The following is a 72,089-nucleotide window of genomic DNA, read 5'->3' on the forward strand; positions in this document are numbered from 1 at the left end:
ACTGTTCTGCCTTGCTATGAAACAGAGCACCACATGTGAACACAACCTAACAATAGAGGGGGATATATAGGGACAGATCGTAGTTAAGCCTATTACAAACCTATGAAGCTTATGCATGATACATTTCACATTACCATGACTGTTCTGAAGGTGGTGGGGTCTGAAACTCATGTGTCTATCATGACTTCATTACTTCCACCTTCAGCTATTTGCCAGACTAATATACATGTTTGGAGGAACAGAACAAACACTATGATGGCTTAAATCTTGTCATTCTGTGCAGATCTGCACAGTTGACAGGTATGGCCCATTGCCAACAGGGCCAGAAGCTATGTCCATAGCAGTTGTTCAGCAGGACATCATTACAGCAAGTCTTGATGGTACATATAAATCTTTCCGCATCATCTATCCCATTATTACAGACCAAGTACTACATTCGATTACATGCTGACATGTTTCACATACCTGTTTTATTATTGTGCTCTCTTCTGTGTACCACTTGGATATCTTCCTTGTTTTTTTTTTGTAATATTTTTTTAGTATTATTTATTTATTTATTTATTTATTTATTTATTTATTTATTTATTTATCTCTTTCTCTCTCTCTCTCTCTCTCTTTCTCTATCTCTCTCCACTGCAGGGATCGAGCTGATTTGAATAGTTTGCAGAATGGCTTTTGTAGGTGATGTTCATGATCAGGTGATGGCCTCTGCACCAATTGGTGATCCCCACTTGTTAATTGCATGCAGCCAGCTGTGTAGTCTTCCAATAGTCAATGTCTTAGCAACCCACTACTATAAATGACTACATCATGTGGGCATTGTCCCTTTACCTTTCCTGTATGGAAGACATCCTTCCTGTGTGTGGGCAGCAGTGTTACAGACAGCAGGTAGCAATACCTCTTACAACAGGACTTGCAGATTCAGGCCAACTACATGTTTGTATAAGGTTCCAGACCTACAGACAGTGTGTGAGTATTGCTGTTATATGCATTGAATACTAGTTTTACAGGGTTTCTGTGTACATGCTAGTTTTGCATGGACTGCAGTCTGTCTGCATAGCTCTCAACTGTGGGCCTATCAACTTGATGGCTAGAGGATTAGCTGTTATGTTTTGTCTGTTCACCACACAGGTCTTGTCTCTGACATATCAGTGGTATTCTCTCCTTGGATTGCTATCAGTACATGGCAACATCCATTTGTGTTTCTGACTTCATATTCCTGAGTAAGGGTGTGTTGCAACCCAATCCTGTAACACCAGCAACTTTCACAGTGTATAACAGCAATATTTCAAACATGGCCCTGTGTTTCAGCTTCTGCCCTCCACCTATATACCAGGCTTTGTCTAGATGTCATGCAGTAACAGGTTGATAGGTAAAGGTCTATCATTATTTACTGCTGTCATTCCTGCTATCATTCCAGTGATGTTGTGGACTCCCACACAAGTTGTGGGGTAGGGTCCATATATATGAGGGCTACAGATGGACAAAACATGTGTGACCTTGTACAGTCCGGAGGTCAGTGTATTGAGAACACTGTTATATGCCCTTGTATGATATTTTATGAAGGAGGGGTATTAAATGTTTTTAAAATAGACTGTTACAACATGTGAGGGATATCAGAGGTAAGAAACATTAAGGTATATGGCTGTAGATTTTCATACATTTCACCATGGGAACAGTGGTGGGCTAGAGCTTACTGTCTTACAAACAGTTCTGTTTGTCAGTGTGATAGTGACGTTTAAGTTAAGCATTGTTATGTAATGGATACATTTACATTGTAACAACTGATACTTTTCCCCCTAGGGGGTTGAGTACAGAGTGTAATTGGAGGCTGTTGAACTACATCTGTAATTATGATTGACTCTTGTCTTTAAGGCAAGTGTGTTTTTCACTGTTGTACTACTTGAAGGATTTAGCAAAGACAGCAAAGTAGGTTGTGTTTTGCAGATTACTGTATCATATGTTTTCTTTGAGAGTTGCATTAATCAGTTATTATGTATTTCAAACACCTAACTGCTATAAGAAATGGCATAAACAACTGAAAAAGTACAGAAATAAACATTTCTATGTATGCAAACTTGTGTGTGGTGACATGATCTTTGCATTGTGTGTGAGCATATGTTTCATGCAATAATTCTTATTTGTAGGAAAGAATCAAACACTGTCAATTTTAAAAGGTGGCAACTGTAGGAATAATGGCTGTTTGATATGCTGTGCACCCTCTATATATACTCTTTTTATACATATCTATAACTAGTAATATATTTATATGTGTATGTATGTGTGTATATATATATATATATATATATATATATATATATATATATATATATATATATGTACATGTATATATGTGTTTGTGTATATGTATCATTGGAATGTTTACTGCTTCCACATTGTACATTCTCTATGGTAGACTGACTGTTCTGCATGATATGTTAGAGATATCATCCTGACTTCTTACAGCTGAGATGGCTTACTGTTAACTTGTTGTGGCTATGTTGTGCAGGTTCCTGGGTTCAAGACTTGCAGGTTATTGTGTTGCAAGACAGATCTGTTCAGCTGTGGAAGAAGGGATAATGGCAACAATTACAAGAAATCCCTATTTTGGGCCCCTTCACTCCCATCAACAGTGCCTTTGGTCAGATATATTGCAGTGAGAGGTTCAGAGTGTGGATCCAATGTGTGAATGCAATACACACACACACACACACACACACACACACACACACACACACACACACATATATATATATATATATATATATATATATATATATGAATGTCTAAATGTATATATATATATATATATATATATATATATATATATATATATATATATATATATATATACACACATACATGCATACATACATCTACATATATAAATACATTTTCCCTACTGTTGAATGACTGCTGCATATGTTTGAGAAGACAATCACCTTTATGTACAGCTCAAATGCCTTAGTGGTAAATCACTGTGGCTATGGTGTGCAGGGTCCTAGTTTTGAGAATTGCAAGGGCTGCTTATTTTGTTGTTGGGCAGAACAAGGGCTGTTGGATACAGAGTGACTAAGTCAAATTGTAAGTGGTTGTAAGTGGGTATGAGGGGGTTTGAGTGATGGTAAGCAATGGTAACTTTTGGTTAAATATGCTTATAGAAAGTAAGCCTGACAGTGCTTTACCTGTGTAGCCATTGCTTGCCACCATGCAAACATGCTTAAACCCGCTTATTATTGCTTAAAAGTGCTTACTCCCACTTACCCCCGTGCTAATTTCTTTAAAAGAAAAGAAAAAAGGGGTGATAGCAAAGTGGTGAAAAAGGGGTCATGCAGAGGGAAAAACAATAGCAAAAGTGGCTTGGGATGTGCAGGATGTTTGTAGGGAAGGTCCATAGCTGTCCATTTATTCTACAGCAACAGCTGTGAATATGTACTGAATTTGGAGGTAGATTTAGACACTCAAACTCCTGAGAGAGGTGTGAGGACAACAATAATGTGTTGTGAAGCCATTTAGACCAGCTTACATGGCCAGTGGACACATGAAAAATGGACAGCTATGTATGGGGCGAAAGTTATTTTTGGGAACAGATTGCCTTTTTTTTAAGGTGAGAGTGGGATGTTGGGGAAGGATAATAGGTATATTTGGGGAGGTAGGTCGGGTAGGAAGACAGACAAGACAGACTAGACAGCATACAGGGGTGGTATATGACACATGTGGGGGGTAAACACCTTGGATGGGGAGGGGTGTTTGGAAATTGGAAGCCCATGAGCCCCGAAATGAAAACAGTGGGACTGAGGTCCCCACCCATGGGCAGTCACCACTGCACCTTGATGGCCAAGAAGGTGGCTCTGCTGGGGGCTGAGCAGGATGGGCAGGCTGACCTTCTAAATGCACCACGCAGCCCTTAAGCTGGTGTAGCAGATCTCCAAACTCCCTTTGAAGCTCGTTACACACCAATCCCTGGACCTGACTTCGGATGACAGGATTCTGTCCATGCCCACTCCCAGGGGGGACAAGCCCCATCCCCTGAGGTGGTTCTATCTGAAGGTGGTGCAGGACCAGCAGATGGGGAGGTTCCTGAGTGGGTCCCAGGTGTGCTAGGCCCCGGTTCCATGGCCAGATGAGTGGGAGAGGTGGGTATGCTGAGACCGGCCTTCTCATATGTGCTATGGTGTTGCAGTTTTAAAACATATGTGGGTTAGTAATAGTCAACATAACCCTGGATTAGTTTTAACATCATGCATAGATATTTCCATTAACCCAAAACACCAGATTTGGAACTGTTGCATAGCAAACAGAACACATGCATATGTGGAACCACAGTGGCCATTACAATGGCATGCAGGTTACATTGATAACAACAGGCCACCAATGATAGTATTTCAACATGGAGCATTAATAGCTACATGTTTCAATATTTATTGAACAATAGGAGATATGTCCCAACAGTAGGTTTGGTGTAAACATACCCATTGATTTGTGTATTTAGAATATTGTTGCAGATATGGTGGGGGGAGAGAGATGTCAATTAACAACTTATATATCCTTGTAGTACTCACAACTTTAATGATCATTGTTCTAATCATTAAGGTACAGGTATTATTACAATATCCTATGGCCTTGGTTTGGACAGTGGTATGTTTGTACACAGTGTACACTTCAACTGTCTTATAGCTAAATTCTTACATCTCTTACCTGGCAGACCTGTGGAGGGAATGTTTGTTAACATTACCTGACTGTTTCTACACATATTCCCAGTTTCAAAGTTAATATTATGCACATACCTCTCAATCACTTCATGCACACACTCTGGACAAAGCTTGACAACATGCAGGTACAAATAGGGACATATTTTAAATATTGCTGTCATGAACTTGGAGAGTTGCATGAGTGACAGGATTTGTTTTAATATACATTTTCTGAAGGTTTTGAGGTCTGAAAATCAAATGTATGTCATTATTTCATGACTACAATTCTGAGATCATTCCACTGATTTGCCAGGGGGACAGACGAACAGGCAGAAAATATGAGCCAATTATCTGCACATTCTGAAAAATCTGTACAGTTGAGAGGTATGATTATGAATACAGCTTACTACCACTCCCAGGATTCGAACCATGGCTGTGTCTGCTAAAAATACAACAATTTAAGTCACAGTAGAATGTGCTTTTCGGATATTGTTGTCCATCTCTTCAGTGTTTTCTGTCCAAGTCTCTCTTGGTTGTACAATCTGACCTTGTAATTACAACAGTCTTACACAGACATTCCTACACATATTTTTATGTAGCACAGTGTGAGAAAAAGTGGGTGACACAACAGTACTATTCTGATATCAGATGTTACTGAATGCTGCATGTCAGGCCATACTATACCAGAGTAAACTACCAGTCCAGGATTTAAATCTTTATTGGCAGGCACCGTTTTCTTATCTAACAGACCTGTGGAGGGAATGTTTGTTAACATTACCTGACTGTTTCTACACATAATCCCAGATTCCAATTAATATTATGCACATGCCTCTCAATCTTTTAATGCACACACTCTGGACAAAGCTTGACAACATGGAGGTACAAATAGGGACATGTTTTGAATATTGCTGTCATTAACTTGGAGAGCTGAATGAGTGACAGGATTTGTTTTAATATACATCTTCTGAAGGTTTTGAGGTCTGAAAATAAAATGTATGTCGTTATTTCATGACTAAAATTCTGAGATCATCCCACTGATTTGCCAGGGGAACAGAGGAACAGGCAAAAAATATGAGCCAATTATCTGGACATTCTGAAAAATCTGTACAGCTGAGAGGTATAATTATGAATGCAGCTTACTACCACTCCCAGGATTCTAACCATGGCTGTGTCTCCTAAAAAATGCAACAATTTAAGTCACAGTACAGTGAGCTATTTTTATATTGATCATTTCAGTGTTTTCTAAGTATCTCTGGGTTGTACAATCTGATTTTGTACTTACAACAGTCTTATACAGACATTCCTAGACATTTTTTTATGTATCACAGTGTGGGTAACAGTGGCTAATACAACATTACTATTCAGAGAATGCAACAATAAATTCCATACAATACCAGAGTAAACACAACCAGTCCAGGATTTAGAGCTTTATTGCCAGGCAGTTACAGTTTTATTTAAATATGACCTATATGGGATTATTACTGTCGTATTCAGTACAACCCATACAACAGTTTTTATACTGCCAGATGACTTTCTTCTACTTTATATTTATTTGGTATGATTACTACAAGCAGGATTGTTACTCACCAGCCTCGTGACACAACCTTTGCAGCCTACTTGCATGGGCTTCCTGATTCACAGCCCACTCAGCTGCAGCTGTAAAGGAAACAGAGACATATTTAGGCATACCTATCCATCACATACACATGCTGAACTTTAGTAAACAATAATGGTATGTCTATTTACACACTGCTGGGACATCACCCCTCTGCCTTGCTTCTTGGACTCACTTATCCAAGACCTCCCTCTTTCTCCTCTTCAAGTCAGCATAGTGGTGCCTTACCTGCTCACCAGTCCGAGGGATACCAGTGGCACTGGTGAGATCATGGGTGAGACAGTTCCAGGCTTTTGCTTTATATTGGGAGCCCTGGTACTGGCCCTGCAGCAGTTTCTCATCATGTTTTGTTTTTACCAGGAGTCCTACCATGACCTTGGACTCCTGTATGCCCCAGTGCTGTGCCCAGAAGTGCAATCCCTCTCCATCTCCTGCCATCTTGCCTACAGTGGGAAGCTGCAACCAGTTATGAGCTGTATTCCCACCTGTGGGGTTTATATACAGCCAGTTTCCCACCCTTTGCCATGATTGGATGGTTTTGAATGTTTTGCGCTAAGCTAAGTTACGGGTAAACCTGCTTAGCTAAGGTTGGCATTGCTTAAAGGGACATGTTTAACACTGCTTACCAATGGGCAAATCCAGTTAGCTGGGCTACTCATTGCTTAGCAGTCATATTTACATAATGCTTACACCTGGTAAGCAGAGCTGTGCAATGCTTAGCATTGCTTTTTTTCATTTTATAGACTATCCGCTGTATGGCATTGATTCATCATTCAATACATATTATAAATTTGTTTACTGTCCCTACCATCCCCCAATGTGCTTTCATTACATTTATTCATGTGTGACTATAAAGTATGGGGCCCTTGTGTTTATATGGGGATTTCACAACTTTATTAAACTGACACCTCACATCTTGACCTAATGCAGTACCCCAGTTAACAAATACATGTTATTTAGTAGGTGATACTAAAAAAAATGTTTATGTACTGCTTTCACGTGTAAAATGCAAATGAATTACAGAGGGTATTGAACTGGGAATGGCTGCTCACAAAGCATACGCTCGAACCACTACACTATGGCACTACTGCTTACGTTGGTTGTCTCACACTATTTAACTTCTTGTGCGTAGCTAAGCAATGAGCACACTCATGCAGCTGCACTTAAACTTTATCGCATTTATAAAACAAAAAGTTTTGTTGTGTTATTTTATCTATACCCTATAGAATATCCCTGCTAATGCTAAACCTGCTATTTTATCAGCTTTCTATTTTGTGGGACAATTGTCCCTTTTGGCTTTGTCCACATTCCTTACTCTGAAGGATTGGGAAGTGTGCGCTATGTGCTTATGCTGCCTGTGTTATTCTAATAACTTTTGGTTTGGTAGCATACCTCTCAACCTCTTAGAGCAAAATATCCGGACAAAGCCTACAATGATGGGGGGACAAATAGGGGCACATTTTAAATATTGCTCTTACAAACTTAAAAAGTTGCTAGAATAATAGGTTTTACATTAGCATGAATTTTCTGATGGATGTGTGGAGTCTTAAACTCAAATGTTTTGTCATTATTTAATGACTTCAATCCTCAGTTATTTGCCAGGCAGGTACACATTTTAGGGGGAATGTACCAAAAATATGAGGCAAACATCGGTGTTCTGCAAAAATCCATACAGTTGACAGGTATGCTTGGTAGTTATAATTGTCCCTTTTGCCTTTGACCACATATATTTTTGTTTTCCTGATGGTTTGGGTGTTAGGAGCATTCTCACTCATTTTTAATTGCTGAAAGGCAATTTTGGAGCTCAGAGGGCATGTGTATTGTGAGGGATCTGCTCTCAGACACACCCCTTGCCTTCATACATGGAACTATGTCCATTTTTGAGCATGGCAGGATGCCTTCATAAATATGCATGGCACGCTGCTGTGCTGAACAGGAATGGTCCCTGCCATGCAGGAATAACTTCTGCTTGCTGAATCCTGGGGTATTTCTTTTTACTGGGTTATTTAAACCATTAATGTTCAATGACATGCATTTATAACCTGACATTTATACTAGGCAAAACTTTATATATTAATATGACTTTAGATATAAAACAGATATGAATATTTCTATTTATAACATACCTTGACATGGAAAATAATGTAGTGAAACTAAATAACTAATAATAAGAGCAAAACTACCCATATCACGAAATAACACATTCCTTGTTTGATGATGTAATATGTATAAATTCCTCTTTAGCCTTGACATAAACTCTCTAGACTAATCTTATTAGTACTACTTCTAAATTAATGCTGACATCAATTTAAAATTATTTATTGAAGCTCACTCATTTTCAGTTAGTCCAAACATATTAACTTTACTTTTGTATATGCGTCCACTACAGCTTAATGTGTTTAAAACTGCAAAATTACTGTTGTATATAACATTAGTATCATCCTATATTTGCAGAAACCAAATGTATAAATAAGAATATATTGTTATTAAAGCCATTCTTATAATTTTTTTTATGACTTTTATACATATAAATGAATATATAATAACTTTAGGATATCTGATAATACTAGCATGAAACATATAAGCGTATTTCCTTTGCATTACTAGATAATCATATGACTTTTTAGGGTTATATCAATTTTAACACTTTAGTTTCAGTTCTTGAATTACTATTTGTAAGAAATACAAAGTCTTTTTTGACACAAAACCATGATATCAGAACCCCGTCTTATCTAATGGTAATATTCTCTGGATTTATTCCTTTGGACTATGTAATTGCCAGAACATCTGCAACCAAAACCATGGGAAACATAGAATTTATTATGATATGAAACCATAATGTGATAATCTCAGCCTATAATATAAGCATATTACACTAAATGTTCATTATATCATATTATTGTTATATTCTGACCACTGATACTATCATGTGACAAAACAGAAACATTAAGCATTAAAGTACTAATGAATCAGACCACAACATACCTAAATATTCATAAATCTAACTATTCCTGAACTAAAAGAAAAATGTACCTATTATCATTTATTTATTTTATTTTATTTTATTTTATTTATTTATTTATTTTATTCATTGCATTTGTTTACTGGGAAGGTCCACTGGGCCTAGGTGAGCCCATTTTCAGTGGAGACCCAGGGAGAAAAGCTCCACATAAACTGACAAAGCATACAAGAAAAATACACAATACACAGTAAAATATCAGAAATTAACACTATTACAGAGTACCTACAGCCACACTGCATTGAAGATGATATGAACTCAACACTTCAAGTAGCATATACATTTTATACACGTGTACATTGTGTAAAATTATTAACATAGATGGTGGAGTTATATGACTAAATAGGGTCTATGTTACATCAACGAACAATTAAATGTTCAAATCTGTAAAGGTCAACCTTTACAGATCGAACATTGAAATGTTCGAAAATGTTTAAAAATTAAAAAAAACAAAGTGACAAAAAAAAAAACCAAAAAAAAAAACTAAAGGGTGTAAGCAGGGGAAGCCCCCTGCACCCCTCACACACCCCTACTTAAAGATACCAACTCCAAGATTGCACTACAGTGTAGGGAATTTAGTGCACTGATGTGCGATCTCGGAGTTGGTATATTTAAGTATCGAGGGTGTGGGGGTGCAGGAGGGCTTGCCCCACTGCTAAAACCCTTTTCTGTTACTTTTTTTAAATTATTTTATTTTATTACATCTTCGAACATTTAAATGTTTGATCTCTAAAGGTCGACCTTTAGAGATTCGAATATTTAATCATTCGTTGATGTAATATAGACCCGACTAAATATTATTGGTTTGTAGATGTTAGTAGTTGAGATTTAGCAGGCAGGGTAAGAGCTCATACAGTTGTTATGGCAAGATGGAGTGGAATGATGAAAGGATTATAGTGGAGGATGCAGGTTTTTAAGGAGGTTTTGTTTTGGCACATGTGCAGTGCCATAGAGAGGAAAGATGTTTTTTGAGAGATGTCTTGAAGAGAGCAGGATTACTGATGGTTCTGATTGAAAGTGGGAGGGCATTCCAGAGTTTAGAGACAGTAAAAGAGTGCAGTATTTGACCAGCCGAGAGATTTGGTTTGTCAACTTTCAGCAACAATTTGTTTTCAGATCTAAGGGGTCTGTTGGGTTGATACATGGTTAAGTAGTTAGTAAGGAGGAAAGAGATGAGCACATTGATGGTATGTATATAAGTTTATGCACAGTAGTTAATTGTTGACATGTCAGGTAATGTGCCAGTTCAAGCCAATCAAGTTGACATAGAGATAAGCAGTGATGGGATGAATATTTTGAGTTTGTTTCACATTTGGCTATCTTATTGTAGCATGAGTCAAGTATGGTTTTCAGGGAAAACTGTAAATTGGTGAGGATGGGAGCACCATATAGTAGAGATGGAAGGAGAAAGGAAGAGGCTAGAGCTTTCTTTGCATTGAAGTTAAGGAAGGGATTATGTCTATAAAGGATATCTAGTTTCTGATGTGTTTTTTTATGCTGTTATGGATATGGAGATGGAATGTAAGATTTTCATCGATGGTGACTCTTAGCAGTTTAGTACTTGGAACAACTTCAGTGATAGTATTAGTTAGGGATTGGACAGAGAATTCATTCTTGTTGAGAGGGGTGTTTTTTGGGGGGTGAATATTAGAAGTTTAGTTTTATTGGGGTTTACAGCAAGATGTTTTTTTGACATCCAAGCTTTGGTAGTTGTAAAGGCATCTTGGGTAAGATGTTGCAGTTCAGTAATGGATTTGGTAGTGCAGATGATTGTGGAATAATCAGCATATTGGATAACAGTGCCATGGGTAAGAGTGGTATGGAAGTTATTGATGAATATACTAAATATTCGTGGACCTAGTACAGATCCCTGGGGTACACCTGTAGTTGTCTTGAGAAATGGTGAGTACGATAGTTGCCATTTGGTGGACTGCTGCCTGTCTCTGAGATAGTTAGAGAACCAATTTAGGGTGTGGGGTGAGATGCATAAGTTGGAGAATTTGGTAAGTAGAAGGGGATGGAAGACCATATTGAAACCCTTTGAGAGGCAAAGTGAGGAAACTGAGTAACTGGCATCATGAGCCCTATTTACTGTGTCCATAAAGGATATGAGAGCAGTGCAGATACTATGGCCTGGCCTGAAGCCATGCAACGTGGGGGAGAGGATTTGGTTGTCAAAAAGATATTTGAGAAGCTGAGAATGAAAACATGTTTCTAATACTTTGGAGATGAGGGAGAAGATAGCTATGGGTCGGAAGTTAGAGATATCAGAGTTGTTGCCGCCTTTGTGTAGAGTAAGAACAAATGCTTTTTTCCAGATGTGTAGCATGATGGACTCCTTAATGGATTTGTTAAGGAGTGTCCTGATGGGGTAGGCAATGGAGCTTGTGGATAGTTGTAGAAACTCAGCAGGTAAATTATCTGGTGCATTAGTACAAGGTTTGAGTTTCTGAAGGAGTTTTTTTATAATGCAGGTAGGTATAGGTGTGAATGAGAAAGTAGTTAGAGAGGTAGCTGGGGTGAGTGATGATGGAATATTAAGTGGATTGTGATTTAATGGTGGCAAGGTGGAGGAGAACTTTGCAATGGTGTCAATGAAGTTAGAATTAAAGAGTGAGGCTATCTCAGTGGGAGTTTTGTCTGGATTTGGGCAAGGATTATTGTTTGTACCAAGATCAATTAGGGAGTTAATTGCACCCCAAAATTATATGTATAATCAATACATATAAGACATAATTGGATACCCAAGGAATAGTTGCTATACATTTCAAATATGCCCACTCTACTATTTATCGTACTCTGTAATATATTATTTTGTAAGTCAAACTATCCACTAAAGAACTATCAATCATAAATATGTGTATATATATATATATATATATATATATATATATATATAATATATATATATATATATACATATATATATATATATATATATATATATACACACAAATACTTATCTATGCACATAATATAAACACAAGCATTCAATTTAAGTAAATAGAATATCAATATGAATGAAAAAGAACTATACTTCTAAGTCTTTATGTTAGGAAATATAAAGAAAATTTGCATATATACTCCGGGATTCATGAAGCTTGGCGCAAGAACGGCATTGCGACGACCGTGCAGCGTAGAGATGGAGCAGTAGCGCCATATGCATATTAATGAACTTGTGCTGCCGCCACATCCACATGCATAGGAAACGTGCGCGAGTGCATGGGGCATGTCCAAGCTCTGCACGGAGGCGTGGACATGTCGGCTGTTTAAGTGCAACCTAAAATGCTGAATAGTACAGCCTGCCTCTAGTAGTAATCACATCTGTCAGTGTCCGTGGGTACTGAAATGTATGCAAAGCATGCAAGACAGTTTTGCAAACACAAAAATAAGAAGCAAACACAAATGCACGTAGCTGAATATTGAGTCCCCATCCCTCGGACAAATGACATTTAAAACCCCATGCCCATATTCTATTGTAGTGTCGATAGTTATACCAAGTGTTAGCAAAATGCATCATGTTAACGAGCCACTAATAGCTAAGTCTAGCCCAATGGTCAGGGTTACCACCTGTCCCACATTGTGAGGGACAGTCCCCATCTGGGCAGTTGTGTCCATACAAAAACCATTATAAATGTAAAATATCCTGCGATTGTAAAACATAATTATGTCCCACATCTTATGTAATAGTCACATATGATAGTTATTTCCATATGTAAAATACCTACATGTTACAAGAAACAGAATAAGCAAGTAAATGAAACAGAAGAAGCAGCTAAACTGCTACAACAATAAGCTTACATTTAGGCATAAAACAAAAGTACTATCTGTTGTACTGACCATGGGTATGTGTTGCCCTGAAAAACCTGGTGTGTCCCGAACATATCCCATCCTGGCCATATGAAAATGTGGCAACCCTACCAATGGTCAGAGCATTCACGCAATAACTGGCCAGTCTCTTAATCCCCCCTAAAACCAGTGACCTTTGGAGGAAAGGTGGTGAATTACACTGAATGAATAATGACAATAATTAAGAGTAATAGACGTCTTTTACTTCAGAAAATAAGTATTAATACATATGCTCTGATTCTGTCAACGTTTCAAGTTAATATTACTAATATTTTAAAAGTGTCCGTGATTGTCCCTGATTTGTCCTTGCCTTGTCCCTGTTACTGTTGAAATTAGTCCCTGAGTGGTTGAGAGGTCCTTACACATATGTACACTGACCAACTGTCACATTTGTTGCCAGTACTGTTGAATACCTGTGGTGAAGTCATATATCCTAGCTACTATCCATGCGAAATGTACCACGGATGGTGTAGTGGTCAAATCGGTGACTAAGGTGTGTCTGTTTCTGGGTCCAAGCCATGCAAGGGCCGCTAATTTTATGTGATGGCCAGAATAATGTCTATCGGATATAGGGAGGTAAAGCCAGCGGGGATGCGCGGCGGACATTCAACAGCATGGGAAATGTAAATAGGTATGTAGGTGTATATGTATGTGTATGTACAGACAGATATATATATATATATATATATATATATCATTATATATAAATGAACATGGTCACAATAAAACAGTCGTAATGAATGTGAAGGGAAACACCAGTGGAAACCCCCACCCCGCATTATGTAGTGCCGACATGTCAAGCTGGTCAGAGGTGGGCAAACCCCTGCATCTGTAAACACAGGTAGAATGGTAACATAGGGACTAACTCTGTCCACGTGCTAATTCTGACTTTCAAACAGGTACAGGGCTGTTCCAGTGTCCAGTCGGACATGCCTAAACCTGGATGACCACATGAACACCCTGACAATCAAACACACGTATGTGCCAGGACTATAAGCTTTAGAGTTCTGAATATCCTTGGAGTGAGTAAACATGCAGCATGGGTCCAGAGCAGTAGGGAATAGGGAATGGCGCATGTGTAGTACTGCGGTTTTCCCAGCAGGAGAATGGATGCCTGCTGTGTAAGTGAAGTGTTGAGGCGTGTGTTTGGGTAACTATGAACCCTGGATATACATATAAATGAAGCAGAACACCAATAGTGTAGTGGTTAGAGCATCCACCTAACGTAAAGGCATTCCCAGTTCAAGTTCGACTATAGCACATATCATTTTCCTTGTGGAATGAATGTCGCTGTGCTGTAAAGCCAACATTTAAACATGTAAAGGTGAACGTGTGTTTCGCATTGGGCCATTAACCAGATTCCTTCAATCAAAGTGGTACTGTCATAATGAATAAGGCACACGTAAGCACAAATAAGCGGCAGTAAACATATGTAACTCACAGTAAGCATAGGCGAGTGCGCCTGCGTGGGTGTAAGCAGCTCCCATATGTTTTTATGTACAGATGTAATTTATATACATTTTATATATATATATATATATATATATATATATATATATATATATATATATATATATATATATATATATATATATATACACACACACACACACACACACACACACACACACACACACACACACACACACACACACATATATATATCCACAGACATTAAATATATATATCTATAGTCGAACTTGAACTGGGAATGCCTTTACGTTAGGCGGATGCTCTAACCACTACACTGTTGGTGTTCTGCTTCATTTATATGTATATCCAGGGTTCATAGATACATCTATATATATGAAGAATGAACGCCATAAGAATAAAGCATACACAAGGGTTGTGAAGGGAATCGAGAGCAACTAAGGTATTATATAGTGCTTGCAGCATATGTCAGATAAAGCTGCCCAAGAGTGAGCAGAGCACTGCTATTCACACCACAGGCAGGGTTCTACCAGTGGGCATAACATCGTTGAACTGCAACGTCTACATTAAAATCGAGAGCAACTAAGGTATTATATAGTGCTTGCAGCATATGTCAGATAAAGCTGCCCAAGAGTGAGCAGAGCACTGCTATTCACACCACAGGCAGGGTTCTACCAGTGGGCATAACATCGTTGAACTGCAACGTCTACATTACACACATACAGAATGTAGTCCATGTTGGGACCACCTACAATTGTAAACCGCAAATGGCCATAATCCATAACACCAGGAAAGGCATGTATGTGCACATATAAATGGCAGGAGACCCTGTGAATACACGAGGTGGGACAAAATATGTGCAGGGCCCCAAACGCTCTGGAGAGGGCAATGTGTAAAGGTGTGTCACGGCTGCGATATCAAGTGGATAATGGCTGTTACACATGGAAACTCAACACGGGTGGGGTGGAGGAACTATAGGTATGCGATTATGGATCCAGGAGTGCCAGGGTTGGTTGGGTCAGTTCCAATGGACTGCCCCGTGTAGGTCAGCTAGTACATAATAGGTATATATGTATACGCACATGCAGAGAACAATATGTTGAAGTACATTCTCGGTAACACATGCACACCATTTATTGACATAAATAATATGAATGTGCACAGACAAACAAAGACAGTAGCTGGAATAATAGGCTGTGCAGACGAGGAACAGGTCAAATGACACTGTATCACATCCCAATTACCATCGGTAATCTGTACATGAACATATTGCAACATCTGTCTGCTGTATAACGTGCTAAATACCGATTACAAGATAACCAGAGTGAAGTGTCGGTGTCATAATGACTAAGGCAATAGTATGCTGGTGAAGCATATATAAAACCCAATACGCATGTGTAAGTGCGTATGAGTGGGAAATGTATTGGTCAACGGACACACAGATGTATATATATTCATATATATATATATATATATATATATATATATATACACACACATATATATATATATATATATATATATATATATATATATATATATATATATATATATATATATATGCATATGTATATATATATATATATATATATACACATATGGGTCTACTTCTTTTGACCTAACTTTCATTTGCCTGACACTCATTTGCCTGAGACCAAATGACTGAAATTTCATTTGCCTGACACTTCATTTGCCTGACACTTCATTTGCCTGACAAGTATTATTAGCAAGAAAATGGAATATGCCCCCTTCCCCACTGCAGTGCAACTCTGGAGTTAGAATATATAGTTAGGGAGGGTGTGGGGGGCACAGTCCCCTACATTAACGGGTGTGGAGAAGCCCCACATACTTTTCTGTTACTAACAATATTACATCAAAAGTTAACAATATCATATGAAATGAAGTGGGGGGCTTCGCCCCACACCCCCCATTGTGGGGGGCTGTGCCCCCCACACCCCCCTAACTATATATTCTAACTCCAGGGTCGCACTGCAGTGGGGAAGGGGGCATATTCCATTTTCTTGCTAATAATACTTGCCAGTCAAATGAAGTGTCAGGCAAATGAAGTGTCAGGCAAATGAAATTTCAGTCAAATGGGGTCAGGAAAATCAGTGTCAGGCAAATGAAAGTTAGGTCAAAAGAAGTAGACCCATACACACACACACACACATATATATATATATATATATATATATATATATATATATATACATATATATATATATATATATATATATATATATATATATATATATATATATGTGTGTGTGTGTTACTGTAAACATACACATGTACATACTTAGGTTAAGTTACAGCAATTATGGGTAACATATGTTCAGACCGGGCATATGTTAGTGGGAGGTCCAATAAACAAATGTCTACCTCCCACACCCCCCCAGCTAGGCCGGTGAGACATACAGACACGCAATAAAGGTAAATACACCGATGCTTTCCAGACCACTGGCAGGAAACTACCAGTGGGAGAGATCTGAAAGGTCTACACTTTAAACATGGATCACAGGGTCCCTTGTGGGACGCCAAAAATTTCCCTTTTAGGCAAACCTGTGATGACTGACACGACCAGGATGTAGCTGTACACGGAACAGTAGGTTGTGCAAGTCTGATAACACATGGGTTGACAAAACTTATGACATGTGTCCCGACACAGGGAGAGTGGCAGTGTGTAGAGGTGTGTTCATACCCCAGCTGCGCTCATAGTAAGAGTGAGTGCTGTAGAGGGGTGTCAGGTAGGGGAATCATGTGTATGCAGTCATGGGCCTAAGTGTGCAGGTGTTGGTTGGCAGAGATGTATTAGGCCCACCCCGTGGAAGTAATTAATATTCCTATGTGGGTATAGCAGATGCCCATACCTCCCAAATCTTAAGAGCACATCTACTGGATAGTCCGTAAACCATTGGGGGAACACATAGGGACTGTATCCGTGAACTATACCTGATTATCATGGATGTCCGTGATTATGAATCAGAATCTAACACAGTCCCAACTAAACCCTTCCAGAACTAGTGATATTAGGTGGACAGGTGGTGAAATACATGTAATGACTAATGACAACATGTATGAGTCATAAACAGCATGTACCTCGACAAATGTGTATGAATACATATGCTCTAGGACTGTCAATGTGTCAGGTTAATAGTACCAATCATCTAAATGTGTCCCTGAGGGTGTTATGCAGTGTCCCTGATTCAGTATTCATTCTCCCCCATTCGTATGTGAGGTCTGCTAGTGACGGAAAGCGCATATTTCGCCGACTACCTTAGGTAGATGATAGCATAATAGGTTGGGGTTACCACATGTTCACCTTTGCGAGGGACACTCTCCTTTGGGCAGTCGTGTCATGCAAAAATAATTGTTATTATGGCACTTGGCCTGTTATTTAGGGCAAAGAATCCATATATTGTCTGTAGTGGTTGCATAAAATGATTATGTTGTATCTGAAACACCTAGATGTTATAGGAAACAGTATTAGCAACTATAATGCTACAAGAATAACCTTTTATTTAGGCAAAATGATGAAGTAGTCTATTTTCTACTGGCTGTGGGTATGTGTTGCCCTGCCAAATCTGACATCTCTACATATAGGTCCTATAGGGCTGCCACTTTTCAAAATGGCCAAAGTAGGACCTGCTCCTTAGAAATGTCAGACGTACCAGGTCAGAACATACCTACAGCCATGCATAGTACAGAACTATACGTATTTGCACAAATAAAACCTTAGTCTAGTAGCAGTCCACTTGCTTATGCTACTTCACGTAACATATAGAAGTGTCATATATACAATAATTGTTACATGCAACTATTACAGAAATGTAGAATATAATATTGTCCTGTAATCAGGAAATGTCCTATGTCTTGATTATTTTCGCATGACACATACGCCTAAGGATGGACTGTCCCACGCAAAGTGGGACAGGTGTTAATCCTAAGGTCCCACCTCGGCTAATTTAAAAGGTGGCAAACCTACAATAGGTATGCGGTAGCATGACCCGGCAGATGGATGTGGGTCCCAAAACACATTTACTTGTCTGCATTGCAGAGTATTGGTTTCCATGTATCAGCCAGATGGGAGCAGATTGTATGAGGAACACACATATAATATGATTACCTCACTGGACAGGCCGCCAATTCCGTACAGTCGAACGCCATGCCATCGCCTAATGGTCAGCCATACCCGATACTGTAGTCATGTAGTCCAATGTAATAGGCATCACAAGGGATCGCGCCCACCCAGCGTGAGTGACACATGCAAGCACCAATGTCGGTGCATGTGCAAGTGAGTGAGCGAGCGGGTGTAAGTGTGTTTGGCTACCAGTATGTGAGTATTGCACTGGTAAAGAAATGTGGAGGCTAATCAAGTGTAAGAAGCTGTAACCAGAGGTCAGCAGTGCTTAACACCACGCAAACCCACACACAACCCCTCCCAACTGCTTCAATGTGCCTTACTCCCTCCATATCCAATGGGCTTGTTCTGCCCGCAAACAAATAACTGTTCTTTGCAAGTGTTGGTAGCAACACCCTGTGCACACAGCTAATGTGAATTACCAATACACCATGGCAAATATACAGACAATAGACAGTACCACACACATACCATACAGCACAGTCATCCAACAATATAGCAATGTACCGGCAGATATGTCCGGACCACTGGTGTTTGCAGACCTGGCCATCTTGTGTTTACATGTGTGAGCATGCCCAGTATGACCATTCCACATGTTGTTGACTGACATTGCCATCATACCTTCATGTGTTTGAGCAAGCCCAGTATGGCCAACTGTATCGCATGTGTTACATGTCCAGGTAGTCTGTACTGTGGTGCCGACTTCTGCATTGTACACTGACAGGTGGCATGCTGTGTCTGCAGTGTATCCATCGGTCATGTGACATTGACTGTTGCTACATTTCTGCACAGCGTGGGGGGACATTCGACTGTATCCACATTCCTACACAGCACCGGGGGGGGGTCGCACCTGACTGTTGCTATATGTGTACGTTGGAAGGGGGACACACCTGACACTTGTACACTTTTGCGACTACTGCACTGCTATGTCAGGTACTCCATTTCAGTCTGTAGATCTACCCATTGTGCTGGCTAGAAGCATACCAGTGTACTCCAGATCTTAGCTTTAATTACCAACATATCAGTTTCAGATGTCCTAGCCTTCACAACCTACATCCAACTGCCTTGTCTGCTGTAGTCTGCCTGTGTGTGTCTGTGGGGGGGGGGCATCCATTGGGCATATTTAGAGGCCATAGTACAGCATTTGTCTGTGTTGGTCTACACCTGTCCAGCTGGTTGAGACTTGTGTGGGCTGTATGAAAACACATGATGCTCAGCCCATTACCCGCAGTGGGTTATGACACCCTGTGTAGTACTGGCCACTATGGTGACCCCTGTACGTGCTACAGATGTCATGGTGCACTATGGATGTCTACTGTCTGCTGCCTTAACATCGGCCACCAAATTCCCTTGCATGCTCACATCCATACCATAGCTACAGGTACCAACACATTCAAATACAACTGCCAATTGGTAGGTTGATTGACTTACCTTGAGGGTGTGCCAGACCTGAGGATGGTGCTAGAGGGCTGCCTATGTCGGATGCACATAGTGCACTTCCTATACATGGCTGAGCACAGGTAGTGTCATGTTTGGCATCCCTTTTACTGTCTGTGTGAGTCAGAGAGGGTAACATTCCCTAGGTCCCTACTGTGTCAGTGCATATGCTATGCGTTGCCTCTTTGCCAAGGCCAGGTCATACTGGGCATGCCTCCTTCCACCTACTGGGTCCGGCTCAGGTTGTTCCTCCTCCGCATCACTCTGTGCCTGTACAGGCCTTGACATTGGCAGGGGGCTGTGTGGCCCTGCCCCATGCTGTTTGTGCTGCAGCTGTTTCCACAGGATCATATTGTGTAGCATAGCACATAACATAACAATTTGGGTGCATGTAGCTGGTGAATAATTCAAGGCTCCACCGGATGTGTCCAGACACCGGAACCATGACCTGAGCATCCCAAACACATGCTCTATTATATGTCTGGCCTGTGCGTGTGACCTCATTATGGTGTCATTGTTCAGGTGTGTGTGCATTTCTAATGGGTGTCATCAGCTATGGCTCCAGTGGGTACCCAGCATCCCCCACTAGGTGACCATAGGGGATGTCCATATTAGCAAAGCTGTGGTACAGCTGCGAAAGATGCCATATATTGGAATCGTCATAGCTTCCAGGGCAGCCAGCATACACATTTAGTATAATGCCCTGGGCATCGCATACGACCTGGCAATTGATAGAGGGGATGCCCCTGTGGTTAATGTAGGCCCTACCCTGCTCACCGGGTGGTGCTTTGATGCATACGTGCATGCAGGCTATAGCACCCACTATCCCGGGGTAGTCTGCCATTTGGTGGAAGAGACACATATTGCTGGTCAACACCTCACGTGTGTTGAGGAAATGTACATGCTTACTGGCATGTGGTGACATGGCATCCAGGAACTGGTGGAATACCCTGGATGCAGATGCCTGTGAGATCCCCATTATATCCCCAGTTGTGCTTTGGGAGGTACCTGTGGCTAGTATACCTAGGCCTACACATACCTTGGTATCCACTGGGATGGGTTCCCCCTGGCCTGTTCGATGTGTCAGGTGTGGCCGGCACAGCTCAACAATATGCTGTAGGAGGTCTCTGTCCACCCCATAGCGCTCCACTATCTCCAGCTCATGTAGCCCCTGGTATGTTACCCTGGGTCTCTACAGTCTTCTCTGTCTCCTCAATGAGGGTTGTTCCGCAGCATTCACATCCTCATCACCCTCAGCCTCCTGCACATGTTGGTCTATGTTGCCTGCTGCAGCCCTTCTCATTTCGTAGGATTGTTTCTTAAAATTTTCCCACATGTATACACCGGTGGTGTACAGTGTGGAAAAACCTGAAGGGATGGTGCTTGCTAACTTTATCATAGTGTTCTGGGTCGGGCTGGTCTGCTGGGCCTGTAATCTGCTGATTCTGATAAATATCACCTGTTTGCCCAGCTTGTTCACCTTGACTACTCTCCTACTGCTGTTGTCCCTCCCAATTGCACTAGGCGGGTATAGACACACCCCTAGCTTAGGCGTGCTAAGGCGGGAGCAATCCTGAGACACAGGGCTCCAATCTATGTATAGTATACCTGACACAACCCCCCCCCCCATGCTTTCACCTATATTCGAGTCCTGCACCCGGCTATCTATACACATACACTCTTGGGACCTGCATCACACCCTGGGGATAAACGGTATTCACTATTTTCCACCTCATTTGCATAGTTTTGTCTTCTAATGCATAGTTACATGACCCATACTGAGCCTCCCCAAAAATAACCACTGCTTACTGTCGAGCAGACTCGCACACAACTGGTTAAAAGCACCTTACTATCAACGTATTCAATGTCCCTTGTTCTTCCTAGCAACAAAACAACCGGCCTCTGCACGGCTTGAAACCGGGACCCTGCACACCACAGATGATGTGCTTTATCACTAAGCCATGGCAGATATACATACATCTGAGGTTATCACGTACAGATCATCCAGCACAGGCATTCAGCAGTATAGAACATGTATGCCATCATGTACATTTATGTGTGCTAATGTCCACATATATATATATATATATATATATATATATATATATATATATATATATATATACACACACACACACACATATACATATACACACACACATACGTAGATATAGAATATATATCTCAACAGCAGACCACATGATACCAAAGCATTAGACAAGAATGAAAAGGAAACCACATGCGCCTCCTGCATTATGTACTGGTTTTAATATCAAGGCAAGTGTGTTTCTGTGCGTCACATGGGTTCAGACTTTATTAAGAGTAAGATTAGGGCTGCTGACATTACTCACCAGACCTATTGCCGAATATATGTGTATGTCTTGCCAACCCAGTCTCTTGGTCAATTGTGACATTTATGGCCACTATATAGGAAAACAAAAAAAACACGCTCCTCAACACATCCAATAGCAAGCCACTCACAGACACCAACACATAGGATACGACTGCCAAACACACACACCTGTTATGCCTTGGAATAGAACACCTACTGGTTTCTTCTATCATGCTACAGCATTATGCAGGTACAGAACATGCTACCAAGATTACTAGGACACATCACTCCCAGAGGTGTACTTCTAGGTGTGTGACATCATCAGCAATGGCAAAGTCGGCAATAGGGATTGTATGGAGTGTGAGCAGTCTAAAAACATTAATCTGCCCCCAGGCAGATGGAGACACACACACACTTGGCATGGCTGGGATTAGTACACCAACCTAAATACCTTATCACACTACAGAATTATGTAGTTACAGAATGCACTACCAAGATTACTGGGACACATCACTCCCAGAGGTGTACTTCTAGGCGAGTGACATCATCAGCATTGGCAAAGACGGCGATAGGGATTGGTATGGAGTGTGAGCAGTCTAAAAGCATTATTTTGTCCCAAGGCAGACAGAGACACACACGCCCACAGTTGGCATGGCTAGGATTAGAACACCAACCTAACTACCTTATCACACTACAGCATTACACAGTTACAGAGTGCACTACCGAGATTATTGAGACACAGCCATCCCAGAGGTGCAGTTGTAGATGGGTGACATCATCGGCCTTGCTAAAGGTGAGTATAAGAAATGTATGGAGTGTGAACAGTATAAAGGTAGTACTCAGTCCTCAGGCAAATGGGGAGAGACACACACACACATGGCAAGTGTATGAGTAGAACACCGACCTAACTACTTTATTACACTACATCATTACACAGTTACAGAACGCGCTACCGAGACTCCTGGGACACAGCCCTCCCAGAGGTGTATTTGTAGATGGGTGACATCATCGGCCTAGCTAACAGTGGGTATAAGAAATGTATGGAGCGTGGCCAGTCTAAAAGCAATTTAGAGTCCACCGGCAAATGGGGACAGACATACACACACACGTCAGTGTCGGGTACGTAACACCTGCCTATTTACAGATTACTATTACAATACTATATATATATATATATATATATATATATATATATATATATACGAATCATGCCACACAGACTACACTGGTCAAGGCTGTCATTATGACCATCTGGGAATGCGGACATCAACAGGGATGCTGGCAGTTAAGATGCACATACCTGTGAACCTGTGTTTTTAAAGTATGAATCCATCCTGACCTGGAGTATGCCCATCTGTGGAATGGATGACTACTACCACTATACAGAGTTACAATGGCCGTACCCATACACAGAGGCACATAACCAACACAGGGTGTCACTGGGCATGCTCACACAGTAGCACAGAGCTGTTCAGAATGCACTGTGTCCATCTACACAAGATTATACTGGGCATGCTCATACACTTAGTAGCACAGGGCTGTTCAGAATGCACTATGTGTCCATCTACACAAGGATATACTGGGCATGCTCATACACTTAGTAGCACAGGGGGCATGCTCACACACTTAGTAGCACAGGACTGGTCAGAATGCACTACTATGTGTCCATCTACACAAGGATATACTGGGCATGCTCATACTCCTAGTAGCACAGGGCTGACTGGGATGCACTCTGATGCTAAACACAGAGGGCCACAGTGGCCATGCTATTACAGGTAGATGTAAATAACACATTGTAATGGGCTCTGGTGTTGGTAGTTGCCATTGTTAGTGGGAATGCTGCTCTACATATATTTGACACCGGTATTTAACAAATCAGCTGTCATTCTGGGATGACATGGCTGACAGTAGGCAGGCCTTTGACACATATCACATGCATCCATGATACAAGGGAGTATGGATATTACCCAAGTTGCTTCCGCCCACACAGTGCCATTCCAAGGCAAATGTCCTAAACATAGGTTAACTCCCATACACCTACAGGACAACTGCATTGTTTTCTTATGCTAACCAGTGCTAGATGTGTAGCATCCATATTGACAGCTGGCCACATTAGATCCAACAATGGGGAGTACTGACATCTGTGCAGTGAGGAACACCAGGCTGATGTCTCTGTAGTGCACAATAGCACTACCACCATATACCTCAGAACCTAGCACTACCATCATATACCTCAGAACCAGACATGTGGGCCATAACACAGGTACGGACCGCTCCAGGTGGTGTACCCACATACATAAAGGCCACTCACATGTACTGACCGGTCCCTGCATGAAAGGCATCACAGATGAGCCATGTGCAGGACACAGTGTCACATGCTGCATTCTAGGATGTAAACTGCAGACACTACCATGCCCTCAGACCACCACCACGCAACCATACATGTATGACAGACGAGTATGCCACCATATGACCCTTGACCTGTGTACTTTACTAAGCTCTACATCAACTGTAGACAGTACACATGTACTGACACAGTTGCATCATGTGTTATGCAATGCAATGATAGCACTGTCTGTGACCAGGTCAGCTGTACACATACCAAGGGCCCTCAGTACTGTCCACCATTAGCAGATGTCTGTTGCTGTACAACAGTATGCACCCTCATGTATGGATATGACATACATGTACCTTCTCTGGGTATGTACATGCCACATACACAACATACCTGTAAATAGCATAGCTGTTGTAGTCCTTTGTGCAGACAGGTGGCTGCAGCCATTACACACATGTACATGGAATGTTGGTCCATGGCTGCTGAATGCTAACAGTACCTAAGGTGTGATATTAATGTTGACAGAGGTAACATCCCCTCTGTACTGGTCACCCATCATATCATACAACAGTCCATGTGTCATGTATGTTTTTACACATATCCGCCAATTGTAATGCCTACAAACATGACCAAATGTCAGGATTGTAGGACCTACACTCCTGTACATGTAGTGTTGTGCGTTCAGATAACATGTGTGTGCAGTTGCTGATGTATGCAGGTGGCAAGTATCCTATCAACATTGCCAACTGTATATGGTGATATGCTGAATGTACAGAAAGATGTATCACAGGTATGGACAGATGTGTTGAAATAACTAAGTGACGGGGCATCTTTGCAGATGGATGTTTGCTGTGGACAGCTCACAGGTGTGTCACAAGCGGTCCTACAATACCCTGTGCAACCAGTAAGCAATGGTTTCATTAATTGAAGGACATAACACACAACTTAGACAGCGGTCAGGGTGATAGCGAAGGTAAATCACCTGTTAATAGATATGATGTCCCTAGTGCATATATCAGCATTGTTGGCACAGGAAGTGTCAGTACAGTTTGTAACGCATGCAATACCGCTGTACATCTGACATACACAACATGAGCTAGGCAGGTCTGAGACTCACAGTACTGGCATGTGTGGTTGCGTGTGTGTCCATATTTGTCATGTATTGTGGGGAATACATCTCAGTTGTTACTCACTCTCCTATACACTAGTGGACACATCTGTACATACTGCAATGTATAAAGTAGGACATAGGCAGGGGTGTGTATCTCACACATGTGAGGTATCTGTATGTGCATGACTAGGTATATTAATTACTGAATGCCACAGTGTGTGTATGTAGGGCTGACTGGTCCCTGGGGTGAGGATGTATGTTACCATACTGAACTGATAGGACCCCTCCCACCATCCAGGTGATGCATTCAACTATCTGTGTTGATGTCCCCGATCTTAGACGTACTGACTACCTATACATGTGTATTCTCTGTGGTGCATCATGTAGGTGCACAGTACTGTAATGATGACTTACACATAGGCAGGGGTCCTCAGCACACCAGTAGCAACTGTGTGCGAGTGTGTGTTACTGTGTCGGTGAAGCCGTGTGTGTGTGTGTGTGTGTGTGTGTGTGTGTGTGTGTGTGTGTGTGTGTGTGTGTTACAGTGTCACTGAATACATGTGTGTCAATACCTGAGTGTATGGGTGCAGTTGTGTGTTGGCATCCTGTCATGGGAGCATGTATTACTGATTCCCATTGATGCATCACACTTCCCACTGGCCTCTACCCTTTAATCAGCTAGGCCACTCTCTTACCTCACCACTCCATGTAACTGTGTGTGGATGTCAGGGATGTGGCACAGGTATCATCATATGCACAGGGTGATAATGTTTGCCGGAGGCCTAGGTTGCACTCTTGTTACACAAGACACATACTGTTAACAGTATTGTACACCTGTACTACATGGTATATCTCCTGACTGTCAACAGTCATCAACATTTGTAAACTACACATATCATCCTAGTCTGTTCACCCTGTGCATCAGACCATATGAGCATGTCCCTGCACTGATGGTGTGTATGTCAGGGATGTGGCACAGGCATCATCATATGCACAGGGTGTTAATGTTTGCCAGAGGCCTAGGCTGCACCATTGGATGACATCATGTGTGTAAGTTTGGGCCTTTGATCTAATTGGGTGTGGTGGATGCTATGCATGTGTGTGTTGCGGTGCCCTACATATGTGTTCAGTGTGAGCGAGTATGTCTGCACACAGTTCTCCCATGTGTCTGGCCTACACAGGGGTAGTATTGACAGCTGCAAAATGTACAGACGAGGTTTCACAGTTCACAGTGTACGGCCAAAGACATGTAACCTGTGCCTGCCATGGGTTGCACGGGCACTACCAGACAGAGGTGTAGATTGGGTATTGTCTGATGTCACTAGTGCAGTGGAACCATGTCCCTGTTGGGACCATCCCGGGCCACGTGCACGTGGCCTGCTGTGTTGTGGTGTGGACAGCACAGCAGCAGATGCACTGCTGCTGCTACCACCACTATGGGAGTGGGCATGTGAGGTAGCTCGTACACGTAGACCTGACACAGGTGATGTAGCAGGCCTACATCCACATGCCCAACACCTCACTCCTACCAGATGTTCCAAAACAGATAGCTCACGCTCGCGGATTGTCATGCCACGGTCAAGGACTCCAACCATGTCACCCAACCATCTATCCAAAGCATCAGCAATCTGCTGTTGAGCATTTACCATGGCTTGGATGCTGTTATTGAAAGAGCGTACAGCAGCCCTCTGTAGCCTCTGATCTTCTCTGTTGCACGGTTCAGCATGTGCTTGTGCCTCCATTACAGCCTGTAACATGCGTCTGGTGACACCAGCTGCTGTGCTCTGTCATGCAGGAGCATGTTGTCCAGAGGTCCTCCTATGAGCAGCACTGGCCACGTGCCTGTGTGGGGCACCACCAGTAGTTTGGCTGACACCATGGTGTACAGGCACACCTTCCATAGCCCCCACACTTTCCTATTCCAAGTTACCACACGCCAACTGTCCTTCCTCTATGGCCACTGGTGATGGGGTATGTGCAGGTATGGGATCTGTGTGCAGGGATGAGGTGGATATAAATGGAATGGCAACCAATGCCACAGTTTAAGCCCCTGACAACTCTGCCTGTGACCCAATCATATGTTCATCATCACTGCTAGAGTCTGTGGGGACACTAACATCTGATGTAATGCAGGAGGGCAATGCACCTACATCACTTGTGAGGGCAGACAAGAACTGTACATTACAATCTGCAATAGACACACACACACGCATGTGATATGACAGAAGGTATGCAACATACATGTGACACAGCAGACGGCATGCAGCGCAGACAATAATAGTGGTAGTTATCATATATCCCTAGGGTGCACACAGCATGCATGTTTGATAGCAGATGGCATGCATGATTACACAATCATAGTAGTGGTTAGCATACATCCCTGTGTTACACCATGTGGACCAGCACAGGTTAACAGTACACCTGCCTGATGTGTGGTATATGACCTTGATAATCACATGTAGTATGACATGTGATCTGCTAACGTGTGCAATGACATGCATACATGTTTAACACAATGGTGTCCTGTCAAATATACAGTGAGGCAATGGTGTACCAATTCAGTGCTGTCTGTCCAGCCTACAGATATACTGTAAATTTAGCTTATGTGCATGGCCATTGCAGAGAATCAGGAGGAGTCTCTAGAGCTATACAGTGTGAGTTACAGACAGGGTTCATAGCCATGACTGTGTTCAGACACAATACATGTATACTGTGGAATATGACCCACATCACTGAGGTGTATACACACTAAATCATGATGTGGAAGTTGTGACACAGGTCACTAATGGGTATACGGATGACACCCCTGCACATCTGCAACCATTTTGCTGCAGCCTGGAAACTATGGGCAGACATGGTGAACACGTTGGTACACCATGTCCCACATGACATCTGTGTACCACACACACACACACACACACACACACACACACACACACACACACACACACATATGAGAAGCTAGTATGGCATTTATGTCCATCACCAGAAACAGGAATGCACTGTATCTGTGGCCTGATGTGGATACTGTGCAGGTAACTGCTGTCATGTTGCAACACCCTCAAGATGTTCAACACATCCTATGTGGTGGAATGATGGTATGCCTACACAAGATGTGCACAGGCCTGTAGGATGTCTAGTGTTCCACATCTACATTATGACCATTATATAAAGGCCATGGCCGAACCATGTGTAGCCATTGTACAACAGGGTGTACACACAAGCACAACACTTCTAGTGTGTGTGTTGCTCCATGTCTCTGGCCATCCTCCATGGCCATGTGTGTACATGTGTTGTCCTAATTATAGTGATGGGCATCTATTTCACATGTCTGTGTTGTCCCATATGACATTTATGCTCCACTGACAACAGGGTTATGCAGATAAAGGATGGTATATGGGATATGTTTTCAGGTTAGGTAGGCAGTGTAGCAGCCAGGCTAATAGATGTCATGGACATGTCAAGCTAGCACATCACATTGTGTGACATTCACAGGAGGGCTATGATCCACACCAGTGAAACCTGTGTGCTGGCCATACTCCAACCCACTGTGTAGTACTGTTTGTATTCCACCACATGTGTAGATCAGATCTGTTGTATGTTCCTAAATTGAACAGCACCTCCACCATTGTATGCACATCTGTAAACACATCTGGTAAGAAAGTTTGTGATGATTCATGTAGGTGAGATGATTCACATAGTTTGCAAGTGTAGCACATGGATAGTCATTGTGATGCATTGCAAGCCTGACCTGTATATTGTGACAGGACCATACATTATGTGTACATGTTGTGAATGGCCACATGGCAGATAGATTTGTGCATTACAGTTCCTAATAAATAATAACACTCTCACCTGCAATGGGCTGCTGTTGCCGCGGAACATCAGAGGTACTTAAATAGGAGTAACACAGCATTATGATCATAATCCACCCCTGTATAAAGGCTACAGGGATTAATGTGCATAACACATACACCAGTACATTAGACTATACTATGGTGTATGCACATGTGTGCATACACAGAGTAGCATGCTATAGTATGCGGCATGTGTGTATACATGCCTTGCATATGATGTTACATTACATATTGTAGAGTGACACATGCACCTATATGGAATATAGTTGTTATAGGTGCAGTACTGACTTACCAGGCAACTCTAGGCTCAGTGGTTGTTTGACACCCACCTCCACAATATTGGCTAAGGCTTGTGGATGTGGTTCTGCAGGTGTCCCCAGGTTGGCCAGTAGCTCTTCGGTATGTGTGAGTGAGGGCTGGGTTGGTGGTCCACCACCTGTCACCTTGTTCCCTGGTGATTGCATTTGCATGCTGTTTCGCCTGTCTAATGAGGTCTGTACAGTGTCTGCACACCTGCTGGTATGTGTGGTTGTGGCCACCCACATCATTAACCCTCCTGCAAAGTTCCATCCACAGGGCATCCCGCTGCTGTGCGTCCTGTGGCACATGGCTGAAAAGGTTGTCATGATTATCGAGTAGGTATGGGATGAGGGCCTCATCCTCCAAGTGTGTAAAAGGGGGAAGCCTTGCACACAGCATACCTGGAAGACTTAATGATGGAGAAAGGTCACAGTACCTCAGATACATACAGAGCTACAGCTGAACATACATGTGTATCACATTACTTCAGTTTAAATAGTTGTATTTGCAAACCTACATGACACTGACATGTTTGTGTCACACACATGTGACACAATGTTGAGTGGATATTATCACCATATATGTGTGTGTGTGTGTGTGTGTGTCACCTGATTACATTGCTCATACTCCATGTGGTTGCTGCCTTGATGTGGGCATGTCTGTTTACCTGTACTGGTGTTCCTACCTATCAGCACATGGCTGGATGTGTCCACATTAATGCAGTCGACATTGATGCAGTGTATATGTCACATACAAGGACTTACACTGCCTTAACAGACATGATCTGTGACCCTGCAGTCATGGTCACATAAGGTTTTACATGTATGTGTTCTGCCATATACATCTACACGGCACTGTACAGCGATTCAACATCCTGCCATGTATCACCTGTGTTGCACATGTGATACACATGGGACACTGGCTAGCCAGATGGTATTTGCAGAGATGGATATCAACTATGGCATGTACAGTCAAAGTCAACTAGTGGGCTATATGCCATGGGCCATGCATTCATCTAGGATGAAAGGTTACCCGGCAGTAGCCGACAGGCGGGTCTGTGGGGCCATGTGGAGCAGTGGCACATTACTGATCCACAGGGTTAATAATACATATATCATGCGTTAACATGCGGTCATTACACCATGTCTGAGAGGGGAGCGATGTGCAGCTTTGAATGACAGGAATGCATAGTATGGCAAGACTATATCAAGTGTATGGGACAAGGATCTGTCCAGCATGTGGTAGGTGGATGTCCATGAAGTATGTGTTCGAGATCAGGATGAGTACGTGTAGCATGTCCGACATCACTGGGTTGGACATGGATTTATTCAGGGTATGCATCATCCTACATTGTGGAGATGGGGAATGGGAAGGCTGGTGTAGGCCATCTGCACATGGCCAATACCCCTTAAAGGAAATATGTGATCTGATATGGGTCACTTGAGTGGTCTGTATGGCTGGACAATGATCTTTATATTCATGAATGGCACCCTATTATTATTAGGGTTGCCACATATGACTCCCTGGCAGGTGTGGTGACGTAGCTATCACAGGAAAGACAACTGCCCAGCTGCATCCCTCACACACAAGTGTCCATTATGATGACTGCTGCCTAGGTGGTAGTTCATACGTACAGGGTTATTAACATAGGGGTGATAATGCAAGTCAGCTATTGGTCCTAGGTCATAGTCATTTGCATAATTCAATAGGCAGATGCCTTCTCTTTGTCTGTGATGTATGGACTACAATGAGGGGGAATAGAATTCATTAACCCTGACATACTGTAGCTGCCACTGGTGTGATGATCACGTATTATTCAGACACCTTCTGTAGTGTTGTTTCTGCCAGCAGTCCTGTTACTAAACACTCCTGTGACATAGGAATGTACATCTAGTATACTGAGTGTAGGTGGTACACAGTATGGGTGATGATGTCCTATGACCTGGCAAGGTTATGATATGCAGTGTGACATCAACCATACTGTCATCTACTTCTGTACTGCTGACATCACTTAAGTGATCAAAGTTCATGGCCTTCCAGACCAGACTCAGCAGGGTAGTAGTGCAGTACTTCCCATTATCAGTGGTGTCTCCCCCTTTGTTGGGTTGGTGTGCACCATTCAGTGTGTACACAACCTGACATGGAGCTATGTTTTACATGATGTGTACCTGGAGAGCATCTTGTGTTGCCATATGTGTATGATACAACTTGTGATGTGGGCAGGTGACATGCAGACTGAGTGCAGCTTGTACCTGCATAGTTGTGGGCACAGGGGACCTGTGGTGTACTTGGATATATGCTTGTGTACCTGTTGGGGGGAGGAGACCATGTATTTATATTACCCCAGACCCTATCTGGATTGCTTATTCATGCTAAGCACTTGTTCAGGACTTGTAAACAGTACTTAAGCTAATGATTACTATAGCACTCAATCTTCTACATCACCTACAGGTAAGAGTGAACAGGTTTTGTACATACTTTTTTCACTTGCGTAGAGTAATGTAGCTGTTGTACTCGCTTTCTTCACTTATCTAGGTGAATGTAGTTCTATATTCAGGCATGTCCAAGAGTCAACTGCCAGTGTTTTCACCTGTCTATCTGATGAATCTGGACATCTTGAGGCAATGTACACATTGCCTCATGTACACAGCCAAGCCTCTCTGCCTACCACCCAACACTACAACCTGTGAGAGATGCACTCATCTAGCCAAACTGGATGTAAAGGTCTCTCCAACCAAGCCTGAGCCTGACTGTCATGTGGAGAAGGTGTACAGTCACACACCACACTCATCACATAAGCCTCACTGTATCTACCCTACCATTAACTGGGAAAAATACTTGTGTACCAACACATTAGCTCAACGGTTTCTGGAATTCATAAACACCAATGCCCTGACTCAACATATCCACACACCCACCAGGGGCAACAATATCCTAGACCTAGTCATTACCGACATGAGTGACTGGTGCTCCACACGTAAAGCCAACTCCTCTTTGCTCTGATCAGATCATGTGCTGAACACCATTGTTATCCACATCCTGCACCTATCCCCCATTAAGAGAACTACAGTATAATATGTCTACAAGGCCAACTACATGCTTCTTAAGGCAGATGTGGTGGATGTCATGACACCCATGCAGATGGACAGTACTGTTACAACTGCTGAATCCTACACAAATGCACTCTATAAGCACTTACAGGATTGCATGGCTTGTGCTATCCCAAACAGAACCTGGATGCTATACTCCTAATTAACTAAACCAATCTGGTGGTCCCCTGCCATAAACATATTGTACTACAGGAGGAAGACACTGTTGCAAATGAAAGTACAATACCATGCGTGGAGGAGATCCCAGGCCAGCCTCAGTAAGAAGGTGAGAACCCTTATACAATCTTCCAAAGCTAGCTATGAAAACTTTAACGCAACTAATATCAATAACAACCACAGAGCCTCGATGTCAACAACCAGATCTGCTCTGAGTTACAGCACAAAGGCACAAACATTACAGAAACAATGGATATTGGCAACATCCTGGCAGATCCCTCTCAAACCTGCACACTCTGAAGGCAATATCACAACATCCATGGGACTGGACAACATCCCAGGCTGCGTTTTACATGAACTTCGGATCATACTGTCTCCTCACCTACGTACCATGTTCAATAATAGCCTCACATCAGGCATAGTACCCCATGAATGGCACACAGCAACAGTTATCCCACTCCACAAAGGTGGCACCACAATGGATCATGGGACCTATTTCCCTATAGGCCTGACTAGCCTGGTCAGCAAGGCTATGGTGCACATCATGGATCACTGTCAGAGACATTGGGTACCTCCCAACCTTTGACCTCTCACTGTTTGGTATTGCTAAGGCCAGACCATGCCTCCTAAACCTGGTGGGCTTCTTAGAGACAGTTACCAAGGCATTAGTTGAGGGTAAGGAGGTCCACAAAGCCTACCTAGATCTCTCATAGGCTTTCAACACCATTCCTCCTTCTGGTATTTTCAGCATACCCATATGACTGAACATTAACCCCTGTGTCATGTGATGGTTTGCAAAGTGGCTCACGGACAGAGCACACACAGTAGGAGTTGGATACCCTAGGTGCGACTGTATACCAGTTACAACTGCCATCCCCCAGGGCTCAGTCCTAGGACCCCTCATGTTTGGTATATACTTCTCTGATGTACAGACAAGCACAGGAGGGCTTTGGCTGAAAAGGTTTGCAGACGACTGCAAACTAGGGGACATAATTGTTTCCCCAGCTGTTACAGACACCCTCTGGGAGGGTTGCACTGAGATGGATACCTGGTGTTAATATCATGGCATCAAGTCGAATGCCTAAAAGTGCATAGTCATCCCCTTTGGATATAACTAATTACCCACGGACTACCACATAGGTGCTAGTCCCCTACATACAAAAAAGGTATTACGGGATCCGGAAACACCAGTAGATAACAATCACTCCTTCGATACCCATAATGACAAGGTGGTTAGAATATCCTTCTACATGGCCCCCTAATCTCTAATGGGTTCGCATCCAGATCAGAGGGGCCATTGTGACTCTACACATGTCATATCAGACCCATTAAAGGATAGAACACCCAATTTGGGATATACCTTACAAGACAACTGGAACAGCTTGGAAGACCACACCAGTACCACACCAAGAGGATTACTGACCTCAAACAGATGACCTATGCAGCCCAACTTACGAAGTTGCATACCGCATACTCACAGGTGATCTCTGCTTGACATACAAGGCCCATGTCCAACCCTGTAGTGCTGGATATGCTCCACCTAAACAGAAGCCCCTGAGAGCCACATGCTCTAGGGATATACACCTAACCACAACGATGAGTAGGACATGCTGAATGGATAGATTCCAGACCTGGACACTCCCTATGCTTTGGAACGTGATTCCAATGTAAATCAGGCAGGGCTCCTCATGAGCACTCTTCAAGGGAAATGTTGCTGTATGGAAGGGAGACAGACATGTACCCAGGGATCACTGCAGTGGCTCTGCTGGACAAAGGCACAGGGAACTATTGGCTCTGCTGTTCAGAGGCACAGGGAACCAACCTATAGGGGTGGCAAAAGACAACATATGCTAGCTAGGCTTACAGATACTCTTGGTAAGACAGCCTAGTACCTACCTTTGCACATATTACATGTCTTATGTGCATGGATAGTTAAATAGCTCTTCCATTTTACTTTGCTATCATGCTGATAAACTGTCGGCTCACTAAAAGACATATGTATCCTGTTATTGTGTATTGTAAATGGCAATTGACATAACTAATGTTTGCCTACCATTACAGTAATGCTATGTAGCTTGTAATACATATCTGCCTACAGTACTGTACATTACACAGTTATTGGCACAATATCCCACAATGCAAAACATACTTGCACAGTGGCCCAACCTTCCACATGTTATTCTCTGTATTACAGTCATACATATGGCTACAGTTACAGTATATCAACATATTCTATCCCCTGTTATAGCACATACTTGCTGGACCAACCCTGCCACTGACGTCGGCTGGTGAGGAGTATTTCTGTTCAAAGCCCTTATATAGCATCCCTTGTGGTGTATGCAGTGTTTTCCTTGTGATGTACAGCAGTACACACAAATACTACAAGCGTGACTATGCTCAACAATACATCACTACAAGATAACTGTTTCCACTATATGGATTGCGTGCACTTTAAATACTACAGAATAGTACTACATACACAGATATACTGACTGTTTTACATACTTTATTAGTAACCCGACATATCGTTAACAGTTGATTCAATCCTTTTCGGTTTGTGTTTCAATGTTATTTGTAATGTTCCACTGGTATATACGGATGGTTTGAATGTGTGATGACACATCCTTTTCTAGTTACATATCAGTAACATGTAGTATCCTGTCCACCAAATGCTGTTCCAAAGTAGTTAACTGGATGCACATCAGCTGTGCAGCTACTCCATTAGCCGATACCATGGCAACGGTGATGTATAAGTGAGTACTCCTTTTGGGGGGTGTCTGTTTGCCTTACTTTTGAGGGAGATGGCCTAGATGTGTTATTGCAATATATTTCAACAACTATGTGGAGACACACAGAGATATATTAGCTTCATGACTCCCGTGGACTGTGTGTAATGGCTAGACGATTTAGTTCTACATGTGAGTACAGCTGTTATATTTCGGAACGGTGCTACTTATGCAGGGTTTGTTTGTACCTAATACTTCTGTAGATGTTTAAGTCTGGCAAGGATGCTTTGCCAGCTCAAGACCGTATCGCTATGCATGAACTTTTATGTGGTGTACAGTGTGCTCACCAGACATCCTTGATTTGGTGTACAAGTGTAGCATACTGTGCTGTTACTCACTAATTGCTAACAGATCCCGGTGTACGCACAACCCTCTGAAATGGGATTAGTGCAAACAAACCCTATTACATCAGCAGCTGTTCCATTGTATAACAGCCACTGTTTCACTTAGGGCCATGTTAGTGCGTCTCTGACAAGGTATGTTAAGACTTCTGCAGATGTCGTACAGTGTGTGAATGATTTGTGATGTTATTACAGTTTGTATTGTAATATGTTTGGGTGTGGGGGTGATGTTGGTGGGTGTGCATAGCAAATGCAGGTGTGTAGGAACTGCTTTTATACATAATCACTTTGTGCAAGAGGGTTCCTTCCCTATTTGAATACCTATCCTTTTGTGGACTACTACAATGGTATTTGCAGGCTGATTCATTAAGGCACTGTTATGTGGTTCCTGTTTAGCATGCAGGTGATGTTAGTCCTTAAATCCCTTCAGTAATACATCTGAATGTAATAATGTGTTTCTACATGATAGCTGTGTATTTCTGTAATAGGTATTTGCAGTTATCGTAGTTGTGTTGGTGACTGACCATCTTTGGCTAGGGTTGCCACCTTTTCATATGTCCACAGTGGGTCCTTTTCGGGACACACATCTGATTTTACAGGCTGAGACAAACCCATGGTCAGTGCAAGGGATAGAACTTTCCTTTCTTGCCTAATTATAAGCTTATTCTTGTAGCAGTTTAGTAGCTTATCCTGTTTTCTGTACCATGTAGATACTTTAGATACAGAAATAACTATTGTATGCAACTATTACAGTACATATGGGACATAATTATGTCCTACAGTCCCAGGACATTTGCCACATTTAATATATTTGGTCAGGACACAACCGCCCAAAGAGGGAGTGTCCCTCACAATGTGGAACAGATGGTAACACTATCATTGGCTCATGTCCATAGCACATATTTTTAATGGTGTATAGGCATATACTCTCCATATCCTTTGTTCATAAAGGTTGGTAGTGGTGGAATGTGTGTTTGCTATGGTCTATGTTGTACACATATGTGAACACTTCAACCGCTGTATATGGGAGACCGACGGAATTCCGAAATCACAATGTTCCGATGCACACAGTCCTGGGAACAGCCTCCCATACCCCACATTACCGACATCGACAGTAATTCACAAAGGTAACATGAACATGGAACACACACATGCACACACAGACACATTGCTACCCAACACATCCAAACAAACCATCCTACACTACATATGAGCAGGTGGCCAAGCCCCCCTACACACCCACACACCACCCACTACTTTAATATTCTACATCCTAGATCACGCAAACAGACGCACAAAGCTAACCCACAACCACGCATTATAGTCCCCCAACAACACACACCACACACAGAACACACACTTACACACACTACAGCCCTAAGAAACACATGTACACACAGTAACATACCCAAACTGCAAAACCAGAAGCACTGACTAACTGTCCGTTAACATCGTGAGATTACACCTCGCACATCTGGTGTTTCAGTACTGTGTTCTTTTGGACCTTAAGCCTCGGGATTATGTGCATTGGTATGTAAAGCAGTCGGTATGTGGTAGGTATCCCTTTTATATGTACCTCCATGGTTATGTAGATGTTGTTAACCTATCTATATATCTACATATATATATGTATATACCCATATATAGACATATCTCGCTCTCTCTCTAAATATGTGATTGTGTATGTATATATATATATATATATATATATATATATATATATATATATATATGTATATATAAAACATACACATTTCATTGTGTACATGCCGTTTTGTCCTATTTCAACACATTCCTACCTTTTGTGTTTTATCTTGTCAGTATACACGCCTGCCATTGGTAGCTTAGTGGTATGTTATTGTGATGAATGTGTACATGGTTGCATATTCTAATCCTGGCAGTGATATCTTGCCTCTCAGAGCAAGCACTGGTAGTGCAAGAGTGATGAGCGCACATTTCAGCGGTTGTGTGTCCAACATGTTTATTATTCTGTGGAGAACTACCTATATATGCAAGCTGTGTTTAAGGTATACTATGTAACATGTACACATTTGTGAAGATTCCTGTCAGGGATACTCCCCATTATTTGGAAACACATCCCTGATTACATTATACAAAACCCCTCACTAACACTCCGGGGAATCCTTGCAGAGTGGGTGGTGAACAGTAGCTATACCCCAGGGATCCCACAAGTGGCTCTGCTCCACAGAGGGACAGTTAGTTGATCAATGGGGTGGCGACAATAGACATGTTTTGCCTATGAGTGGCCTCAGTGGTTGGCCATGTACCTACCTATGTATCTATGAACCTGTGCATTCAGTATGGACACATGTTGATAGCTTAATATACTGTTCAGGTATTGACTTACCTTCTGCCAATGGCAGTTGTGTGTACAATAGTTGAGGGCTGCCTATGTAGGATGCACACAGTAGACCACCTATACATGACAATTTACAGGTGGTCGTGTGTGTGTGTCATCCATGTTTGCTGTGTGTGCAGGTGGAGAAGGGTGTCAGTCCATGAGTGCCTACACTGTCAGTGTGTGTGCTATACACTCCCTCTTTGCCAAGGCATGGGCATACTGGGCACGCCTCCACCTTCCTATTGGGGCTAGCACAGGGTGTTCGTGGTCTGAGCCCCCCTGTGCCTGTGGGTCCCTTGGCAATGGTGGTGGGCTGTGAGGGCCTTCACCATTCTGTCCTTGTTGCAGCTGTTTCCACAGGATCATATTGTGTAGCATGGCACATACTATAAAGATGTGGGCACACTTTCCTGGAAAGTACTGCAAGGCTCCACCAGATATGTCCAAGCAACAGAACCGTGATTTCAGCATCCCAAACACGCACTCTATGATGATTCTGGTTTCTGAGTGTGCCTCATTATGGCATTCTTGTGTGGCTGTGTGTGCATTTCTGATGGGTGTCATCATCCACGGTTCCAGTGCATAGCCAGCATCCCCCACCAGGTGGCCATATGGGATGTCCCCCCTGGCAAATACCTGATACAGCTGTCGGGCATGCCAGATGTGGGAGTCCTGATAGCTTCCAGTACTGCCAGCACACACACCCATGATAATGCCCTGGGCATTGCACATGACCTGGCAGTTGATGGAGGGGAATCCCTGGTGATTTATGTAGAGCCTACCTTGCTCACCGGGTGGTGACTTGATGTGTATGTGCATGCAGTCTATTGCACCCAGTAGCTCCGGGTAGTCCGCCACACAGTGGAAGAGATGCATATTGCTGGCCAAATCCTCCTGCATTTGGGGAAGTGTATGTGCTCATTGGCATGTGGTAACATGGTATCCAGGAACTGGTGGAGTACCATGGAGGCTGATGCCTGTGAGATTCCCATGATATCCCCAGTTGGCCTTTGAAATGTATCTGTGGCTAGTATTCTCAAGCTTACACATACCTTTGTGTCCACTGGGATTGGTTCCCCTCTGTTACTTCTGGCTCTGAGGCGTGGGGGGCAGAGCTCAACAAGTTGTTGTAGGACGTCCCTGTCTACCCTGTAATGCTCTACTGTCTCCAGATCATGTAGCCCTTGGTAGGTTACCCTGGGTCTGAACACTCATCTCCTCCTCCGGTGCCTGAGATGGTTGTCAGCATCATCCTCCACACCACCATCAGTCTCCAACACATGCTGGTGAATTAAAGCTGTGGCAGCCCCTAACATATACATATTAAAAGTTCCCCATCTGTATACACCAATGGTGCAGAGTGTCTGGGAATACATCAGTGTGTGTGTGGGGCTTTCACAACTTATACTATTGTGCAATGGATGATGCTGATGTAATTGGGTGTGTTTGTGCTATTCCAGCTGCAGGGTATCTTAATTATTGGTTTTACAGCAGGTACTGCTATTGTGGGGCCTTTGGTGTTGACTTACGCTTGTCTGCCATGATTAATCTATTGCCCTTTACTTCATTTTTCAACCCGATTCACCTCCTTTTGTTAGGCATGCATCCAGCTGCAGCCTTTCTTGTTTTGTGCTTCCACAACCCAGGAATTTGTTGAGAAATGTGTTATGTAGCTGATCTACTGCAAGTTTGCTTTGTTCTGCTGTGACAGTTCCCTTTTCTTTGCTGTATGGCACCTCCCCTTTCCTGTTCTGCAGGTAGCTGCTAGCAGCCTTGTTAGCTGTTGTCTATGGCCCACTGTGAGTTTGTAGGTGTTAATTACTCATTTGTACTCTAATTACCACGATGCAGCATTTCCTTATTGTCTTCCCGTAACCTTCCTGTTTCACCTAAGTTGTGTGAGCCCAGTTTCCAGCTTTTGAGCGTGTTTTCATCCATGTTCACATGCACTTTTGGTCACCTTGTGTGGTCTCAGCTAAGCATAGCTATGGCTAGGTACACACCCCTTTCCTGCAACTTTGCTTAGCAACAGGCAACCCAGATTACCAATGCTCCAATGTGCTTACAGCTATAGAGGCGCACACCTCTCATGATGTCATGTTTACCTGCAGGCCACTCCTCAGTGTTGCACCGCTGCACTGTGTGGTACATCCTTATGCCGGCAGGATGTTTGTGATTCAGTATAACTTGATTCATTTGCATGGCATTGACTACTAATTCCTAGTTACCGCACGGAACACTGTCACAGACCCTTAGCAACCCTTGCGCCTTGGTTGTGGTGTAGCATGCATACCATTGACTATTAAGGCGAAATCATGATTTGTGTTACATTGCAGTTTTATGACATCTAAATATATTTTCTTTGGGTTCACATTTGCACACCCATGCACTGTGGTTGTACTTTGCGTTAGTGTGGCCATGACATTAAATGTTATTTTTTATGTGTTGTGCATGGTTTTTTATGCCATTGGCTGTATATTTAGCCATTGACATATGTTAACATTGTAATACGTACGTTTGGTCCGCTTTCATGGTTCCTATGTTCTGTTTGAAAAAATGTAAACCTTTTTTTGGTTTACATTTCTGCATGCTTATGGAATGCCTGCACCACTTCATGAATCACTATATACCTTCATTTGCATGCTACACTGTTGTACATGGGGTAATTAGTATACAAGCACAGTGAGCTGTGCATCTCTGGCGTATGCTGGTAGTGCATGTGGAAACAGTTCTTACCTGAATCGCTCAACGGCCATATTTGGTGCTAGATCACTGACACTACTCCGGCGCATGGCGCAAGCTTCATGAATCCTGGGGATAGTCTTATCTCCTTAAATCAAGTAAATGACTGTATCAGCCTACCAATACACCTACTTCAGTGTTATTTTTATTCTCTATTAATACATATAAGTGTTAAATAGTAAGCAACACTTAAAAACTACATTTCTATATTCTTTAAACAGAAATATAAGTATATAATAGTATATTATTGTAAAAGAAAACACAAAGATCAACGCACATTAGGTTCAAGCAAGGCACCCTTTATTACTTGCAGCAAGGAGACAAAGCATGTAGGTACAAGGTTTGTCTGATTTTCCATAGTTCAGCCTACAGTTTTTATACAGTTTTCTGCAAGTTCACAGAAAGATGCTATTATTAGATTTGCTGCTGACATGGTCAGATAATTGCTGTCTTGCAAAAACATATTTGAGAAAAACAACCTGGCCTTGGGCTTGTTTCAGCTTTCCTTAGTTAAAGCGCACAAACCTCCTTTCGCTGCTAGGGTGAAGTCGAGAGCCATGCGATTTTAAAGCACCACTGTCTTCATGGCTGTGAGTTCATCAGTCACCAATTCTAGGATGGAAAAAGTCACATTACTCATTGTTTCAAGAAGTTTGGATAGTTTTCTCAGCTTCCAGATCGTTTTCACTGCTCCGTATGCTGGTATTATGCTCGCCCAAGATATGACATCATCACCCAGATCCATGTGCGACAGTCCTTTGTCATTCACATGGGCTAAATCATGGTGATATATCCAGGATGCATCAACTTGTCCCACTGGATTAGCGGGTTTCTTGATTTCTCGAACATTTCATATTTTCCCCTGGGGTAGTGTCGATACATGTCATATTGCTGAAATCAGATATGCCAGAAAACAGCTTCCAGACCAATTGCCTGGTAACCATTTATATGCTCTATCACCACACATGAAGTAGCAGTCAGGAATTGCTACTGAGATGTTGCTGAATTTATAGTTGCTGGGCTTTTGTTGGGTCATAGCCCAGAACATTTTACTATACACAATTTGATTTTCGTCAACCGTTTTCTTTCTTTCAGTGGAGTCATTGCTATTGCCAACTTGCAATTGTTGGCCCTAGTTTGTCGTGGTGAAGGAATTTCCAGTACAGTAATGTATAACTGTCATGTTACAGGTGCTATTTCCAACCTCTGTTTTTCCGTAGTTTTGAAAGCACACTGTTCCTCTTTTTGTCTTGGGTAAGAATCGGGTCACTCTTTTAATTGATGTCACATTCACTGCATCTTTCAGCAGTGCTTGCCAGGTTTGGTTCATATTTAAGGGAATCTGTATTAAGCGTATTCCTCCATGTGTAGTAGGAATAGCTGCACAGACCCAGCAATTGGAGATATTGAGGGTGTCTGCATAAGCGTGCTTAATAGCCTGATAAGTATTGAAATTTGTGTGCCACTTTGCACGTTTACTTCATTCTACTTGTGTGGCAGAGAAGAGAAATGGCCACAATAAAAAGATTATTGCTACCAGTACAGTTAACAGGATGGTCATGCAATATTTCTGTGGGAATGATTGCTCTGCATTCCTGTTTTCTCCGGATCCTCCAAACAGATGTATTTGGATCTTTCTTGCTTCCGTCATCTTCACCTAGGACACGTGATCTTACTCTCTGCCCTATAGGTCCTTAGTACTGGTGATTGCTTCACTGGGTTTGAGATGGATCAGTTCCTATTGATCTGACCCCCCCTTTGTGCCAGACATTTGTGCTTAGGGTCCCAATGGAGAGGTAAGGTCTTTGTCCAGTTCGAAGTTCTTCACCAACTTGCAGTGCGTCAAATGTATCCACAAAGCTTGCTCTGCTATTTTGACTGCAGTAGGTGTTGAAAGAAGCACCTGGTAGGGACCATCCCATGTTGGCGATGCCCATTTCTTTCACTTCACGATTTTAATCCACTCCCAGTCTCCTGGCATCACTGCCACTTCCGATGTTTCGGTTTGTTTTTGACCTGAAACAGAATTAAACTGCAACAGATGTTTAGAACTCAACAACTTTTTCATATATTCAGCTAACATAAAATCAGCTTCCTGGTCTGATGACAAGAGAGGTTTCCACTGGGGTGTATAATAAGCCCTCCCATACAGCTTCTCGAAAGGAGTCAGTCCTTTTGCTGTAGGGATGGTTCTCATGTTCAACAGTGCCAAGGGTAAACAGTACTGCCAGGTTTTCCCTGTCTCAGCTATCAATTTCCTCAGTTTGCTTTTCAGTATACCATTATGTCTTTCAACCAGCCCTGCAGACTGCGGATAATATGCACAATGATTTTTTAAAGAAATACCAAAAAACTTACTCAGCTGTTGTATGGTTTGATTTACAAAGTGTGTACCATTGTCACTATAGATTCTCTCCGGAATGCCGAACCTAGGAATAATTTCCTTAACAAGTACTTTTGCCACTGTAACTGCATCTGGGTTTTTGGTTGGAAAGGCTTCCACCCATCTGGAAAACATATCTATAATGACAAGGCAATACTTCTTATTCTCACATTTGTTCAATTCTATGAAATCCATATAGACAGTGTGAAACGGATATGGTGGTGTGGGAAAACTCCCTTGCTTGGGCTTTATCACCCCCTGTGCATGGTGTGCATTACAAATCTGACACATTAAACAAAATTTTTTAGAATAGTTTGTAAATCCGTAAGTTGTGAACACCTGGTTTACCAACTGTATCATCCCCCCTGTTGAGACATGGCACTGCCCATGGCTCAACAATGCCGCATAGCAGAACAAATTAGAGGGTTGTATTGGTTTCCCTTCCTTAGAGATGTACAACCCCTTTTCGAGGATTGCTCCTCGTTTTATCCATTGCTGTTTTTCAGCTTGCGTAGTGAGTGTCTGCATCGTTTTTAACATATCCAGATTCAGAATTTCAGAGGGTTGTAACACCTTGTTTAAAAGAAATACTTCTGTAGCTACTTGTTTTGCAGCTGTATCACCTCTTGCATTACCTTTTGAAATCCTATCTTGTTGCTTGGTGTGAGCTGCACATTTGCAAATGGCCACCTTCTGAGGTAACTGAATAGATTCTAAAAGATCTAAAATAAACTGTGCATGATTTATAGGTTTGCCAGTAGATGTTAACATTGCCTGGTTTTTCCACTGTTGTGCAAACGCATGTACAGTGGAAAAAGCGTACTGGCTATCAGTAAAAATGTTTACACATTTACCCCTTGCTAAGGTACATGCCTGTGAAAGGTAAATCAATTCTGCTGCCTGTGCAGATAAATTGTTTGGTAAGGATTTTGCTTCTACAACCTCAGTATCAGAGACTACTGCATATCCTACTAGGTTATGTCCTGCAGGACCCCTTTTGCATGAGCCATCCATGTAGTATGTCACCTTGGCATCCTCCAAGGGGACATCTGTGAGATCTTTTCTAGGTAATGTGTTTTGATCGATTATCTGCAGGCAGCGATGTGATGTGCCGTCTGCAGGGGTCGGGAGCAGAGTAGAAGGGTTCAAAGTTGTGCATCATTCAATTGTCATATGAGGTTGGCTCAACAATATAGTCATGCAGGAGAGATGCCTAGCAGGGGAAAGATATGCCACCTTTTCTTGTAGCAAAATAATCGTGACTGCATGGGGTACCCTCAGAGTGAGGGGGTGGAACAAGACTGCTGAGGCCAAGGCTTGCACTGCCATCGCTGCTGCAACTACTGCCTGCACACAGTGGGGTAAGGACCATGCCACTGGGTCTAATTGTGATGAATATTAACAATGGGGCGTTGCTTATCCCCATGTTGTTGTGTTAGTACTGATGTCATATAACCCTGCATGCAATCTACAGTCTGAAAAAATAGTTTATGATAATTTGGTAATCCCAGAACTAGAGAGGACGCTATTAATTGTTTCAGTTTACAAAAGGCAGATTCTGCCTCTGATGTCCATTGTAACAACTCCTGCGCTGCCATAGGCTTCTTATATATAAGATCAGTTAGGGGTGCAGTTTCCAAGGCATAGTTCGGAATCCAGCTTCGACAGAAATTAGTCGTTCCCAAGAAGGACATCATTTCCTTCTTAGTGGTGGGTTTTGGTGCCTGCAAGATTGCCACTTTTCTGTCTTCATCTAGAGTTCTACCTTCCTTGGATATCATATATCCTAGGTACTTAACCTGTTTTCTCCAGAGCTGCAGCTTATCTTTGTTTACTTTATGTCCCTCAGCGGCTAAAAATCGTAGAAGTGCTATGGTATCTTCCCTATAATCCTGCAGGGTGGGGGCCACCAACAAAATATCATCAACATAAAGTAAGACCTGACTACCCTTTGGTGGATTAAACCTTGCCAAGTTACTTGAAATTTCTTGTGAAAATATCGTAGGGCTCTCACAATATCCCTGTGGTAGTCGCGCATATGTGTATCTTTTTCCCTGAAATGTAAATGCAAACCAATACTGGCTATCTGGGTGTATCGGTATTGAAAAGAATGCATTACTAATATCCACCACAGAAAAATATTTTTGTTGAGGTTTTAAGTTATTTAACAGAGTGTGTGGATCTGGCACTATAGGTGCCCTTGGTACTACTGCGTCATTCACAGCTTGCAAATCATGGACCATACGCCATTCTCCATTGGCTTTTTTAAGTGGAAATAGAGGTGTATTACATGGAGAATCGGGAGATTCCACTAGCACCCATCCCTTAAGTAATGCTGCTATAATAGGTTTTATCCCTGCCTCTGTATCTTTCCTTAAGGGGTATTGTCTTTTCTGTGGTTTAAATGCTGATTTCGGTGTGATATTAACTGGCCCTGCCATACGGATAAGTCCTACATCTGATTTCCCTGTTGACCAGAGAGTCTCTGGTATATCTCACAAGGCGTTTTCTTCCTCCTTCAGTAGGAGTGTCCATCAGCTGTCTTTGAGAGAATGCAGGTGCACAGCTGGGTTGGTCTGTGTCACCCAATTCAATTTCTGTACTTGTATTTCCTGTCCTGACAGTTCCAGTTCTGTTTGTTTCTCCCATCTTGTGGCTTTCTCCCCTAGGTCTGCCCACTGTATATTTTTATTCTTGGTCAAGCTAACATGTGGTAATCGATTAGATTTATAAAGTGTTAAAAATTCCTGGGGCAGCAAACAGCTGACTACACTATTCCCTTCTGTGTACCCAGTACAGGTTACGCAGTACCAATCTATTTGTATGATTCTTAAATAATCTTTCTTCATATTCCTTATTGGGTCCTGGTGTATTACAATGCAACAGGTGTTGTTTATCAATGTTTGTTTTTTGTTACTTTTCTGTTTTTTATCACCACACTTGTGAAGAATATGGCTGATGAACTAGAAGTTTTGAATTCTGAAAATATCTCTGTGTCACAACCGCAAGGTAATGTTTATAATACTGACAAACTGTTCAGAACTATTGAATGCAGAGAAAATCCTCTCTACAGCTGTCAGACAGAGAATACTGATACTGAGACAAATGGTATAGATATAGTGACTTTGAGAAGCAAACTGCACCTGATGGAGAAAGATTTATTCAAACTGAAAAGAAGTCAGTTTGACAAATTTTATTTTGAGTACTGTATCAAGGAAGAAATAGTCCCGAGAGGGTTACGAGTTCTTAAAATGCCCTCACATGTTGACTGTGACCCTATACTTCTCACTGAATGGCAAAAAGTTAATTTACAAACCAGTATGAACTATATGAAGCCTTTAGCAGCAGCTTCTGAAAGGGAGATTTAAACTTTGTCCCTTTCTGTTAAGACTTTGTATGCTGAGCTGCTCACTTTATTTGACAGGCCTCAGTGGCCTAATGTATAAGGCATTAGTCTCCTAAACCAGAGATTGAGGGTTCGAGTCCCATCTGGGGTGAGATAATCTTTTTTTGGCTAGGCTTATATAGGCCCTAGGGCTAATAGCCTAGTACCTTCCTATGAACCTATATGATTGGATGGGAAATAGGAAATTCACCCCAGGGATCACTTCTGTGGCTCTGCTCGACAGGGGCACAGGAAAATAATTTTCTTGGGTGGCGAAAGCCAGGGTACCTTTTTGGCTAGGCTTGTCATCAGAATAATAGGTACTAGGCTAATAGCCTAGTACCTACCTATAAACCTATGAATTATTGGATTCTACAAAAGTTTCTTCTTCTGTACAAATTCAACTGCTTCATTTAAGGTGTTGAGTGTTTTTTCTCCCACAGATAAAAAAAAAATCTTTATTTTAGCCAGGAATACAAGAAGTGCTTTGATGTTTACTTTCTTTAATTTTTTTTATTAAGGGAACATACACCTTTCTTTTAGCCATAATAGAAGTGGAATAGTCATTATCAAACCTTATGGAGTTATCTCTTATTTTGTATAGATGACTTAGCCCAGGCTGTTTTCAGGACTAAATCTTTGTTATCACTTGACATGAATTTAACTGTAATTGATCTAGGAGAAGGTGGATTGTTTTTAGAGAAGTACTTAAAAGAGATCTTTGTGCTCTCTCAATGCCAAATGAGAGTGCTTCAGGTAACTTAGGGACTTAGGAAGCCAGTTATTTAAAAAAAAATCATATTATCTCCTTTTTCCTTCTCTTGTATTCCATAGATTCCTATGTTAGTACTTCTTGCCTACTTTCAAGATCTTGCATTTTTTCTATAAGTTCAGAATTCTGTTTGAGAATAAATTCAATGCGATTCTCTCTTTCAGCCACTCTCCCATCCATGTCCATTTTTTTTTCATTATAGATTCTTATGTAGTTCCTTTCCAGCAACTCATTGGAGAAATGAAGCAATATGTTGTTCTGACAGGATAAAAGTAACAGACAGGGTTACCAGGTGTTCCACTTTGCGAGAGACAGTCCCACTTTGGGCAGTTGTGTCCTGCAAATCAAGTGTAAAAATGGCAAATGTCCTGTGATTTTAGGACAAAATTGTTTTCTATATTTTATGTAATAGTTGAATAAAACAGTTATTCTGTACCTGAAACACCTAAATGTTATAAGAAACAGAATAAGCAATGAAAATACTACAAGAATAAACTTTTATTTAGGCAAAAAAGTGAAGTTTTGTCTTTTGTATTGGCTGTGGGTATGTTTCGGCCTGCAAAATCTGAATTTTGCACCAAAAATGTCCCACTTTGGGCATTTGAAAAGGTGGCAACCCTAGTAACAGAAGAATCACCAGATAGATTTTCTGTAAAAAATCTTATTGATAACTGCTAAAATATTAATTTTTCAGTGAAAAAAGACTATAAGATGAATTTTCTGACAAAAAATCATGTGCAAATAGATCAAAATAAGCAGACCAAATTTCAGTGCTGCTAACAGCTCTCCATCTTGGCCATGCTGCTACAATGCTTTTTCTGAAGGCAACTAAGTCTGAAATTCAAATATCATTATTTAATCACTGTAATCTTCTTTAATTTGCCAAATGCCACAAACTTCGAAAAGAACATATCAAAAGATGAGGCAAAATCGGTGACATCAGTGACATTCTGTTAAACAAGGGACAGTCCACAACATACATGCCTCCTTCATACACCACATATGTGCATACCTGCATACACACTCACACACACACACACACGCGCACACACACACACACACACACACACACACACACACACACACACACACACACACACACACACACACACACACACACACATATAATAAAAGGTTTGCACATTTATCTTCCGATTTTCCTGCATTCTAGATAAGAGGCTCATGTCACACCATTCAAATAAAAAAAAAAATGCCTTATTTTATTGGCCTATTACTTCTATCTTCATCTTCAGTCCCAGGTTGCCTCAGTCAGAACCAGTCATCTGAGTAAGCCTGAGCCAATAGAAATGGTCCCTCACTACTTTACACAGCAGACCAATGCACTACTTTTTTTCTGATGTTTCTGCCTTATGCAGGAAGCTGGAAAATGTGTAATAAGGTATGTTTGCCTTATTCCCAGCTAGGAATTGAAGTAGATCTGAGCTGTTTTGAAAACAGCATGCAAGCATAGTTATCTTTTCTCAGCAGACTGTGGAAGATATCAGATCTCTGCACGTGTGTGGAGTTCTTATATCAGTAACGGTAATGACAGCAATAAAATGTTGCATTTTAAAGTAAAAGAAAAACCATTAAATAAAAAATGCATTTTTTACTTTTTTTATTAGTGGGGCTACAGCCTAGCAGCCAGTACCATGAGCAGCCCCTGCTTTTTATAAAAACAAACTTCCCTTTACTTTTATTCTTAGCCTGTAAAATATTTAATGGGAAACTCTTTTGAACAGAAAAAAACACTCTGCAACTGTTGGCCTAGTTGCTTCTGGTTAATATATATGGTACCCACCTCTTCTAATATACCTCAAACTGAGATGCATTTATGTAGGTTTCTTGTATGAGACATATATTTATCCCCTACTGTGGAGTAAATGTAGAAGAGCTTCATGTTATCTACTGGATGTATGACACAAGCATTAATGTTAATAAGCCAGAAAAAAGGTTTTGAAAACAGAACCAAGATGCTATCCTCCAAAAAAAGGAAGCCAATCTGGTGGTCTCATGCCATAAACAAACTGTACAACAGAAGAAAGAAACTCTTGCAAAAGAGAGTAAAATCCCATTAGTGGAGGAGCTCCCTGGTCAGCCTCAGTAAGACGCTGTGATCCCTGATAAAATCCTCCAAAGCTAGTTACGAAAAACAAAATTGCCACTGATTCTATAGACAACCACAAAGCATTCTATAGCTATGTCAAGAATCTCAATGGCAACATTCAGATCTGCTCTGAGTTACAGCACAATGGCACTACATATACAGACCTAATTGATATTGCCAACATCATGGCAGATAGGTTCAGTGCTAACTTTAACCCCCTCTCACCCCCTAAAGAGCCCATCTCTATACAGGAAGAATGCAAAGTTCCTGTAATTACGGCTGCACAGGTAAAAACCGCACTCTCCAAAGCCAAGAACACAGCATCCATGGGAACAGACAACATCCCAGGCTGCGTTCTACATGAACTACAGAATGAACTGGCAACCCACTTAAGTACCATGTTCAGTCATAGCCTCACCTCAGGCTTTGTGCCTGCTGAATGGGGCACAGCAATGGTTATCCCACTCCACAAGGGGGGAGCCACTATGGACCCCCGGGAACTACCGCCCCATTAGCCTGATGAGCCAGGTCTGCAAGGCATGGAACGTATCATCATGGAACTTATAAACAAAGACATTCGTAATCTCCAAACTCTGGATCCCACCCAGTTCGGGTTTGTAAAAGGCAGATCATGTCTCCTAAACCTGATAGACTTCGTTGAAGCAGTCACCAAAAGCCATAGACAAGGGTAAGGTGGTTCACACAGCCTATCTAGATCTTCCCAAGGCTTTCAACACCATCCCCCACTCTGGAATTATAGATAAGCTCACTAAACTAGGTATAAATCCCTATGTCACAAGATGGGTTGCCAACTGGCTCACTGACAGAACCCACACTGTGAAAGTAGCAGACTCCAAATCCGACTTCAGACCAGTGACAAGTGGAGTACCACAGGGTTCAGTCCTGGGTCCTCTCCTGTTTGGTATCTACTTCTCTGAAGTACAGGCTAACACAGAAGATCTTTGGCTAACAAAGTTTGCAGATGACTGCAAACTAGGAGCCATAATCAAAACTCCTAACGATGTTGACATCCTACAAAAGGGCCTCACTGAGACAGATGCCTGGTGTCAAAGCCATGGCCTCAAGCTCAATGCCAAAAAGTGCATTGTCGTCCCCTTTGGTAAAAACTCTGTACCCATGAACTACAACATAGGCGGTAGTATACTTAACACCAAAAGTGTGATAAGAGACCTTGGGACACAGGTGGACAGTAATCTCTCCTTTGATAATCACATCGCTACAGTATTCAGGAAATCCTTCTACATGGCACACCTCATCACAAAAGGTTTCTCATCCAGGAAAAAAAGAGGTCATTGTTCCCCTCTACTCATCACTTATTAGACCCATTATAGAGTACAAAGCCCCTTGTGGTATGTACCTCACAAGACATCTACAACAACTGGAAAGGCCACAGAAATACCTCACAAAGAGGATTACCAGCCTCAAACAGATGCCCTACGCAGACCATCTAAAAAAAACTCCAGCTTTACTCCATCGTATATCACCTACTCAGAGGTGATCTCTGCCTAACATACAAAGCTATGTCAAACCCAGAGCTGTTGGACATGCTCCACTTAAAAAAATCCCAGTCTCTCTGAGCTACATGCTCTAGGGACCTAAACCTTGTCACCACAATAAACAGAACATGCCAGAGGGATAGATTCCTGTCCCAGAGACTTCCCATACTCTGGAATAAACTACCTATCTGTATCAAACAAAGCTCCTCGTTAGCACTCTTCAAGAAAAATCTTGATGATTGGATGGGAAATAGGAAATTCACCTTGGGGATCACCTCTGTGGCTCTGCTCAACAGTGGCACAGGAAAATAATTTTCTTGGGTGGCAAAAGCCAGGGTACCTTTTTGGCTGGGCTTGTATAGGCCCCAGGGCCTATAGCCTAGTACCTACCTATGAACCCATAAACCTATGATAGAATATTAGCACACTCATGACATTTTGCATATATTAATTAATTCATTTCACAGCTGGTTGCTTTTGCATGAACTGAATAATACACGCCTTGCTATATCACCGGTGGTGTGGATAAAATATAAAAGGGCAGTATAGCATGATGGCGACTGTAACATTTATATATTAAGCATGTAAAACTCAAAGCTACTAACAAAAAGTTATTATTACAACACAGCAATGCAAAAATTAAACAAGAGACAGCTAGTCTAAGACCTAGTCATATTATCTCCTAACATGGCCAGCTGGAAAGCTGAAAACTCAGCCAACCCAATAACATAAACCCCAACAAAGGAAGTAATTACATTATTTTCCCTTCATCTAAAAGCATTGTCAGGATCACTCACATCATATCCATTGTTCAACTCAACATATAATTAAAATTTGCAACTTAACAGTTTTGCAATAAAAAAGGTCAAATTTCAGTAAGGGCTACTATATATAAGCATTGATATGTTGCTGCAAAAGTACACCAATATCTCTCTAGATATAATGCTGCTGAGTACTAATATCATAATAAAATTACAGAAATACAGTAAAATAGTATGCTTCCACTGTAGGCCATAATAACCCACTCAGTTTGATTTTTCTTGTTAAATCACTAACAATTATATATCTACTACAAGTTTCATGAATAGTCAACCTAGTAAGTAATTTAACAATAAAACTTATATTTAGAAATTGTCGAATCTATCTGATTAATAGTGTTGAGAACAAAAGAGTTGCCATGCCAAAGACTTAAATAAACGTTACTTCCACTACTGAAATATTTGTTTGTAAAATGTGTTCTGCATATTGTTAGCTAACTCTTCTGTACATCAGAGGAATAAAAGTATTTTCACATGTCGATGGCTCTCCACATGTATAAAATGCTACCAAATAGTTGGCTAATATTATTTCCCAAAAGGTGCCAGTTCTTGCCTCCTGCAATGATGCTACTACCTCTATTACATATACTTATAAAATCTGCCATAAAATCCTATGCCATAAATAAAAAAAAGCAGGGTTTCATTGGATAGCACTGTGTGAAGATCCTGAAGAGATAAATACTGACCTTCAAAATATAAAGCAAAATGAGCCACTACCCACCCGGAGGCCACAGTGAAAACGATGCCATAACAGGGATAGAAGGGTACAATTTACAGGGATATAAGGGTGCGATTAGTCTTACTAGCTTTGATAGATAGAAAGTCAGCTGAATGCTCCACTGATTCGGGGGAGAGTGTATTAACTTCAGGAAATGGTGAACAAAACTTCAGACAAACAAAATGTGGTGAACAAATTGTAACAATGCCACATGGGAGCAGTGTCAACTAGTACCAGATAAGAAAAACAGAAGTAAAACATCAAACATCCTGACAGCTAAATTATCACAATTAACCATAGAAACAATGAAAATGATATAGTGAGTAAAACCTTTTTAGAAAAAAACACTGAAAGGAGATAATAACTGAAACCATCATTTGAATGTCTCAATAGCAAGAGAACAAAATTTGGTAATACTGTTTACAATGAAAAACCAAAGTCTGGAATGGCAGTAGCTCAGCACAGTAGATTTTTTAAAACTGCTAGATAACAAACTCAGACTTTCAAGAAATGAAACATAAGAATTTTATGCATCTCTAGATAACAAATATTATATTATTGATTCTAGTCAGGTAATATTACAGGACACTGCAAATGCAAAAAGGCAACAGCCAGTTGCATTACTGCTGCATTCAAATAACATAACAGTGCCTTGATTTTACAGTTTTCAAAGTCTGAAATATGTTGTAATTATGTGTTAATAACCTATGTTTAAATGCCATTAAATGCCAGTCTACAGAACATTTTTTGTTTGCACATCAGTTGATGTACATCAGAGTTTGAACAATTCATATAGCTATGGTTTTGTAGAGCGCACTGAATCACTAGCCAGGCAATTTACAGTATTAAGAAAGCAGACATTCATTACCTCAGTCTGGGTTTGACAATGTGGTTCACTTTCTTCCTTGTTAATTAATATTAATCCTTTGAATAATTCTGCAAGCAAAAAAAGTTTTCATCTTCTACCAGCTGTTCTGAACCATTCATTTTAAACCTAAGACTGGACTTTTACCACAATGTCAACTGTAATAATACAAATCTTCTGTGCTGAAGGTGGTGAAAGGGAACTCAGCTAACAAAGGTCACATAAGGATCCCACCAGGTTTACAGTTCACAACTAGGAAAGAAGCAGGTTGGGGGGGGGGGGGGTACATCTACTTATAACTTAGTATCAAGGCTAAAAATAGAAACTGCAAAAATGTATGTCCTAATTTGCAGTGATCCAATGCCTTAGACTGTTCAAAATGTACATACCTTGAGTCTAAGTTTACCAAATGGGATGTCTCAATACTTGCCAGAAAATTTCAGTGCACTGTTTACTTCTAGTAATATTGGAGCATTCCCATATCTTTTTTTTACTAACAGTGGCAGAGAAATATTATTACCCTGTCCTGCCTAGCTAATATTTTCACTTTGCAAATTCACCACCTTACCACCACCTTTTAGACAGCAGACATCTAATAAAGCTGTTTATATGGCAGTAATAATTACACTGCCTGAAACTCATTAACGTATCTCAGTCATTTCACTGTAAATTTAAAAAATGGCTCTCTGAACTGTATAAACATTATTTCAGTACCAATATCACATCTTTACATGGTTAAAAAAAGACCCCCTTCACCCTAACTCTAGATAAAATGCACATGCCTTAGATTAAGTCTTTACAGATCTTACAATATGTACCTGGAAATTTCCTTACCAATATCTAAGTTTTATATTAGACTGATGTCCATGAAAACACCATTGTAGGCCTCTGGACAAAAATAGCAGTTATTCTTTATTGCAAAATCTGTTTTCTCTCTCATGTCAGTAATAAACATGTTAAACTATTCTCCTTTCTATCCAAAGTTTGAAAATGTAAAAGTAACTGCATTCATGAGCTACTCATATACCAAAAATTGAGAAATTTTACTGACTCCATACCCACATTCATATAAGTAGGAATTCTTGAACTGAGGTCTTGATTTAATGAACTCCCTTTACCTGATATAAGAAACCCTCCATGTAAGAATGTTTTCCACAATTAAACTACTATATTACCTTAGCTGTATTGCTTGCTTTAAAGACTACAAATAATTTTCCAGTATGATATTTTCAATCATCTTACTTTAATGTAATACATGGCAAGTTATGTGGCATGTTTCTAGCTAGCACTAGAATGTTTATTACTCTTTTATAATAAATTGTATAACTGATTAAGTCATTTCCCTGTGTTTGCTTTACAAATCCCATTTATAGGCTGTCTTGTTCTTGCTAAAATGCATTGTTTTACTGCATATGTATGTTCAAACTAATCTTTGTTATCTTTACTTTCTTGCAGATTGTTGCAGAGATTTAATATGTGGGCCAGAGTCCTTGGCTTTATACCCTGAGCCTCCCTTTGCCTACTGTGTGGTTCTTAACAGGTCATTTAACTAGATGTTGCTCCTGCATCACCTGTGGAAAGATCTCTGTGCATCCAACATGCATAGCTGGTTAACAGATGCATGTTCCCCTTTGCTATATTTCTAGTGTATTTCAATTTTTATTTTTATAATGGTGCATTTATGTTGTTGTTGTTGTGTCTTTCGGCTTTTCCTGGTTAGGGTTCGCCACAGCGGAACTCCGGTCCGCTAACGAGTGGTAGTTGATTTTTACGTGCCGAGTTACCAGCCCTGATGCACAACCTTCAACGAAGGTACGCCCATTCATGCATGTCTCCATACAGAAGACGCTCTAGCTGAGAATCGAACCAGACAGTGTCTTACTGTGAGGCAACAACGCTACCGCAGCACCACCACCACGGGATAATGGTGCATTTATGTCATGGCCAAAAACAACATTTGGTCCATATCACCTAACAAGTTAAACAAATTAATTAAATATCTACAATGTATTGTACATAAACTATAAGTAAATGCATCTAAGAACACTCCTGCAGTTAACTTTGCAGTATAGCATGAAATCAGTTTTGTTTGTCTTTTCGGCTTTTCCCGGTTAGGGGTCGCCACAGCGGAACTCCAATCTGCTAATGATTGGCAGTCACTTTTTTTATGGTGCCGAGTTGCCAGCCTGATGCCCAACCTTCAGCGAAGGCACGCCCATTCATGCATGTCTTTCGGAGGCCACTCGACCGTGGGGAGGATATGCAGACTCCACACAGAAGGCACTCCAGCCGAGAATCGAACAGGAGAACCTCTTGCTGTGAGGTAACAGTAATGATGTCAGCACTGATCATAGCGTTTCCTCTGCATTCTGTAATTTTTTATAAAAATGAATCTCCTTACAGATTAAATTATTTCCCCCAATCAAATTACATGTGATGGACTCTGGATGATTGTTTATTTTACAAGTCTTGCATAAGCTCTGTATCTCCATGAGATGGGTCTACTTCAAATGACTAAACTTGCAGAACATTGAACCACACATCATCACGGATAAGATGATCAATGTTCTACGACATCGAACATTGAAGTAAAGCAAATTAAAAAAGATAAAATGTCTTCTTGTAAGTCCTTGCAGGGGGAAAGCTCCTCTGCACCCCTCACACCCCCTGCTACTTAAATATACCAACTCTGAGATTGCACTACAGTGAAGAGAATGGTAAAGTTCCCGTTTTATGCTGTACGGCACCATTCTCTTCACTGTAGTGCAATTTCGGTGTTGGGGTATTTAAATAGTGGGGGGGGGGGTGAAGGGGGCTTGCCTCCCTGCAAAGACATGAAATAAGAAGTTTTCATATTTTAGTTTTTTTTTTTTTGAGTTCAATGTTGCAGAACTTTGATCCTCTGGCCCTTAATGATCAGAAGTTTGATGTTCTGCAATTTCGATACTCTGAAGGGGACCCCATGAAATAGATGTTATATTGGCATTATTTCTTTTATGCACTTGTATTTATTCCTTAAAATTCATGGAAATAGCATATGTTTATTAATATTATTTTATCATAATTCAGTTATTCACAATATCAAATATTAGTCAACTAATTTATGCTCAAAAAATGATAATCAGCTTTGTTTTAGTCAAATAATATCTATTCAGACTAGATACCTGTAGTGGTAAGATCTTAGAAGGAATCTGAACACCTTTAAATAATTTTATATGGTGACACAAAATTATATCCCTGTCAATAGAAAAAAAAAAGTATGATTATGAACTCCCAAATCATCAACTATGTTTTTAAATAGCATATTATCAGAGTGATACCAGGTAAGAAAAATTTGTGATGATCAACAAATACTAGAATTGGAATAATTTTTAGCAAGCTCTTTCCTCCTTGGAATGGATGTATTTGGCTGCAGGTGTACAGTCAATAATTACAACTACACTGTCCTTCACAAAATATACCATTTGAGTGTTGAAGGAAATTACATCTCATGAGCATCTGCATTAAAAGGTTGCACTGCTTAGCCCTGAGGAAGACGTTTGTGGGCCTTAAACTTATAAGGCTGAAGAATCCCATTCATATTTTGTCATTGCTGGCTAGTAACTAATATTTTTCTGCCATTAGGGTCTTCTGTAAAATATTATTTTCTGGAGCTGTAGGCCAGTTAGGAAGGCCATTATATGCACTTTATATGTTCCTATTATCTAGATAATGTTAGATTGCAATGCACCCACCATAAAGTGGTCATTTACAAACTCCTCTTTAATAGAATCTTGTTACTCATCCATATACTATATCAAGTACCAACACTTAATAGTTTATATATATTCTCTCTCTCTTTACTGCTGATTTGTTCTAAAAGATAATAGATATGAAATGTTCCTTTGGTAACTAAAAGACTGCTGCAAGTACTAATGCAATGCTTAGTGTGTCATCCAGAAGAAAAGTGTCTTTTTCATCAGATTATTGTTTCCCACAACGTCATCATGATTTTATTTGAAATATTTTGTTGCCAATGACATGTCATTGGAGTACTATAGCTACAGTATATCACAATTTTGCTATGCTTTCTTAAAAGCAAGGTGAATTTATTGGAGTATTTACCTTTCTGCTTAATCTCAAACTATATTTCACAAATTTACAACATGCACCATCCAGAAAAAGGAGTAGTACACTCATTCAAATGCATGAAATCATTAGAAAGGGAACAGCACATTATTTTAAGTTTCTGATAATTATGTAAAATTCTAATACTGTGCCTGCTGTGCTGAAATATATTGATTTAATCATTCCATGATGGCTTTATTTAACAAATATGAAAAAGCATACTATTGGTCTGTTTAACTTAATAATAGTCCATGCTATGTGAATGGTTATTATTAATGTATTATAATTTGGAACACAGACGTATCTGTCATGAAAAATATAGGCTGGTATTCATAGTCCAGGACTTTGAAAATGTGCTACAGTTATGTGGGAATAGCGGCACTACATGGATATGCAAACAACGTCAGTGAAAGGCATTTGCAATAAATATGGAAAAGCGAAACATTTTTTAAAAACACACCCACTTTTACCAAGAGTAACTTGCCTAAAGTTCTACATTATGAAATTGTGAATTACTTTGCAAAATCATAAGTTCTTTTTTTTTTTTTTTTTTGCATATTATGGGCAATAGCAGCTAAGCACAGTCACTGAAAGCATTTTAGCAAGGATGGGGATCGTGCAACAGCCAAGACTCATTTTTTTTTAAAAGAAAAGAAGGTTATCATTTTTTTATGTAGGGGTGCCCTTTTTGTGGATGCCCTCATGGATTCATTAAAGAAAATAAATGAGGTAACAGGACAGAAGAAAAAGGGGAGACACAATAAAGTGGTGAACACATATAGGAAACATCAAGAGGGTTTCTGCTGGAGAAGATGGGAGAGGATGTGTGCTATGTTTTTGTCAGGCAATAGACCCCCCCCCCTATTTTTTCAATTTTATTTTTATAAGAGGGTAATGTGGGTGAGAAAAAAGGAAAGAGGATGAATGAGAAAAGAGAAGACAAGTAGGACTGATGAAGTGTCAGCTGGAATCCCAGTTTAGAGAACCTCAAACACATCCACTGCCAGATGGTGTTGCAGTGGAGGACCATGATGTTGCTGGGGTAGGGGGCCTGTGTTGGCATGGCGGTCATCACCAACTGGGATTGTGTGTCTTCTGCACACTGAACTGAGGCTTCAGCTGGCTGAATTCTCCTGTCCACTATGTCTACAAGTACATCCTCAACCAAACTCCAAAGACCCCTTTCTTATGAGGCTTGCCAGGCTGTCACATTCCAGAGTGCCTGCAGGACTGGTGCCTCTGCTCCAACCCTGCAAGGATGTCTCTGGATGGGCAGAAGATTATCTGTTTCTAGCCTGGGAGGTATGTGTCTGATCTGCTCCTGAGGAATTTGAACCTGAAAAAATAAAAAAAAAATGGGAGAGAAGCAAAACAAACAAAAAAAAAATAATGCATAAGCAAAATAAGACAAAAAAAGATAAAAAAGGGTGGAGAGAGACAAAAAACAAAATCACAATAAATCTACACAATACTGTTTAAATGCAATTTATCACAATAATGAAATACTGCAATAAAATCTTTGTTGAAGTAAAACGTGTGTATGGGAAGCGCTTATGCTTACAGTGGGAGTAGTGATTTGGGATGTGCTTTTGTACATGGGAAGAATGTAAAAATAGTGCTTATGCGTACATGCGATGAATTGAAATGGCAAGGGCTTTTGACTTTCTGACAAGGTATATGTTTAAATTATGTACCCAAGGGGAAAGACTCATTAATTATTGCAGTTAATCAGGTTAAAAAAAGATTATACAGCATTTCTCTTGATCTGTTATATCTTCAATTGCAGTTCTTTCATCTGCAAAGCTATAACAATATTTTCTTTAACTGCAAAACAGAAATCAATTGTAAAAATATTTCTTTATCACTTTTCCTGTTACCATCACAGTTGTATAATGATTTCTTATACAACAGTATGAACTATTAAAATAGAAAGATCTTTTCGACACTTTTTGATCTTACCAGAAGATTCAACAAGCTACTATGATCTTTTCTTTTGCTGCAGGCTGTTGTATCTAATTTCTTCCTCAGCTTAGATTAAAAGAGAGAAGGCTAGTCTTGTTTATTTGTATTTGAATTTCTTCAACATATAAATTTGAATGCGTGTGTAATCCTGTCTAAACATTAATTCCTTTTCTTTTTTTTTCATTTTCACTTACATATGCATGAGTTAATGCAATACTGTGCTAATATTCACTTTCATTCAAGAGGATAGTATAAAAATATGAAATGCGTTCTGAATGTTGTTTTCAACATGCATGTAAACTTTTGTTCTGGTAGAGTTGAAGTGCAAATGCTGAAATGTTTTAATTTAAGGATGTGTGCATTTCCTTTTCTGCAGAGTTGTGTCTGATTTAATAAAGTAAAACTGAAGTAAAACAGCATGTTCTCAGAAAACGTTTGTGCTGGTCATTCACTTGGCACATTAACCCCTCCCACCCCTCGGCCAACCTGCAGTCTAAGTAGGGTGTGATGTGTGAGATTTCACCCATATTGTATGTGCAGCTAGAAATACTTCTGAACAAACAACTGAGATAATCAATTGTTTTACTTACACTTGTGTGGCCCACACAAAACTAGCTTCATGTCATGTCATCTATTACAACTCTTTCACTGCAATGGTAAATAATTATAAATATGTAACTGCAATTCTTTCTTATTTCATAACTATATATATCCAGTCATCATTACTGATACCTGTACAGTACTAGACAATTTTTCTTAAAGGAAAAAACTGCACTTTCCAGGAGTTATATTATTTTTAAATATATGGCTAATAACTTCCATTATTAATGTTTATTCATAAAAGTAATGCTTTTTTGCACCCTAAAAGCGATATTTGTCATGTAGTAAAGTAGAATTGTTTTAATATGTAGGGAGAATAAATGACAAAATAAATGTGATTTTTTTTTTACTTTTGTGACTTTATAATATGTTTTAGTTACTAGGTCGAGAAGACAGTGTTGGATAGGCAGAGATTAGCAGTCAGATTGCTGTCAACCTGGCTTTCAGATGACTCCACACACTTCCACGTAAAGCTTGGGATATCTCCAGAGTACTGCAGAGTTTAGAAACTTCTTCAGTGCATCAAGGTCTCTGAAGTAAGTTAATGCACTGTGGGATGAGCATTCACAATTGGCAACATGCTAAATTTCACTGACACACCTAGGGACATATTTGCATACTGCTACAATAGATAGACATGCATATAAATTAGCCTAATTTGTACATAACGTGTAAATGGCCCCGAATTTTCACCAATAGGTTGAGCATCACCATATTAATTCACGAATAGCAGAGATAGGTGGCAAATGTATTGAGAAACTGCAGGCATCTCAAAGTTAAGAAAACTTTAATAAATAATTATTCTGGAAGAGACACTTGAGCAATTACTTTAATATCAATTGGAAGGTCACCTGCAATGATTGTTAATTTATGTTGTGCATGTATTGATACCATTGCAAACATCGTAATTTTGGTCATTTTGAAGTTGCATCTCATGAAATGAGCTGTGGATTACAGTAAAAAGTATAGAAAATGCCATTACATAAGTGCAATGCAGTGACTGTGTATACATGGGAAAAAATGTTTATTTTACTTGAGAAATTTCAGTGTGCAAAGAACAGGAATAGGCATGTCTGATGAATGTGATGTTTTGGTACTGACTGTGAAGAAAAGATATATAACAATGGCAGAGAATATTGCAGGTTGTTTTTTTTTTTTTGTGAGTACTGTCACTGAATAAACTGTAGTTAATGTAACTTTGCAGTTTGCTTAGATATATTGAGATACTTCCTTATATATATTCAGGAGGCCAATCACCCTCTCAATCTCAATAAGGGTCTGGGACAAGGCTTTACTATATGTCTCCTCCACAGATTCAGAAGGATTTCTCACTGGGTTCAAACCCCATTGCTCCAGTGGATATCCAGCATCACGTGAAAACAAACAAACAAACAAGCAAAATAAATAACTAACTAAATAAAAATAAATTAAAAAAGAGAGAGAAAGAATAAAAGGGAGACACAAAACAGGAAAATAAACATTACTATACAGCAATAAAGTTTAACATAAATAACTTAAATTACATAAAATAAGAAATTCAGCTTACCAACAGGACGATCACTGGACATCCTACCATGCAGGAAGAGGTGGTAGAGTGAGCTAGTGAGTCAGATATGGGAATTATGTGCACTGCCAGGATGCTGGGCAGAGATGTTGGTGACATACCCCGATGCATCACTCACAACCTGGCAATTAATGTGATTGTAACCCTTCCTATGGTGTACTGCTCCCCCTGTGGACCAGGAGGGGTTCTAATTGCAACAGGGATGCAATGTATTACACCACATGCCTCAAGGAAATTTGCCAACCCATGAAGTGCACTCATAGTTTTGGCTAGGTCCTGAGGTGACACCGGGAAGTAGATGTACTGATCCACACATGCCAAGAGTACATCCAGGGACTGCTGGAGTATCCTCAAGGCAGAAGCCTATAAGATCCCCTTTGTGTCTCCTGCCTGTCTCTGGAAGGTCCCCACGGCAAGTATAGTGAGAACTATACATACTTTTGTATCCACAGGAATAGGAAGTCCATGCAGGTGTCCATAGGAATAGGACATCCACGCATTCCTCCAGTGGCTCTAAATGGATCAAACATACCCACTAATGCCTTTATAATGTCCCTGTCTATTCTAAAGCTATGAAGGATATCCTGATTATCAAAGTTACATTGAATAATACCTTGCTTATGTTTTCACCTTCTTGGTGGGTGAGGGCCACTAGGCACAAGCAGTTTTGACCAGGCCAAGACAAGGAACTCAGACGTGATAGCATTTTTGCCACTTGTAATTCTGATAGATTTGGCAATGCTACTCTTTATATAGTGCATCTGCAACCAGCATGGAAAAGCGAGGAAAACTGACTATGAATAGTATCTTATGCAATTACATTTGAGCATGAGCATTTAAAATGGAATTCATCATTTTAATGCAGTCCACATGCTTTGCATAACAAATACTTAGGGTTTTAAGTACATCAGCTGTGTTCGGTGCAAACAATTCTGATCCTAGAATGCAACCTTGTGCTTTATGAAGAGATACGTTGATTTTTATTTTCGATTTGTAGATGACTTGATATTTGTGTGTGATGGAGGTTTAAATGAAGTGGACGAGTTTATACTGGAGATGCACAGAAACCCGTTTGGTCTATCATTTGATGGACTACAGAAAGGGAGTAAAGTGACATATTTAGATCTTATTTTGGAAGGAAAAATTGATGGGAGTGTTTCTTCCAGTATACATAGGAAGTTTGTGGATGGTAATCAATATCGCCATGCTTCTAGTTGCCATCCTCCCCATGTATTGAGGGCTTTACCCTATGGGGAATTAGTCCGTATTTCTAGACTTTGTAGTGATGAAAATATGCTGGGGAAGGAAATGGAACAAACTCAATGCATGTTTTTGAGAAGGGGCTACGACCCTAGTATTCTAAAGGAGGCCCAAACTAGAGTATGGAAAAGAGTATATAAGAACAAAGGTGGAAGGAATAATAGATCTAGTTATAGAGTGATGAGTGGTGTTCTGGTACCTGACCATAAAGAGGTAAATAGAAATGTGACAGATACAATTTATTATGTATCTGTGTACAATATTAAAAGTGAGGAAATAAGAACACTAATAGAATATTATTGGAAATATTTCTTAGAAGACAGATTTTTGGCTGGGATTTTGCCTGGAAAACCCCTTTTCTCCTACAAGAGGGGAAGAAATTTGAAAGATATAGTAGTACATGCTAGGTTTTGTTTACCAGCTGTGACTATACCAAATACACTAGTGGTGAAGGGAACATCATGCTGTAATAGATGTAGTGTTTGTGTAAATATTGTGAACACTTTTAATAATATAAATGGGGTCAAATTTGAACCTAGAGATGTCTATTCATGTAGAAGTAAAGGGGTGGTTTATGCATTGAGATGTCCGTGCACCTTGTTCTATATAGGGGAAACCAAAAGGGAATGTTGTGTCAGATTCATGGAGCATATAAGAGATACTAGGAATAGGAGAGAAGATAAAATAATTGATTTACATTTTAAAATGTTTCATGGTAGTGATACTGCTATGTTACAAGGTACAGTTTTAGAAGCTGTGGAATGTTTCTGTGATGATGAAAATGTATTAAAGCAGAAACTGTTGTATAAAGAGAGTATTTACATTTTAAAATATAAAATGCTTGTGCCTAATGGTTTAAATACTGATCTAAATTGGAAATGTTTGCTTTAAAGGATAAGTGATTATTTAATTGGTTAACAATTGATGTTAATTGTGTAAGGTATAAAAATGTGTGTAAATATTTGTTACTCTTTGATATTCCTTGAAGGTGGTGACACCGAAGCGCTAGAGAATTAAAGTTTGGTATTTGCCTTGCTGTTTGTCATTTTTGCCACATTCTGTGGCTCATTTGGGTCAGAGTTGTTTTATTATTGGAGGAAGAAGGAGAAGCAGTTGTTTGTCTTGAAATAACAAAGCTCACTGCAAGTGATAGCATTTTTGCCAATTGTAATTCTGATAGATTTGGCAATGCTACTCTTTATATAGTGCATCTGCAACCAGCATGGAAAAGCGAGGAAAAACTGACTATGAATAGTAAATAGTGTGAATCAGACTTTATTAGCATACACAGATTTACATCAATCCTCATACAGATTTCATCATTTGCTCATTTGCATAAGTACATTTGAGATAATCATGTACTGGCAGGCATAAGTGGGCTCTGAACTGTAGCTCATCTCTGCTTGTTCACACACAGCCTTAACCCTTTTGTGTAACTGAGTATGATTCCTGGCTAGAGTTGCTGTGCTTAATGTCTTATCATTTTCTTTTTTTTTAAATATTATTTTTATTTTTAATAATAATACACAAGGGAATAAATACAGTACTTTCAAAATTTACAATAAAAAGACAATTAAAAACTACAATTAATAAACTGTATACTGATATCAGCTAACGATACAGTTGGCTAGTTGTTATACCTTTCTAATATGAGCAAAAGCATTTATCAGCTATTGTATTTCACTCTTTTCATTTTGGATTTTATTTTAATAATTTGCCTTTTTCTTATTGTTTGCAATTGCATTAAGATAAAAGATGACTGCATATCTTATGCAATTACATTTGAGCATGAGCATTTAAAATGGAATTCATCATTTTAATGCAGTCCACATGCTTTGCATAACAAGTACTTAGGGTTTTAAGTACATCACTTGTGTTCGGTGTAAACAATTCTATCCTAGAATGCAACCTTGTGCTACATATCTGCTCATATGCTTGCATTTAGTAAATGTTTTTCTAATTTTTACGTTTTGGTACTTATTTTAATTGATCATTAGGAAACTACATGCAATACTCAATGCTGTGTCAGTACGTTAAACAATAACAAATGCTGTATACAATCAACTGCTAATGAAAAAAATTGAAGGAACTGCATATGTATATAATTCTGTATTCTCATATTACTTATGTTAATCTGCCAGAATTATAAACTCAGTTCTCAATGTCATTTTCTTTGTATAACTTACACAGAGACATGATAGTTTTTTTCTTATAAATATCCTTCAACTAACTTCCCATTAGTTTGAGAAAAGAACAAAGATAGCTCACTGGCCAGTATTAGTTTTTTTATTATGTCTACATTATTTCTATAAGCGTTACAATTATTGTAGCTTTTTATTCAAACAAACTTTGTGTAAAGGTAACAATGATTGGTTGAGTATTGGTCTGGAGAAGTTAACTTAAATTACATAGAAGTATCCATGCCAATTATATGAGTTGTATGTTCATTTTGGAGTGGTGAAATTTAATGTGCCATTTTAATTGATTAATCACTGACAATGCCATACATACAAGTGACTTGATCAGAGACTGAATTACCAGCAGCAGGTATTCTGAAACTAGTTTACTGAATAAATACATGAGCAGTTTTTAGCATTAATTTATATGTGATGCAAGGCACACCTCTAACATAAACACAGACATACAGACATAAATACACACACACACACACACACACACACACACACACACACACACACACACACACACACACACACACACACATGCACACGTGACAACAGACTAGAGGGAGACTGCTTGCCAAATCTTTTTAATATGACTAACTCAAAAGTTGCCAAATGTTGAAGAACACCACATCAAAGCTGGCCAATTTCTCATTTATTTGGAAAAGTCTTAGCTGAGTGGTCACTTTTAAGTCAGTTACTAAAGAAGGGGTCAAATGCTCAATCCATCACATTAAACAGACTATTACTTACAATATCATTGCGCATCCAAAAACAATGCTCAGTGCTTACTGTTCACAGATACATATTCTTTATTTGATAATACCGTGGCATGTTTTAGCATTTTCAGTTATAACAGTGCTTTGTTCCTTTTCTCTTTCTAATTTTCCAGATTTTGGTGTGACTCTGAAAATGCTTTCTTAAACAGTAGCACTCAGGCACGAACAGTGCAGAAATATAAAATGAAGAATGTACCATTTTGCTGAATAAATACACCCTAAAATAAAACATTTATAAAAAGTGAAACATCTTTCTAAATTCTGTTCTGGTGTTAAGAAACAAAGTACCTTTTGTATCTTGAGAAAGAAACACAAAGAACCAAGGCACAATGAAAAACCAATAAGTGAATAAAGTGCCACGGACTGCTGGAGACAACCTGGATGAAGTTGATAGTTTATTAAGTAATCCACAAAGGTCACGTCAAACAGTTAAACCTTTTGTATCTTTCACCAGACAAGGCTGGGAGACATTATTTCTTTCTAACATCTGTAGTCTCAGTTTGAAATCATCCCATCTATGTAATAATAATTTAACTTGACAACAAGCTAATACAGACGCAGCATCATTACTTAGATTATGGGTCTAAGGATCAACTGCCAGCTTTGGGTGGTTCTCTAATTCTTGTCTAATCATTAAATCAGCTCTTCTGTTAAGCATGGTCAGCCAAGTTACATTTAACTCTCTCAAAAGTTACATAAACTCTCAAAGTGGTGGACCACACTATTATCACATTTCTTTTAATAACTCACAATGTTTTTTGTTCTTTTTTGAAATAGTTTTAAGCCATATTTCTGTCTTAACTTAGCTTTTATTAATGTCATTATGGCATTTCTTCAAAAAGACACATTCATTAGTTTTTCGCTGTTAGAAACCCTTTAGATGTTATATAGGCTATAATACAATTATTCAAATTAGTATTTACTGATCCACTCAGCGGTTAGCGTTGTCGCCTTACAGCAAGAAGTTCTCCCGTTCGATTCTCGGCTGGAGTGCCTTCTGTGTGGAGTCTGCATGTCCTCTCTATGGTCGAGTGATGTTAAAGACATGTAGGTAGGTGCAAGCGTGAATGGGCGTGCCTTCGTTGAAGATTGGGCATTGGGCTGGCAACTCGGCACTGTAAAATCCACTGCCAATCATGAGTGGACCGGAGTTCCACTGTGGCAACCCCTAACTGGGAAAAGCCAAAAGACTTTATTTACTGAGCCACTCACTGAATTAAACTGTATGAAAATGGACTGGTCAGCAGCAGAGCTGACTAACAAGTGACACTTGCATGCATTTTTTGTGTAAGACATTGCAGAGTCTTTCAAGTAGGGATATGTGGCTGCATCCCTCTGTCATATTTTTCAGAAGTTGATATTGCCATTGATTAAAGTACATGACCACAGTCACCAAACTAGATCTGCAATCTGATTCCAGACATTTTTTTTTTTTAACCAGGATCATGCAACATGGTTTCAATGAACTGAACATCTGTTATGTGGTTAGAGAAATTACAAAAGAATTTAGAACATTTTCCCTCTTTAGACCCCCTCCCCATAATAGCTTTTATAAAATATTCAGTGACATAACCATAACTAGTATATTATTTAAACATAATAATGTAATTTAAGACAATTGCCTTTGTCTAAAGCTCATGATTTAGGGACACAGTCTTGGCCATGAAACAATAAAAAGCCAACAGAGACATAACTGAGTTTAAATGAAGATTGTATAAGGGTTTTTCATAAGACATCATACATATATCTAAGAACAATAAAACTCATGAGGGCATTTGTTTCTCATATGTCAAGGAAAGGCAAGAACATATTCCTTTTTATAATTACAAGCAAAGCTATAAAGAACATTTTTCACTGAAAGTTTCACAAAAGTATGTATTAGGCATATTAGGCAGAACTAATAGTTACATAATTACAAATTACAGAATATATCAATAACTGTAGAAAGCATTTTCAAAATAAAAACAATAAGAAGGAATTAAAGGCTACCCATGCTGAGAACAGAAAAAGAACAATAAATGTGGTCCTAAAATACTTACCTTTCGACCAGGAAATAAAATCTATCTATAATTGTCTTTGGATAGTAAAAACAAAATAGCAATTATTTAGAAGCAACTGAACTAGAAATGAGGTGCTAGCTGTAAGAAAGAAAATAATTCTCTTTCAATAGTTGGTTTATTTCTTTGGGTGCATTGGGGAACAGTTGATAGATCCAAACAAATCTAACATAACTATTTGGTCAGGTGCTACAAACTGAAGTAGATTCAGTGTAATGAAATTCAAAAGATGTCTTGCTATCATTCCCTTGGAGGCAGCTAAAGGTAGGAAAGGGCTGATACCCATTTCCTTAATATGTGTTGTGGAGATGATGACTGAAATTTGTACAAAATATGAGATAACTCGATATCTAGTTAGAGTCATCATTCAGTACAGTGACAGCTTTGTTTCTTTCCAAAGGTCTCCCTTAACCATCTCCTTTCATTAGAAACTGCACAGAGGTTAAGTTATAGATTGGCTGTATCATGAGTCCAACAGACTGTATTAGTTGTGCACAACAGCTGTTAAGTGAAGAATGTGATGAAGCAGTTGGTACACAGAAGAACATAAATAACTGACCAGGGGAGTAACAAAATAAAGGTCAAGGAGTGACCGAGAGAAAGAGAAAGACAGACAGACAGACAGAAAGGAGCATCCATTTCCTTCATTTTTTTCAGGAGAGAGAGAGAGAGAGAGAAATGAACATTCATTTCATCCATTCATTCAGTCTTCAGATATCTACTTATTTAAATTCAAGGTTACAGGAGACCAGTGACTATCCAAGGGTCCAATGAGCAGAAAGAATAGAAACTCATTCTGAAAATGGAGCCATCACATAACAAGATGGTGTCACACATTCTGACTCTCACACAGAATGTATACCTATTGACAATTGAAAGGATAGCAAGTTTTTCTAAGGCATATCACTGAAGGCACGTTAAGCTGTTTAATGAAATGGTTCGGGCATACAGCCAGCACCTGTGTTTTTGACACATTATTGCCCAATATTTCATTTACAGTCTATGGCTATTTATTTGAAGATCTAGTGTAACTTTCAAGCAAGTCGGGCAGTAATGAATGGACTAATACAGTAAAAATAACGTACTTAATTCTGGAAGCAGTTTATGGTTTGACGTAATTAAGTTCAGTGACATAGTATACATTAGTGAAGTTACGGAGTTTGCATTATGCACTGGGTACTAAATGAAAATTTTAAGACTTGAAAATTGAGTTAAACAACCATATACATTAGGCACTATTGATTACACTTACTGAAGCTTAAAAAAAATACAGTAGTCAACTTTACTAAAGCCAGTGTAATAGTAAGCTTTGTCGATCTGTAATACTTCATCAGACTATTACAGAAATCAGAAAACAGCATACTCTATACCCAGTCTAATTTATTTTAAAGAAACAGCATGCAACACAAAATACGGAAGAGAACATACTAAAATTTTAAAGATATAACTTGTGTTACAAATTAATTTTAGGTCAGGTTTTATACTGATGTTCTCAATGAGTCCTCTATTTGTAATCTTTAAACTCCAAATCCCCTATTTAAATCTAATTAATTTCTGCCCATAGTTATTTTTTCCAAAAAACATGATAAACTCCATCAAAACTGCTATACACAGTGGAATGTCTCCCAAGTGTAATTTCCTGTTTCATGGATTTCATTGTTTTATTTTTCATGGCTTGAAAAAATTGTTTTTTTAAGCCTAGAAGTTGCACATTTTTGGCTTGTATCTGACATTTCTTTTAAAACTGGTCTGCACCCTATTATTTTTAGACTCAGTCAGTTTCCATTATATATATTTTACCAAATAATTTTTTTTCTGCTATGGGTTTATGCATATGACTATCCAAACTGTGTTACAGTCATAGCTAACTTATTATATTGACTACATTCATTAATTTATCTAGTTCTTGTTTGCATATATTATAGAATAAATCCAGTGTTTTTCAGTAAGAAAGCTTTGTTGTGTATCTTTCTCATCATAGACTTCCCATTCAGTACTCTTACATAGTTCTATGGTGTTAGATTTAAACTTACTGACAGCAATTGCAAGATGAAATTCTCACTGAGACTGGACAATATTTTTTGTATGTACTGTTTGCACACTGAAAGCTGCCAGCAATACTTTTCCTAAGCTGATTTTTAAAAAAATACTGGCTACAAAATAACATGTATTTATATTATTGGCAGTTGCCATAGCTAAAAAATTACAGTGGTATGATTTAATTCACACATAAAATACAAATATTCAGATTCAGTATTAATATAAAAATGAATTATTTTAATTAGTAACTGGAATAGTCCTAGGTAACAAAATATCATTAATAAAAGTGAAAAAATAAAATAAAACAAGGAGATTTGCAATTAAATTTAGAGACCAGTTAGTCACATAATAAATGATATTGATGGGATTATAGCTGCCACCCTTGCAGTCACAAATATGTCTATGGTAGTCTTCTTCAAGTACACATTGTTTAGTAAAACTAATTTTAATAGATATACCACATCAATAAGTTCACTGGGGACTGCAGAAACAGCAGACTCCTTCTGACCAATTTATCCCTTTCATAATGATGAATATTTAAAAAGTTTCAGTGACAATGGTTAAAGAAATTATTTTGCCATTTGCATCTTGTTGGATCATTATAACATAGATTAACTTCCACAAGAAGTCTACTGTACCCAATATATGTGGCTATGCCTTCATCGCTGTAGGTTTAGTAGTGTCTCAAAAACACACTTATTCTGTGAATCTACTTTTGCTTGTTACTATAGGAAGAAAAAGGAGTTGATGTACTCATATATGTAAATATAGCTTATGAAATATACCCTGTAACATTTTCCTCTGCTAAATGTCCATTTAATGGCCTGTGTATACCTGTTTTCTGATGAAAGGCACATTTTAGAAATGTCTTAAAGTTTGCCAGAATAGATTCTGTACCATTCATATTATCTTCATTTTTTAATAATGAAAAGCCTCCTTCTTTGACTGCTTGACAAATCTTTAACACTTTAACATTTTGTATATATCACAGAATTGTATACTGCATTTCTCAGATCAGATCTTTTGGAACTCTCTCTCATATTCTTTTTTTATGATATTGTGTTATTTACATGTGGTACAAATGTATTAGGTTTCTTACCATTTTAGCATAATTTGAAAGATGATTATTTTGGTCTCAGAACATTTTGAGTGTTAAATTTCTGGTATGTAGCTTAAAATAGTTAATGCAGTGTATCAAGAATGCTCTGTGCCTCAGTTTAGAAGTTAAATGACTGCTTACCATAGAAATTTCTTCTTGTCTGGATATTAGCTGCAGATTTAATGGAAAAAAATTGAAAAGTTACTAGTTCTCAGTTTCAATGAATTTCACTCTCTCTTACATATATATATATATATA

The sequence above is a fragment of the Protopterus annectens genome, chromosome 1.part2 (genome assembly GCF_019279795.1).
Source record: "Protopterus annectens isolate FY-2018-M chromosome 1.part2, PAN1.0, whole genome shotgun sequence".
Lineage (NCBI taxonomy): Eukaryota > Metazoa > Chordata > Ceratodontiformes > Protopteridae > Protopterus > Protopterus annectens.